Source organism: Littorina saxatilis, linkage group LG3 (assembly GCF_037325665.1).
Source record: "Littorina saxatilis isolate snail1 linkage group LG3, US_GU_Lsax_2.0, whole genome shotgun sequence".
NCBI classification, from domain to species: domain Eukaryota; kingdom Metazoa; phylum Mollusca; class Gastropoda; order Littorinimorpha; family Littorinidae; genus Littorina; species Littorina saxatilis.
Genome location: NC_090247.1, coordinates 52,295,306 through 52,367,394, shown reverse-complemented (window position 1 = coordinate 52,367,394; position 72,089 = coordinate 52,295,306). Strand labels below are relative to the sequence as shown.

The following is a 72,089-nucleotide window of genomic DNA, read 5'->3' as shown; positions in this document are numbered from 1 at the left end:
AGCACATTTTCAGAGTAAACATGACATATCTATACTGTTTTGAATTCAGGTCAGGCAAAGACGCGGAATACAATGCAATCATTTATAAACGTGTTGTTGAAAGTTTGATTTTAATGACAACTTTAATGAGCTAACTAATTTGTGCTTTTTTAAGCTTCCAAGCTGAAATGCAGCTCCATAGTCCAGACTGAGTCAAATATTGCTTGAACAAAATGTCAATCAATTCGATTGAAAAATAAGGGCGTGCCTCAACTTTGACTAAAAGCTGGTTATGACGTCATCAAAGGCATTTGGAAAAAAAATACCTTGGGGTATCATGTAAAAGAAATAGTATAAAAAGTTTCATGAAGTCTGGTAGTTTTCTCGGAATCGCTTTCACAAACACAGTCATACACAAACACAAACACAAACCGACCGAAACACAGACAAATACACCACCACCAACGCCTCGATTCCTGGTCTATGTTAAAACATTTAGTTAAAACTGACTAAACTTTTTTTTTAAACCACACACGTGTTTTCACAAAGTCGGGACCAAGGAAACAATGGAAGTAATCGATCAAAGTATAGACAACATCGTAGCAACAAGTGACAGCACAAGTTGACTTCTTTCAAGTAGTCCTTGCGCATCGTTGCCTCAATCTACGTCCGCTTACAACGAGTTACTTCCCTTTAAATAATAAACCGAGCATAGGGCGTCATCCCACCGAAGAAGTTTTCAAAATTGTGCAAGCAGAGTGAGATACAGAGACACGTGAACAAAAAACTGACACACGGACAGACGGACGGACGGTCAGACAGGCTGACGAAAAGAAAGATAGACAAACATACAGACAACAAAAAAGACAGACGGCCGACCGGACGCACAGACAAACAGAGAGACAGACAGACATAGATATCACTCACTATCTCGGATCCTTTTCCAGGCATTTTTTCTATGTTTAGGCTCAGCAAATACTCTGCGGGTTTGTGCATCTGAAACAAAATGATCACACATTCAATCATATAAATTACCCTTTCGTACACTCTTCATCAACATCAAAGCGACAAAGTTAAAAAACAAAGGATTACTGTACTCACCGATACAAAGACGACACAAGACGATTACGAATTTTCGCTTCTGGAAGCTTCATCAGGAAAAGAACACAAAAGACAACAAAAAGCAGACGCAACACGGAACGAACAGGGTTTGAAAGAAAATGGAGGGGAAACACGCAAATATAAATATATTTTTAAATATCAAAGCGACAGCAGCAATACATGGGTTTTGATAGGAAATCCAGGACGGGCGCTGTGGCGGGGTGGTAAGACGTCGGCCCCTTAATCGGAAGGTCGAGGGCTCGAATCCCGACCGCGGCCGCCTGGTGGGTTAAGTGTGGAGATTTGTCCGATCTCCCAGGTCAACTTATGTGCAGACCTGCTAGTGGCTTATCCCCCTTCGTGTGTACACGCAAGCACAAGACCAAGTGCGCACGGAAAAGATCCTGTAATCCATGTCAGAGTTCGGTGGGTTATAGAAACACAAAAATACCCAGCAGAAAGCGGCGTATGGCTGCCTAAATGGCGGGGAAAAAACGGTCATACACGTAAAATTCCACTCGTGCAGAAAACACGAGTGTACGTGGGAGTTTCAGCCCACGAACGCAGAAGAAGAAGAAGATAGGAAATCCGAACAGTCTATCCATCCAACCATCCATCCGTATTTATCCAATCGTCCATCTGTCAATCATTCCAGGCAGCCTTCCGTTAATCCGTTCATCCTTTTTTCCAATCACCCTTCCTTGGACTATGTTTGCACTCATCTTTCTGACCACTCTGTTCCTTCAATCCTTCCACCATTCATTCTTTTTTCAAACCCATTTTTCCGTCTTTATTGCTGCCACCTATCCTTTCTTTCACCCTTCCATCCTTTCTTCAATCCTTTCATCCGTACTCCCATCCATCTATCCAACCTAAAAGTACAAAACAAAAACAAACATACAGCAACCACAGGAGCGCGTATTTAAAATATATAACTATAAGGCCCTGCACTTGACACTTTTAGAGGAATTAATCGGTAGACATACAGAGACAGGGAGAGAGGGAACATGAATGATGAACAAATACAAAAGTAGGAAATTAACACAATGTATGAAAGAAACTCGTTACCTTTCTATTAAGCTTCACTCCTGTTATTGTGAGCAGAACCAGAACCACAATAACAAACACAAAAAAGGATAGCAATGTCACAAACTCTTCCCAAACGAGGTTTCCGTACACAAATCCGTGCAGCACAAACAGCAGGGAGGGTATACCACCGATGTACATGACAGCAAGGAAGTGACCAATCACAGCGTTGGAATGTGCAATTAATTTGCATACATTCTCGTGACGCAACCTAAGGGTTTCGAGAAGTGTAGGACCGCCTTCCAAAAGGTTGTCTGCAAGGCTGCTTTGGATAGCTCTGTTTAGCTGATTAGCACTCGACCACAATAGGTAGAAAATAACAATGTATTCGGCGTTCAAAAACGATATGAGTACTCCCACGTGTATTGAAAGAACGTACTCTAACACGGGAGACTCCACAAAGTACAGCCCGGGAACAGAGATTGTTTTGCTTGCAGAGCTATAGCCAGCCAATCCTTGTGCTTGTACGCCGTTGGCAACCACGGTGAAAAGAAATAACACCAAGAAGGCAACGTTAACCACACGACGAAACTTCATCGTGTTTCTCGCAGTGTCGAAGCGTTCGTAATGTCCGTCCAGTTTCTTCAAGAATGACCTCACATGCTTGGGCGTCAGCAAAGAAGCTAACACGATGAGGTACATTAAAAGAGACTCGTACATCAACTCGTAAAGGACGACAAGGATGGTCTTGCCCTCGTTGGTGTAGCGTAGAATTTTAAGCACAGACCGAACACAACCACAGATAAGTGAAGTGAGCGAAAGACCAGTGAAGGTTACGGTGAGTAAGACTTTGACGACTGTCAACGATCGGGTCTTCGACTTGAAAGGGAAAGCGTAGAGACCAACCAACCACAGCCAAACAAGCATCGGTTTCACTGAGCAGGATAGTCTCTTGTCCTCCATTTTGTGCAATGATTGTGTACCACCAGTATATACGACAGTAAGGAGGAGACCAATCACAGTGTTGGAAAGTGCTATCAATTTGCATACATTTTTGAGTGACACAACCTTAATAGTTCTGCGAAAGTGACGAAAAAAAACGTTGTCGACAAAATATTATTTCCTTAACAGCTCTTACAGTTTATTATTGTTTATTGTCTCTTCAGCGATAGTGTGTTATTATTGTTTATTGTCTCTTCAGCGATAGTGTGTTATTATTGTTTATTGTCTCTTCAGCGATAGTGTGTTATTATTGTTTATTGTCTCTTCAGCGATAGTGTGTTATTATTGTTTATTGTCTCTTCAGCGATAGTGTGTTATTATTGTTTATTGTCTCTTCAGCGATAGTGTGTTATTATTGTTTATTGTCTCTTCAGCGATAGTGTGTTATTATTGTTTATTGTCTCTTCAGCGATAGTGTGTTATTATTGTTTATTGTCTCTTCAGCGATAGTGTGTTATTATTGTTTATTGTCTCTTCAGCGATAGTGTGTTATTATTGTTTATTGTCTCTTCAGCGATAGTGTGTTATTATTGTTTATTGTCTCTTCAGCGATAGTTTGTTATTATTGTTTATCGTCTCTTCAGCGATAGTGTGTTATTATTGTTTATTGTCTCTTCAGCGATAGTGTGTTATTATTGTTTATTGTCTCTTCAGCATTGTAATGCTATCCGAGACCGTTGCAAGTGTGTTTCCTTTTTCAGTTCACATGGTAACTCCCATGCTTAAAACTATTTACTATAAGGGCTATCACTGTAAAAGGAAAGTTCTAAAACTTCATCACTTTCACATTTTGTACTTCAAATCTTGATTTCTTCAGCGATAACTCATAAGACAATCACGTCACTTGTGTCACGTTATATACGCGTTCTCTAAGAGCGTGTCCTTATTGATTTTTCCTTTTATTACTGCACCTTGATTCAATGGAATAACATCTTGTTCACGTCATGCAGCACCACGTTTGGACTTCATTCAGAAAAAAAACAATCACAGTGTTAAACTGGTCCTAGCAACTTTCGGATGATCAAACGTCCAATTAAAGACACAGTGCACATGCAGTGGCAACGACAACGACTAAACAGAACAAGACATCTCTCATTCTTGACCCTCTCTTCCAAAGTTAACTCTCTGAATGCGAAGCAAAGTCCGAGAAGAAGACGTCGCAATTTCTTAAGGCTTTCACTTCCTATGCTCCTATAAAAAAATTTTTTTTTTTTAAATGACAACTAATTTCGAGAACGAAGTGTGTCTGGGACTCAGTAGCAATTAGACAATTACTCGTAAGGTCACCAGCCGGCTGTGCATATATCGGTATCGTATATATTTAAAGTCAGCCTCGCGATCAGGTCAGAGATTAGTGGCTGATGTTCAAAATGGGTTTGAGGATGTAGTGCAGATTGTTTTCATCCAACACAATATTACACAGAGAGCGTGCGTCATGGCAGCAGGACCTACCTTTCAGCCCAAACAAACATAATTATCACAGTGCTGCGTGCGCTGCGTTTTCTGTTTCATCATGGACACACATTTTCTGGTTGCAATAATGACATCTCTCCATACATGTTTTCCCCACTAAACTGTCACTTGTCTGTCGCAAATTAAACGATGTTAAATAAAGTTTGCAGGGGGTAAATAATCAATGTTGATAAAGTGGAACAGTTCCGCAGTAAATCACTGTAGTGGACCCGCTAGATACATTGATCTGCTGATGCAGCTTTGGAGTATTATAATCTCTTCAGCTCTTATAAAAACAAATCAAAATGTATTATTTTTTTGGTATAATTTTGCGCAGTATATGTATTTTCAAAAAACATCAACCAATTGTACGGTGGTCTGGGCTTATTTATTTATTGGAATCAGTCGTGCAATAAAAAAGAAGAAAAAAAAACAACAATGTGCAATAACTGACTATTTGTAATCTGTTTTTGCCAACACCCCATTTAACAAAACAAACAGTGTTAATGCACCGTCCGCAAAGGGAACTAGAGACTGACGTCTAGGGAAAAGCACTACTTTCACTGACAAATTTTCACATTACGTGATCGATAGGAACACCCCTAGCTGTTTCCATGGAGATACAGGACAGTGTTTTAATTTTGCTTTTAACAGAAAGAATAATGGAATAGTCGTGATGGAGATCAATCATTGATATCTAAGCAAGAAGATGACGGTGGGTGAAAACAAATTTGAAAAACAAAAGAAATCGATACTCACCAACACAAAAACAGCGCAGAAAAAGACAAATACCAATAATGACTCAACGAATCGCAATTCTGTTTTGGCTTTGATTTCGATCGATAATTTACTACAATTTTTGGTTCTTCAACCAACATTGTCACGTAAAAAAAATACTTGATTTGTACAGTGGTACATATTTCATAACACCCGTTCAAAAAGAAAAAAGGACTGTATTACATTTGTTGAAAGAAAATAAAGATCACATCACAATTATGGAAAGTTATCATATTTAATTAATTGTCTACCACTATCGGAGTCAAAACAGCACAGAAAGGGTATTAACCACAGTTCCGAGTCATCTAACAAACAAACAAAATGACGACGACGACCAAAATCTCCCCCCCACCACCACCACCACCACCACCACAACAACAACAACAACAACAACAACAACAACAACAACAACAACAACAACAACACAATATCTCCCTTCGCATCTGTCCACTGATCATCCAAGCCTGCCCGCTTGCATGATCACCTCTCTCACACACTCACTCACTCATTCACTAACTAACATACCAACTAACTAAAAGCTAACCCACCACCACTACCATAACCACAGCGCTCGTCCCCTCTATCTAAATACACAACAACAAACACTTTATGATCACGCATACCTTCCTGTTGAGAGCTATGCCAGACATGGTAACGAAGACCATGAGAGTCGTGATGTGGGCAAACTCCAGCGCCATCTGCTTGAACTCATTCAGCTTGACACTGCCGTACACAAACCCGTGCAGCATGAACAGCAAGCACGGGATGCCTCCCACGTAAATGATGGCCACGAAGTGACCAATCACCGCGTTGGATTTGGCGATCAATTTGCATAGAGCCTCGTGACGCAATCTAAAGTCTTCCAGGAGAGGAGGAAAGGCTTGTAGAACCTTGGCGTCCAAGGACGTGAGGTCCTTGACCAGATGCTTTGCGTTGGAGTGCATGAGGTAGAAGACGAGGCCGTACTGCGCTGTCAGGAAGGACAGCGGCAGTTCGGAGTAGCCCTTGGACATGAGCTTGACCCAGGGCTCGTTCACTACAGGCCAAGGCAACGGTTCTGACGAGTTGCTGTCACTATATATATCCACAAGGAAAATGTCCTGGATGAAATCCGCCGGAACGAGAGTCAGGGAAATCAGGATGAAGCTCAAGGTGAACAGACGACGAAGCTTCACCAGGTCTCGACTCTTGTCGTAGCGCTCGTAATACTCGTCTAGCTTGACGAAGAGCTTTCTGAAGCGTCTAGGGGTCACGGCGAAGGCTGCCACGCTGGCGTAGAGAGTGGACAACTGAACTGTCAAGCCGTAGAGGGCGACGAGGAAGTGTTGGCCCTGCCTCCAGTCGCTCAAAAGATGACAAAACTGGTCCAGGCAGACGATCAACAAAGAGAACACCAGAAGACTGATCGTAAGAACGTTGATGAATATTTTTCCAACCTTCTTCGTTCTTCTGTTGGATTTGATAGGCTGTGCGTACAAGCCGGCCATCTGCAGTAGCACGAGTACCGGTTTGAGTGTGTCAGATAGTCGATACACAGTCATGGTGACTTACATGCAGTTCTGAAGCAACTGAAGTGGCCCACTTATCTTCCACTTGTTTCTTCTTTCGGACCCAAAAGCGTTGTGAATGTAAGCACTTGAAATCAAGTGCAGTAGCCCGCTTTTCTTGCACTCGCTTCTTCCTTCGGATCCAAAAGCTTTGTGAATATAATCAAGTCAACTGCAGTAGCCCTCTTTTCTTCCACTCGCTTCTTCCATTGGACCCAAAAGCGTTGTGAAACTAAACAAATCAAGTGCAGTAGACCGTTTTCTTGCACTCGCTTCTTCCTTCAGACCCAACATCTTGGTGAGGACAAACATCAGTGCTCGGTCTGTTTTCTTCCCTTTGCGCCTTGGAATGAATCATTTGAAATGCGAAGTTTGTGTATGGCAAGATTTCTTTGCGGCATCCAGATGTACAATTTCTTTGTTGTGTCTTGTTGTGAGGTATCTTCCCAAAGGCAAAGAGGGCCTTTGTTCAGTTCCTCCTGCGATAATCTCGGAATGGCTCTACAAGAAGAACACAGCGCTGTAAAATATACGCGGTTTACTTCACATCACCTTGCTGTTACTTGTGAAGATTTTAAGTTTGAAAATCAAGGCTTGCTCTTGGCTAACATCTTGGAGTGAGACTTCTTCGCACGAAAAAAAAAGAGGGTCTTTGTAAAGTTCCAAATGCAAGAATGACTCCACAGTAAACGCAAAAGCGCTGCGAAAACTTTGTTTGATTTATTATCACCTAGTCGTTTCAGGTTTATGAAGGTATTTAGAAGTGCGGTATCTTCAGTCTCAACACGATCCAACGGAAAACCTGGGGAGTGGCTCGCACCGGTGTAACACGAGAAAATTACTCCCACGAGATTTTTACTCCACAGTAAACATTTCGTACGAAAAAGTGACTCCCTTTACGAAAAAAGCACTCCCCCATTGCACGAGAAAATTACTCCCCAAGACAGGTGAGTTCCGAGTAAAAATTTCGTACAAAAATGTTACTCCCCTGACGAATAAATAACGAATAAATTACTTCACCCCAACACGAGCAATTTAACTTCCCATGCAAGGTGTACGAAATCTTTACTCCGTTGTCCCCTGTTAGTCTTGGTGGTGGAAGGGGTGGAAGGAGGGTAGCGCGACATTCGTTTGCGCGAGATCACTTATTGGCATTATCCCTTCGCCCGCATCCCATTTTTGCGTACGAGATTTTTACTGGAAGTAAAAAAAATGGGGAGTAAAAATTTCGTGCAGGGAGTAATTTTTTCGTGCCTTGGGGAGTTCTTTTCTCGTACGAAAAGTGTACTCGGAGTAATAATTTCGTACGAAATATTTACTCCGGAGTAAATTTTTCGTGGAGTAAAAATTTCGTGTTACACCGGCTTTGACGATTGCCACAAGAACGCTGACGTTGTCGCTCTCTCTCTCTCAAACACTCTCTTTGAGTTTTTATTTGTTTCTCTTTTTTGTTCGACTTTGTGTAATCAACAATCAAGCTAAAATGCAGGTCTGTCAGAAGTGGAGAATATATCAAACAACGCGTACTAGGTGGTGATGATTGGAGTGAGAGATAACACATTTCCGCTCAAATACAGAAAACGGCTTTGAATAAACAAAACGATAACGCCCCATTTGCGAGTCGTTTAGGCTTCTAAGTAGACCCGATGTGTGGCTTCAATCACATAGTGTGATGACTGTGATGCCTCAAAAACAGAACGGTATTGTGAAATCGCCAAGAATTTGCGAAACCTCTCACTCGCAATGAGCCCGCAGGGATGAGGGGGGGGGGGGGGGGGGGGGGGTGGTGGGTGGTGGGGGTGGATGAGGTTGTGTCAGGAAAATGAGAGAAGCACTGAGCATTCATTTTACACAATCTCAATCTCTTGAAATTCCACCATTCTTGGTTACCTAAACATTCCGAAATTCGTCCAGTTTGGCTTCTGAAAATGACGCCAGGGCAGATCACGTTTAAAAGGACAACCCATCGTTACAAACACGTACACCACAATCAGCTATGACCAAATTTTAGCTTTCGAACTCGCAAAGTGGGAAGACATTTTCAAAGCAGGCCTTCGCTTTGCCCATGAGTCATGACCATACAGCGCATAATCAAAATAATTACCTTCTCAAATTATATCTAAAATCCCCTTTATCGCAAAGTGGTATTTTTAGTCACCAGTAAATTTCACTCGTTAGTCGCGCATTTGACGGACGCTGTGGCGGGGTGATAAGACGTCGGCCTCTTAACCGGAAGGTCGTGAGTTCGAATCCCGGCCGTGGCCGCCTGGTGGGTTAAGTGTAGAGATGTTTACGATCTCCCAGGTCAACTTATGTGCAGACCTGCTAGTGGCTTATCCCCCTTCGTGTGTACACGCAAGCACAAGACCAAGTGCGCACGGAAAAGATCCTGTAATCCATGTCAGAGTTCGGTGGGTTATAGAAACATGAAAATACCCAGCATGCTTCCTCCGAAAGCGGCGTATGGCTGCCTAAATGGCGGGGTAAAAACGGTCATACAAGTAAAAATCCACTCGTGCAAAAACACGAGTGTACGTGGGAGTTTCAGCCCACGAACGCAGAAGAAGAAGAAGAAGTCGCGCATTAAACGTTCGCAGAAAAAAAGTAGAACGCGTAGAACATGAGACTAAGTGTTTTTATGTTAATTTCGCGAGTAATTATATTTTGGCGTTCACAATCGTTTTCCTGACTTTGGAACGTTTATTTAGTGGTTTTACAATTACAAAATTGGCAAGAAAGTGTAATTTTCACCTGCATCATCGACTAATCTAACTCAGTCCTGAAAAGGTATTTCCTGGATATGAGAAACGAACCTTTTGCCCGTTCGGCAATACTACTTTGTTTGTTAAGCAACAAGCGAAAAAACAAACAAACAAACAAACAAAAACTACCTCGTACAGATACGTGCTAACATATGAAAAGTGTCTCCTTCGACCAAAGTCAACAAATATGTGTATCAAAACCCAGAAAAAACTAACCCGAACAGGCCTACCTTGATGTTGAGCAGGGTGCCAACGACGCTGACGAGGCACAGGGTGATGGTCAACTCCACGAAGAAGGCCACCATGTGCACGAACTCCTCCCACGCCAGGCTGCGGTACACGAACCCGTGGATCACGAACAGGAAGCAAGGGATTCCCCCAGCGTACACCACGGCGATGAAGTGACCAACCACGTCGCTCGTTACGGAGATGAGTCGGCAGAGACTTTCATGACGGAGGCGAAGCTTCTCCAAGAGATCCGGGCTGCTTTCCAACACGATGGGATCGTAGGAGCTGACATCCTTGACGAACTTATTCGCGCGGAAATGCAGCAGCAAGTAGAGAACATAGAACTCCAAGGATGAAGCGAAGATGGATAGTAAGCTGTAGAAAGCTGCGAGCCGAACGAGCACAGTCGCCAGGGTCAGAAAGCCCTCGCTCGTTGTATGGAAATCATCCACGCTGCAGGTGACGCATCCAATGGCGCCGATGGTAACAGGCACGCCAACAGAGGCGAGGAAAGCAAAGACACAACCTGACGCAAAAAGCACCTGCATGAAGCGAAACTGTTTGTGTGATAAGGTTTCATCTTCGGGGAAGCGGTCATAACTGGAGACGAGCCTTCTCAGATGCTTACTGGAAGTAAAAGGAAGGGCCACGGCGAGGAACAGAACGCTTAGTGTGTATGTGGTGCTGTACAGCCTGGCAAGGAAAGATTCACCTTGGTTGATCTTGACCGACAAAGACGAAATGTTCATCAGGGTTAGGAACGCTAATGATACGATGTTCAGAGAGACAAAGATCAAGTTCAAGATAATTTTGACGGCGCGTCGTAATTTCGAGGAAGACTTGACTGGGACGATGTAGAAACCTGATATCCACAAGAAGACCAACAGTGGCTTCAAGATTTTTGAAACGCGAGACATGTTTTGAACTTTTTTCTCCATACAAATCACTTTATCATTTGCAGCTGTAAAACTTCCTTTGCTTGGAGGCTCTGTCATAATTTCAATTCAACGAAGGTGATACAATCACAATCCAATGTCAGGCTTCAGTTGACCGGTTTCATGGCAGTCTACCATGTTGATTACAGGTCCTGGCGGCAAGTGCTTGAAAACAGATGTAAGGTTCAACTTAAAAAATGATACCTGAACGTCCGTGCCATCTGAAAGTTCTAAAAGTCATTCACTCAGTGCTCGATGTTCCTGCATTCCAGCCCAAATCGGAACCCATTTCTTATTTCTTTCTGCGTCACTTTTTTTTTAAATATATTTTTATTGCAGTGGAAATATGCTTTTGCCGGACGGAAAGATCGAGACACTCTGAATCAGCAACCAGAAAAAAGTGTGTCAGTTCCCTCCTGTGTGCTATGTAACTTGCTTTCGCCAATCGACTGTTTACTGCTATCGTTAGTGCCAGTGGTGACTGCTCGTGTCCCGAGAGGGTATTTAAATTTATCGAACAGTTAATATGCTATCTCGGCATCAAGTTCAACACTGATGGCTGGGGTGTTTTTAAACGTGTCCAACAGTTTAGTGGCACGATATCTCTTCTGACTATAATTGATGGTTTGTCGTTCGTTATTAAAACAGATCGGCGTATGGTGAGTCGGACCACCCCCCGCCCCAGCTCCCCCCGAACACACACACACACACGCACACACACACACACACACACACACACACACACACACACACACACACACACACACACACTATCTTTCTCTCTCTCTGTCTCTCTCTCTCTCTATCTCTCTCTTCACTCACTCTCTCTCTCTCTCTCTTATTTTAGAAAGAAGAGATTTTCTCATGGGAATCATAGCCATTGTCAAGTGAATGTCGACTAATCTGGCAACCAGGACTGTTTGATAGGATGATGAGCACCACAAATGAAGAGAAATGCAAACAGTAATTAGCGTGTGGACTGTCAGGATGGCGTGTTTATTAGGTCAGAAGGTCTCACCCTAAATACACTGATTGTCCCATCCCATCTCGCATCTGCCTATCTCTTCTGTGGCTGCATTTTAGACTTTTCATATTTCCCTAAGTAGGCCTACGTGCTCCTGGATGCATTCACCAACAAAGCGACGGATGGGCAGATGAAAACACAGATATAGGCTATATGGACAAAACTAAAAAGCACACAAAACAATGCATTCCCGCATGCGAGGACCCCTATACAAACAAAAACGCATACATGTAGCCTACTTGCACAGCGCGTACACGAGGATAAGAACAAAACAAACAAAAAACAGACAGACAGACACAGAGACAGCCGCAGAGACGGACACTCACACAGACACACACTGAAAAACACACACACGCACAAACACACACACACACACACACACACACACACACACACACACACACACACGCAAAAGCACGCACGCATGCACGTGAGAGAGAAAAGAGGTTCCAAAGTGAAAGTAATCGCGCTGTTTACGTCACTTGCAAACGTCATTTTTACACAAATGACGTCACGTTTTACTCGTAGCAGCTCATGTTTCGTCCGGGAGTGTTGAACTTCAGAGAACAAGATTTTTCTACCGGAAAATCTGTATAGCTTCGCAAAGCACTCCAAACTGACAATGGAGAAACGATAACTACGAACTAAACTGTTCGACAATGATTCGGCTTTGTTTCTTGCTGGGTTCTGCGATGGTCTCTATCCGTTTGGCGCAACCGAACACAAGGACCTTGCCAAGGTAGGTCGTATGTCTGTGACTCTTTTACCGGCTCACTGCCTGTTTCACTTCAAAATATCACCCTATATAGAAACGTGGGTAATGTTGAACTTTAGTGTGCTAAATTCATAGCTCGTATTTCAGAGACATACAAGGCAAAGTTGAACGTTGTACATTCAGAGAAACTGTGGTTCTGTTGAAAGATCTGAGAAACAAAGGGACGTAAGCGCTCCAAATGTTCACAAAAGTGAGCGTTATGCTGAACTACTCTACTGGGCCCCTGAGAGATGACCAACCGACTTTCACTTTGTACATTCAGTGAAGTTCTAAATGCTAAGGCCAAAAAAAAAAATTGTCTGTTTCTGATGGCTAAAAAAAAATAGGGTAGGTAGGTAGGGATTTTTTTTTCCCCCCAAATGTAGACCAATAAAACTAACTTTAAAAATCGCGCAAAGAGACTGGATTCACTATACATAGAGACAAGACACTCAACACAACTGTGATGTAGGGTTATGCCCCTTCAATCGTCAGCAGACTTTCGTTTTCACACGTTTTTGTTGTTCATTTTCTCACCCTGTCCTTATACCACAAATAAACAACAAAAATTTTTTTTTGAGTTCGGAAAAAAAAAGTTTAGGGTCGGCGCCGAAATTTAGGGTCAGTCGGGTGACCAGAAACAGACAAATTTTTTTTTGGCCTAAGACTTATAGATATTTGTGGGGATGTTTTAGATTCGAGCTCAATGCCCCTTTACCGCTCTCTGTTTGCCTGCTTGTGTGTAGTGTGTGTGTGTGTGTGTGTGTGTGTGTGTGTGTGTGTGTGTGTGTGTGTGTCTCTCTCTCTGTGTGAGTCTTTATGTGTGTGTTTGTGCGTGTCTGTGTTTGTGTGTGTTTGCATGTGTGTTCTCTCTCTCTCTCTCTCTCTCTCTCTCTCTCTCTCTCTCTCTCTCTCTCTCTCTCTCTCTCTGTTCAACATTAAAAAAGCCCCCCAAAAGGCACACATTCTTATCCTTTTAGTTCTTCAAAGTGTTAATATTCCCCGCTGGTTGTTGTCCTCTTTCAGTCAATCGCAGAAGCAGCTGAGCACGCACACAGACGGCCAGATGACCAACCTGTTGGACACGCTGACCATCTACCGTTCTGTGGTCAGCCTCAGCCCCGAGGAAGCTGGCCTGACCAAGTGCTGTGAGAGCACGACCTTGACCCCTCACCTTGACCTCCTCGTCATCTTGGCGCGTGACATAAACGCGTGGTTTTCGTATGCGTCGAGTAGGTTACCCCTCCTCTTCCTTTCTACGCCCCACGCCCATTCCCAGTCCCGCCCACCCACGCCCTTCCCCGCATCCGATTTTACCTTGATTGTTTGTGGTTGTTTTGAATATACAAATTAAGTAGATGTGCAACGCCAAGGCACTGCATACCCCAGCGAAAGACAAACCTCTCTCTCTCTCTCTCTCTCTCTCTCTCTCTCTCTCTCTCTCTCTTTCTCTCTCACACACACACACACACACACGAACACACAAACACACACCCAAGTTACACACGTACACACATACACACTCACTCACACGCACTCACTCACTCTCTCACACACACTTCACTGTACACACAAAACACACCCCCATACGCACATATAGACAGACGGACATACACACCTTTACAAACAAACACACATACACACACACATACACTTACGCACACGCACAAACACAAACCAACCCACACACTCTCTCTCTCTTTCTCTCTCTTTCTCTCTCTCTTTATCTCTTTATCTCTTATACAAACAGACACACACCCACACAAACACACACACAAACACACATGTACATACGCACGCATGTACGCACGCACACACCCACAGACACAGACACACACACACACACACACACACACACATTGACTCACACAAATCTCATACACACAATACACACACTCATACGCACATAAACGGTTGGCCTAGTGGTAAGGCGTCCACCCCGTGATCGGGAGGTCGTGGGTTAGAACCCAGGCCGGGTCCAGGGGCGGACGAGGGGGGGGGGCACAGGGGGCACGTGCCCCCCCCCCCCGAAAAAAAAAAAAAAAAAAGAAGAAGAAAAAAAAAGATTTTTCTATGCTGATTTTATGACTATTTCTAAGTTCAAATGGCACCAGATGGCACCATTTTGCTTTTTTGGGCAAATTTTTTTTCCGGGGGGGCATGCCCCCGGACCCTCCTAGCAAATTTGGGCGCTTCGCGCCCATCACATTCACTTTCGATTCAAAGTGCCCCCCCCCTTACAAAGCAACTGATCCGCCCCTGGGGTCATACCTAAGACTTTAAAATTGGCAATTTTGTGGGTGCTCCGCCTGGCGGCTGGCATTATGGGGTTAGTGCATGCTAGGACTGGTTGGTCCGGTGTCAGAATAATGTGACTGCGGAAGACATGAAGCCTGTGCTGCGACTTCTGTCTTGTGTGTGGCGCACGTTATATGTCAAAGTAGCACCGCCCTGATATGGCCCTTCGTGGTCGGCTGGGCGTTAAGCAAACAAACAAATACGCACATAGACAGTCGGACACACACACCTTTACAAACAAACACATATACACACTCATGCACACACAAACATACACACAAACTCATGCACACACACATTCACACACACACACTCTCTCTCTCTCTCTCGGCTCAAACACACACACACACACACACACACACACACACACACTCACTCACACACTCACTCACTCTCTAACAAAAAACTTCATACACACAAAACACACACCCATTCGCACATATGGACAGACGAACATGCACACCTTTACAAACAAACACACATACACGCTCACACATACACTTATGCCCACACACACACTTACACACACACGAGTACAGACTCATGCACGCGTGCGCACGCACACACACACACACACACACACAAATACACACACACCACACACATACGAGTACAGACTCATGCACGCGTGCGCACACACACACACAAATACACACACACACACACACACACACACACACACACACACACACAGTAACACTAACACATGTGCACAAAATGAACACAAACACACACACTGCGCGAGAGAGAAAGACTACAGGGAGGCATGACGTCATGATGCATTAATTGACGTCAAAGACTTTCGACCGTGACGTATTCTTCTTACGCGAGCTTTATCCATAGACTTGGAAACTACGGAATTTCTACCCGTCCAAAGCGGCCTGGGGTGGCGTTTGCTGAAAAAATGGGGGCGCCTATTTTACCCACCGTATTTTTGTTAGTATGGTCCCCATTTTTGGTGAACTTCCATCTCCAACTGTAGCACGTAGCCGGGCACAACGAATCCTTCTTTATCATGTATTATTCGGTGTGCACATTTCTCAAATCGATTACAGTATATCGTTCACGGGATACCTCCAGCTTCGCTGGGATAATTATGATAATACCTCTAATTATTTACACCCAAACATCTCAAAATAGAGCTGCCACTGAATATTCCGTTTGTCCTTTAAAAACAACAACAACAACAACAACAAAAACAAAAACAAACAAACAAACACGATAAAAAATATGCAGACACGTCCATACATTGTACGAAATGTCATTCTTAAATTTTTATTTTTTTTAAAAAGCAAAACACGCCGGCGTTTCTTTTCCTCTGTTCTTTTCCTGTTCCTCTTCTTCTCCCTCCTTCTTCTCATCCGTTCCCTCCTCCCCCTTCTTTTTCTTTACGTAGATAAATGTTTTAAGCAAGAACGTCCAGTGTTCGTTCGCCGTGCGAAATTTATTTAGCCACAAAATACTCACTACTACGATAAGATGGTGGTACAGAGTAGGAAAATGTGATTTCAACTCACTTGTGAACTGTATTTCTTTCTGCAGAGACAATATTCAGCATGCTATCAGATTCGAAAGACTTTCCGCCCTGCTTGCCGGAAGTAAAGGCACCAAGTAAGTTTTGGACTTGGTATATGTTTGTGTGTGTTCGACTTTATTTTAAGCATGATATGAATTGGACGAAGTCGACTTCACGAAGCTCGCTGCTCGAAGCTTTGTCACAGAATGTACGGTGAAACAACTGCGCGAAGTTTTCGCGAAGTCAACTTCGGGGTGAATAAGGGACGGACTTTACAATCTACAAGGCTATGTATATGTACGTATTCTGTAAAACCAAACTTGCCTTGCTGTGCTTTCCATTGAGTTAATCAGTGAAATAAAATAAGTGTTGTCAATGTATTGCAACATGCACGTCCGCAAATTCCAAGATTTATCGGAAAATTAAATTTTAATTCTTTTTAAAGGTAGCTTTTGGCGTTCGCATGTGAAATGGCCCAGTGTTTGTGAGCTCTGTTGTTGTCAAGGTCTGACTCCATTCAAAGAATCTATTGCATATATCTTAGAAGGAAACATGTCTTTGCTCTTTTTTTTTTTTTTTTTTTTTTTTTGAATTTCAGGGTGATTTTATTACTCCAATCAAAATATTGAAAGAAAAACAAACAAGTCGCGTAAGGCGAAAATACAATATTTAGTCAAGTAGCTGTCGAACTCACAGAATGAAACTGAACGCAATGCCATTTTACTCGTAGCATCGTCAGGCCACCGCTCATGGCAAAGGCAGTGAAATTGACAAGAAGAGCGGGGTAGTAGTTGCGCTAAGAAGGATAGCACGCTTTTCTGTACCTCTCTTTGTTTTAACTTTCTGAGCGTGTTTTTAATCCAAACATATCATATCTATATGTTTTTGGAATCAGGAACCGACAAGGAATAAGATGAAAGTGTTTTTAAATTGATTTGGACAAATTAATTTTGATAATAATTTTTATATATTTAATTTTCAGAGCTTGTTTTTAATCCGAATATAACATATTTATATGTTTTTGGAATTAGCAAATGATGGAGAATAAGATAAACGTAAATCTGGATCGTTTTATAAATTTTTATTTTTTTTTACAATTTTCCGATTTTTAATGACCAAAGTCATTAATTAATTTTTAAGCCACCAAGCTGAAATGCAATACCGAACCCCGGGCTTCGTCGAAGATTACTTGACCAACATTTCAACCAATTTGGTTGAAAAATGAGGGCGTGACAGTGCCGCCTCAACTTTCACGAAAAGCCGGATATGACGTCATCAAAGACATTTATCAAAAAAAATGAAAAAAACGTTCGGGGATTTCATACCCAGGAACTCTCATGTCAAATTTCATAAAGATCGGTCCAGTAGTTTAGTCTGAATCGCTCTACACACACACACACACACACACACACACACACACACGCACGCACATACACCACGACCCTCGTTTCGATTCCCCCTCGATGTTAAAATATTTAGTCAAAACTTGACTAAATATAAAAACAAGAACAGGATATGTACATCAGTGTATGTCATGAATCACAGGCTCAGAATGGAATCAGTAGCTCCGGCTAAAGGTGTTGACACTTAAACTGCCATTTGTAAAGTTTCTTTATTTTTCAAAGTCAGAAACGTCAATACAGTCAGTGCTCTGTTGGCCAGAGTATGGCATTTGGATTGCACTCATTGATTTTGAGAACATTTTTTTTAATCAAACAAAACAAAACAGAACAAAATTCAAATTAAACACAAAGCATTGTGAATAAACATTTGGCAAAACACGTTGACAATAATGACACAAGCATCCCCCTCCCACCCTGACTCAGATTGTTCTCTTCAAAAATAAACAAACAATCATGGACTGGTTCTAACCCGGATGTGTGTGGAGAGAACCCAGTTCTTTTTTTTTTTTTTTTTTTTTTTTTTCATAACATAAATTTATTCCTAATGTTCAGCTCAGTTTCCAGTACACCAAATCTTTTTTAACACTCAACTTAGACCAGGCCCCTGAGGGTTAAGTCCCTTTGAAAAATAAATAATATTTCAAGGGGTGTCCCATATCTAAATTTACTTATACACATTTTTCCAATCAAGATTAAATGGGTAAGATACTTAAACATTTCATGTGTCAAACCATTCTTATCTCGCACATAAATCAGCACATCTGTTGCTTGTAGAATAATTGCTATGTTATATCGATTGTAGAACAATGTTTCAACATGCTTCCACAAATGGTGAATTTTACTGCAATAGAAAAAGAAATGTTCAATGTAATCAACTTGTTCAATACAGTATGGACATTTATCATTATTTGCGAGTCCCATTTTTAAGAGGAGAATATTGGTTGGGTATATATTGTGTAATATCTTCCACTGTAATTCTTTTAGTCTGGTTTCTGTTGTTGTTTCTTTTGCATTAAGCCAAACTTTTTCTTCAATACTAATACCAAGTTTGTTCAGCCAAAATCGAACACAGCAGGGTGGACTATATTTCATATCTGTCATAAAATTTCGAAAATCTCTAGCTTTTAACATCACTTTATCATTAAAATACAATTTCGAGAATTCTTCAGTGACAGCATATACATAATCCGTATTGTTCTTTAAATAACGAGACAACGCCGAGTGAACAACAATGTACTGTAAATAGAGTTCTGGTGAAGTACCAATTAGGTTCTGTACATTTTGAAATGACAAAATGGAATTGTTTTCTAAGAGGTCATTGACATGTGTTATTCCTTTTTTTGCCCAGTTGTCAAAATAAATTACATTATTTTGATATTTTATATCGACATTATTCCATATGCATGCCATCTTCAGAGATGACGAAGAGTGCAGTGTATTATGTTCCAACCAGACTCGCAGTACTTTGCTCCAGAAGGAGGACTGAAGACTATCTAACCCTTTAAACTTTTTAGGACCAATAATTGAATTAAAACATGATAAATCTGTTCCAAAATTACGGAGATATAATCTAGGAATCCAAGTCCATGTACTATTGTTATTCATATTCGAGAGCTGAGCAAGCCAGCCGCACAGAATAGATTCTTGCAATATTTGCATATCAATCATTTGGATTCCTCCTGTTCCTATTCCACTGCACATAACACTTCTCTTCACTTTCTCAAACGCTTTCTTGTTACAATTAATTTTCCTCCAAAGAAAACGAAACAATAACGTATTAATTTCTTTCAACACAGGTTCAGGGATGCATATTGCCTGCATAACATAAACGAGCTGAGAAATCAAAAAACTTTTTATTACGCACATTTTACCAAATATGCCAAGATTCCGTTTTTCCCAGTTTAAAATCACCTGCTTAATACTCTTAATTCGTTGTGTCCAGTTTTCATCCACGAGGGAGGCACTGGATGTATTGCAAAAATATATTCCCAGAATCTTCATTTGTTTAACCCATCTTAATCCGTATCCTCCCTCGTTGCTATTCCGTTTTGATCCAATCCACATTGCTTCTGATTTTACTCTATTTATCTTCAAACCGGATATAATTGTAAACTCGTCTAATATCCCCAAAACAACTTTAATGTCATCTTTATCACGCAGAAACATGGTAACATCATCGGCATACAGAAGTGCCTTCAAAATCTTTTTAAACATATGCACTTCTTCTGAATCGTCAGTTTCAATTTCCAAACCTTTTACTTCAAAACCTTTTCGAAATCGGGTTGCAAGCAGCTCAATTCCAATAACAAAAGCCAGTGGTGAGAAAGGACAACCTTGTCGCACCCCACAGCTGACTTCAAAATCACTTGAGAGCCAACCGTTGTATCCAATGTCTTTGCTCTTAGTACTGAACATATATCGGGCCCTACTTGTGATTCACAATGATTTCAGCAGAGTGTTCAAGATTCTGTACACATTCTATTGGGTTCGGGAGTAATAATCTTTTGATTGGTTTCGTGTTTCAGCGACCAACCGTGGGGGCGGGGGAGGCCCTCCTTCACCCCCTTCACCCCCTTCACCACCCCCTCAGTCCTCTCCTTCTGCGCCAGACTCTCCTTCGAACACCCAAGCCACCCACCACCACCATCGCCCTCGCCCTACTTCTCCTCCGGGTTCGTGTCTAACCATCAATCTCTGCAGCTGCTATCCCTCTGCCTTCATGCCTTCTCATGTACATAATTATGTCTGCCCGTCTTGTGTCTGTCTGTCTGCCTGTCTGCTTGTCTGTCTGTCTGTCTGTCTGTGTTGTGTTTACACGTGACTTCTGCTATCCTTCTGCTTACATGCTTTCTCATGTTGATCTATCTGCCTCTTGTCTTTCTGTCTGTCAGTCTGTCTGTCTGCCTCTCTCTGTCTGTCTGTCTGTTTTGTGTTTACCCGTGACTTCTGCTATCCGTCTGCCTTCATGCCTTTTCGTGTGCATCTGTCTGCATCTGCCTGTCAGTTATGTGTCTGCTTCTGTCTTTGTCTGTATTTATCTGTCTTGTGCTTCCCGTGACCTCTACCGTCTAGTGTCCTTTAGCCTACATGCCTATTCATGTGTATCTGTCTGTCTGTCTGTCTGTTTTGTCTTTACTTCTGTCTTTGTCTCTCTGTATGTCTGTCCGAACGCCCGCCGGTCCGTCCGTATGTCCACATGTGACTTTGTCTTTTTACATTTAGTCAAGTTTTGACTAAATGTTTTAACATAGAGGGGGAATCGAGACGAGGGTCGTGGTGTATGTGTGTGTGTGTGTGTGTGTGTCTGTCTGTCTGTCTGTGCGTGTAGGTGTGTAGAGCGATTCAGACTAAACTACTGGACCGATCTTTATGACATTTTACATGAGAGTTGCTGGGTATGATATCCCCAGACTTTTTTTCTTTTTTTCGATAAATGTCTTTTATGACGTCATATCCGGCTTTTTGTAAAAGTTGAGGCGGCACTGTCACACCTTCATTTTTCAATCAAATTGATTGAAATTTTGGCCAAGCAATCTTCGACGAAGGCCGGACTTCGGTATTGCTTTTAAGCATGGAGGCTTAAAAATTAATTGATGACATTGGTCATTAAAAATCTGAAAATTGTAATTAAAATTATTTTTTTATAAAATGATCCAAACTTACTTTTATTTTATTCTTTATCATGTTCTGATTCCAAAAACATATAAATATGTTATATTCGGATTAAAAACAAGCTCTGAAAATTAAAAATATAAAAATTATGATTAAAATTAAATTTCCGAAATCGTTTTAAAAACAATTTCATCTTATTCCTTGTCGGTTCCTGATTCCAAAAACATATAGATATGATATGTTTGGATTAAAAACACGCTCAGAAAGTTAAAACGAAGAGAGGTACAGTAAAGCGTGCTATGCAGCACGTATAGTGCAACTGCTACCGCGCTAAACAGGCTCGTCACTTTCACTGCCTTTTGCACTAGCGGCGGACTACGGTCATTGTGAAAAAATGCAGTGCGTTCAGTTTCATTCTGTGAGTTGCACAGCTTGACTAAATGTAGTAATTTCGCCTTACGCGACTTTTTTGTGTCTGTCAATGTCTGTCTTTGTCTGCTTAGTTTTGCCATCCTGAATAGAATATGTTCACAACCATAGAACGCTGAAGAAGAATAAAATAGGTTCCATAGAACTTCTTGTCAGGATGAAATGCGTGCGACTTTTACCAGATTGGGCGTAAGCCTTTTTGTTTGCTGCGCCCTTGCAGTAGATCTCACGCACGTGATTTGCAAACCATTCCATATAACTCTATCATTGATCGCGTTGAGAGTTTTATAAACCGGTATTACCTTAAAAAAAAAATAATAACAAATTAAAAAAAAAAAGGACAAAAGAACAATCAAAAACTGGTCATTTTATCACTGCAACTAGTCAAAATAAGATGTGAAAAGAGAATAAAATCAAAACCGGTAACATTGGCACGCTTGGCGATTTCTGCACCGGTATTTTCACAGGAATAATTAATACACAAGGATACAAATGCAGGAAATGTCCAGTACTGAAACAGAAACACGACGAGATTCGAAATAGATGTTCTGTTCCAACTTCCATTGATTTCTATTTTCTTTATTTTGCAGGGAGAGGATTGCATCCAACAAACCCTACTTCTTCTCCTGTTCCTCTTCCTTTATCAGGTACATAATTGTGTTCCACTGACAATATTTTACAAATAAGTGTGAAAATTGAAATGGTGTGCCATAGTATTCATTCATGTTTTGTCTTATTTTATGATTATGATGGTTTGTTTAAACATTTAGGATGTTGTTGTTTTGTTGTTGAATGTTCTCTTTTGCTTTAGATTTCTTGTTAATGACGTTTTTGTTTGGTTGTTTGTTTGTTTGTTTGTATTTATTGTGTGTGTGTGTGTGTGTGTGTGTGTGTGTGTGTGTGTGTGTGTGTGTGTGTGTGTGTGTGTGTGTGTGTGTGTGTGTGTGTGTGTGTGTGTTATATTCTTCATTCCTTTTCGTTAATTTATTTGTGCATTGTAGTAGGGACTACTTGTTAGAAAGGACCATATGGACCTAATGCTAATATCTTTCCGTAATAAAGTTTTCGAGTTCGAGGTTCGTGTCTACGCCTGTGTCTGTCGGTTAATCTCGCTGTCTGCTCGTCTGCATGGTTGCCTGTCCGTTTTTCTGTGTCAGTGCCTGCCTGCCTACTTGTCTGTCTGTTTGCTAATGCTTGTCCCATTCTGCTTGCTTGCTCGTCGTCTTTCTGTCTATCTGTCTGTTCGCTTGTCCGCCATTCTGACTGTGTGTGTGTGTGCATGACTATGTCCGCCTGTCCCTTTTTGTCTTCGATATTTTATTTGGGACGACGGATGTAGAATTGCGTAGTCATGGAGTTTTGTGTTTTTAGATACAAACCTGTGTCTGTCTTTATTCGTCTCAAATATTTTATTTGGGACGACAAAGTTTCTCAGAATGTCTAAGTCATAGTGTTTTGTTTTTGCAGACGCATACGTTGGAGAAAGAAATCAGCCATCCGCATATCAACCCCCTCCATCTGAACAGACGCACCTGTCAACTTTTGCACGTGCACACGAACCTATGTCGTACCCCAAGGCAGCACGCGAGGATTATCGCGTTACCTCAGGTGTGTGTATTGTGGGTCTTACCTCTGTCTTTCTTTGTCTGTCTATTTTTCCCTCGTAGACTACAATGTACACAAACAAATAAATATAATATAGATGCTGATGCTCTAACGCAAACACAAATGCGCGCATTCACTCAGGTACACACACGCACGAACAAACACATACATGTACACGCAGGCCGCACGCACGCTCACACACACGTACACACACACGCACACAAACACGCACACATACGCGCGTCCGTGCACACGCACACAAACACACACATGAACCTGTGTTCAAAGATGTCAGCGCCCAATTTGAGCGCAGATCGCCGAGACAGAGCAAATATTTGATAGGAAAAAAAGACTAATCTGAGTCTGTTTATTTCGGACTAGGTATCGGATAACAAACAAAGTCTCGAGCAGTTGTAAGGGGAGGCTACCTTGTCATTTTACATCGTTAACATCCACATTATCGAATGTTCAGGGGAGAGCACCGATTAAACATTACAATGTGAAGGAACCAATAATGATAATAATAATGAAAATAAAATCATCATCAAATGTTTTCCAGCAGAACAACGACTCATGCAACGACGACTCAGACTCAGAAGACAAAGGAAACTGCGACGACGAAGAACAGTGACAAGAATGAAAATGAGGAAGAAGCAGCGTCGTTTCAAAAGGGGGCAGAAGGACGCAAAGGTTACTTCCCTTCAACTGCGAAAATCTCGGGCTGACCGACACTTCGGTCCTGGTTTCTGGTTGCTTCTGGGTCTCTCGGTTGGTTTGGGTGCTGCTTTCGTCTGCCATACTCTTCTTGGTCGCAAGGGTATGTATGAATGTATTAGTATTTTTTGTTCAAATAGTATGTTTTTATTCATAGTTAATTAATATCTAAAGCGCGGAGAGCACAGATTCCTGTGGTTCGCACTATATAAGCTGTCGTTATTATTGTCATGTATTCAACGAGCATCTTCTGTTTCTCAGCTGTATACATTGGTAGTATATTCAGGTTTAGTGTTCCTTATTCAAGAAAGCTGGTGCGTGTAACCAAACTTTGCAGACGGGGAGGGCCGTGGCAGCGTATTTTACGGATGCGAATTCGCAGTGAAAATGCGACAATTTTGACTTTAAAATGAGATTTATTCATCTCTTCTTTTTTTTTTACGTCATTAGGGAACATCACAACACAGCGGAATGTAACGTTGGTGGAGAGAATTAACACTAAACGTGCGTGTGCGCGTGTGTTTGTGTGTGTCTGTGTATGTGCGTGTGTGCCGGTTTGTGTGTGTGTGGTTGTGTGTGTGTGTGTGTGTGTGGGTTTGTGTGTGTGTGGTTGTGTGTGTGTGTGGTTGTGTGTGTGTGTGTGTGTGCAGAAGTAGTACCTGTGATCATTGATGACTCGGAAGAGCACCCCCACGAAGGACACCACTACTGGAGAAAGGTATGTGTTTACAGCTTCGAGCTCATTCTTCCCAAATGTGCTAAATGTTCATTATCTCGTACATTTAACCATAGACCAAATAGCCTGGATCGCCAACTCGTCACGTGACCTTTCGAGGTTACGACTCTCGACTTTCAGGGGCGCGTGACGTCCGGTTTGAAAGGCCAGCGATTCGAAGACAGTGAAAAGAAAGCACGCTCCAGTTATTTGTGACAATGGGAGGTGACAATGAACTGGATTTTCCAAAACTCCAAACTAAACTTAACAAAACTCATCGAAAAGCATGTTCCATATGCACTTTTGCTGAGTTTATTTTAGCATTTTCAGAACTTACCTCGGCAACTTCGTCCATGTTTACAATCGACACCGGATATGACATCCCCCTGATTTCTGAAAGGCCATGTAAGCGTAGGTTCCTAAATGCGAGAGGCGCTACCTCGTAATAGAGAGAAAGAGCGGAGAGAGAGCTAGTTGGCGGTCCAGGATAAATGGTCTATGATTTAACACACTCGTATCTCTACAATTCGACTTTGCCATATCTGCAGGGTGACCATCAAAAATGCAACCCACAAAAATGCTAATAACTTCTACGTCTGTTTACCGAATTACTTCATGTGCGTACATATTTATTTCAGCTTTTGTATGATTTGTACACAAAGTGGTCAGTTTGCAAGTCAAATGGTCTGACTTTTGTGCTCTATCAAATAAAAGAAAAATACCGAATTCGGGGTTCGCCTCAACAGTATGATGTTTTAAAAAACTGAGAGGTAACCAAACACCCGATTTAAAGCCTCTAGGCTTTCACCTTTGGGGTTATCTCACGGAACCAGTTTACAAACACAATCATTAAACCGTCAGTGACTTAAATACATCAAGGCATTTCCCATGGAGGAATGCATTCACGTCATTGATGAATTTTGCAGCGGGGGTATTTTGTATGCTCGGACATTCAGATATTCCAAAAGGTAAATGTCTGGAGGGTATAAATCGAGTGTGGCTATCGCTGAATGTCAAACCTTGTACTGTTGCGGCGATCCACTAATTCGGATTTATTTTCGTGAGCACAAAAGTCAGACCAACTGACCAACAAAAATGCCACTTTGTGGTCTCATCATGCATAATTATTGGGTCAACATATTTAAAGTTATCAGCATTTTCATGGGTCGCATCTTGTTTTGATCACCCTGAATTATACAAAAGCCCATGTGCGTATAATTATGGATGTATTCATTCGGAGTTTTAAAGAATACCACTTCAGCATGAAGCAACGCTGCTTAGTTTTCTTCAGTCTTGGTCACCAAAAGCTAGTTGATGAACAATTTATTTGTAACTTTATTATTTTTGAGTCACTTGAGAAAAAGTGACTCTATGTAATCGGTCAGTGTTAGTCTGTCCGGCCGGCCGTCCGGCCGGCCGGCCGTCCGGCCGGCCGTCCGTAGACACCACCTTAACGTTGGACTTTTCTCGGAAACTATCAAAGCGATCGGGCTCATATTTTGTTTAGTCGTGACCTCCAATGACCTCTACACTTTAACGATGGTTTCGTTGACCTTTGACCTTTTTCAAGGTCACAGGTCAGCGTCAAAGGAAAAATTAGACATTTTATATCTTTGACAAAGTTCATCGGATGTGATTGAAACTTTGTAGGATTATTCTTTACATCAAAGTATTTACATCTGTAGCCTTTTACGAACGTTATCAGAAAAACAAGGGAGATAACTAGCCTTTTCTGTTCGGCAACACACAACTTAACGTTGGGCTTTTCTCGGAAACTATAAAAGTGACCGGGCTCAAATTTTATGTGAACGTGACTCATTGTGTTGTGAATAGCAATTTCTTCCTGTCCATCTGATGCCTCATATAATATTCAGAACTGCGAAAGTGACTCGATCGAGCGTTTGCTCTTCTTGTTATAGGTTGGTGGTCTGTCACAGTTGTAAAAGAAGTTGTAAAGGTCTTTTTGTTCCCCTTTGGTCTTTTAATTTGTAATCACTTGCTTACGGTACATGCTTATAATGCCGCTGACGTTGAGCCATCATAATGTAACTACACACAGCGACATCTTTTGTCCCGTTTACTTTTCAGAAGAGAAATCAAACAGGTCACAACCGTCGGGCCTGGGTTAACACGTCCGACAATGTGTACGACAGGAACGAGTCTGTGTCCAAAAGAATCCGACGCCTACGATCTCACCTTTACAGGCGACGGAGACAGGAAATTCAGTACGCGGTTGATCTCTTCCCGATCGACTCTGGGGCGATCGCGAACAGCAGCGAAAGCGCCAAAAGCCAGGACTTGGGGTCGTCCAATTCCAGCAACCAGACGATCAGGGATGACCGGGACGTCCTCATGATGGTGGACGACCTCGTCCGCACTCTCCCCCGCTCCATCCTCAAGAACGGGAGCAAAGGGAGGTACAGGAGAAGACACGGGAGGAAGGGAAAGAAGGGGAAGGGGAAGAGGCACCATGCCAACGACGAGGTGATTTCGTCGAGGAGGCCTAGGCCCGGAGTCGAGTTCGCCACCTCTTCAGGGTCTTCCGAGACTTCCAGTGGCGAGCTGCTGAGACCGGTTGTGGACCGTGTTCGCCCTGACGTAAGTGTGTGTGTGTGTGTGTGTGTGTGTGTGTGTGTGTGTGTGTGTGTGTGTGTGTGTGTGTGATGGGTGTGTGTGTGTGTTGGGGGGGGGGGGATCGAGGTCAGCCTCACAGAGCCAGTACTGTTCAGAAGTGTCTATGTATATATGCTCTATGCATGTTTCACAGATGATGTGCTGGGACGACTCAGATGGTGTAAAACTCTTAGAGCACGTGCTGATTTGCAAGGCTCAAGGATTATTTTCATCACAGCATTGTTTCTGAATATCATGATACGTGTTGCACAGAGGATGTGCTGGGGCAACTCGGATGAATACAACGAGGCACACAGTGTTGGCAAATTGGGTTCGTCTTCTCATAGCACATTCTAATTCACAAAACTCAAGGTTTCTTTTCGTGTTTCACAGGGGATGTTCGGGGACGGCTCTCATGAATACAACGAGGCCTACGGTGTGGGGAAATTGAGTTCACCCTCTCAGAACAGATGTTTCTGAATATCATGATACGTGTTGCGCAGAGGATGTGCTGGGGCAACTCGGATGAATACAACGAGGCACACAGTGTTGGCGAATTGGGTTCGTCTTCTCATAGCACATTCTAATTCACAAAAGTCAAGGTTTCTTTTCGTGTTTCACAGGGGATGTTCGGGGACGGCTCTGATGAATATAACGAGGCCTACAGTGTGGGGAAATTGAGTTCACCCTCTCAGAACAGATGCTGATAAGCAAGGTTGAATGTTTCTTTTCGTGTTTCACAGGGGATGTTCTGGGACGACTCAGATGAATACAGCGAGGCACACAGAGTGTGCAAATTGAGGTCAGCTTCACGAAGCACGTGCCGCAGCCTGCGAGACGAGCTGATTGACAAGGTTGAAGGTTGTAACTTGTTAGACAGGCTAAAAGGTTGTTGTTTGTTGTTGTGTTCCACAGGGGATGTTCTGGGACGACTCAGATGAATACAGCGAGGCACCCAGTGTGTGCAAATTGAGGTCAGCTTCACGAAGCACGTGCCGCAGCCTGCGAGACGAGCTGATTGACAAGGTTGAAGGTTGTAACTTGTTAGACAGGCTAAAAGGTTGTTGTTTGTTGTTGTGTTCCACAGGGGATGTTCTGGGACGACTCAGATGAATACAGCGAGGCACCCAGTGTGTGCAAATTGAGGTCAGCTTCACGAAGCACGTGCCGCAGCCTGCGAGACGAGCTGATTGACAAGGTTGAAGGTTGTAACTTGTTAGACAGGCTAAAAGGTTGTTGTTTGTTGTTGTGTTCCACAGGGGATGTTCTGGGACGACTCAGATGAATACAGCGAGGCACCCAGTGTGTGCAAATTGGGGTCAGCTTCACGAAGCACGTGCCGCAGCCTGCGAGACGAGCTGATTGACAAGGTTGAAGGTTGTAACTTGTTAAACAGGCTAAAAGGTTGTTGTTTGTTGTTGTGTTCCACAGGGGACGTTCTGGGACGACTCAGATGAATACAGCGAGGCACACAGTGTGGGCAAATTGAGGTCAGGCGCAACGAGTACGTGCAGCAGCCTGCGAGACGAGCTGACCGGTCCCTGGGTGTCCACCTCTCACTCCTTCGTCGTCTATGACCTGGATGTCATTGATGACATTCCTAACGAGGTGGGTTTCATTGTACAATGATGGTGATGTTGCTGGTGGTGTGCCTATTGAGTGAGTAACTAATGTTTATATTATGTTTATTGGAGTACATGGAGCTTTGTGACATGTCAACGTATCACGCCGTCGCGATATAACCTTCGTGGTTGAAAACGACGTTAAGCACCAAATAAAGAAAGAAAGAAAGAACGTATCACGTGCAATGAATATCGTTCAGGACCACGCACGGGATTATTTACATGGCCAATGCTGTATTCAAGTGAAACAAAGTGCATTTTCAATTGAGTTGTCGAAAGAGCACAATTTGCTTTAACTTTCATGGACATTCGGAAACTAATTTCTCCATTTCGATACCAATTTAGATATCTTTTACAATATTCTTGAAAATGATCTCAGCGAGTGATGAGAAAAAACATCATAATCACGCATACTTTTGTAATCCTTGTTCAAGCATTGATGTTATTTCCCTCCACACTGCAGGGTATACGTTTCTTACTGCAAAACAATATTCACATTTCTTGCATAAAATCGAAAGTGACCCCGGGCCTGTGCCTCCACGATGTTCTAAGACCTCGGTCTTCGATCACAGACGCATGTAGGAGGTCTTCTGGTCCTTGGTAGCCAAAAAGAATGTGGATATGTGGATCGATACATATATCTTCAATCTAGGTTCAACTGGGCTATTGTCGTTGAAGTCTGGGATTACCACTTTTGTCTATATTAAATAGAGAGCCTGTCTGTTTCTTGAACAGGTGATGGAGGTTCTATGCTGTGACGAGCAGACTTGCGACAAGCACCCTCACGACCGTTACCACTACGTGGGCAACAAGATCATCGTGCAGCGACTACCTCTGCCCGGGGCTAACAATGGCCGTGCAGGCATCACCGCCTTCCTCCCCAACCTTAACATCCCGCCTCTCGCCACGTCCACGCCCAAAAAGACTGCCATAATATCTGAAGTATGTACATGTGATCGCGGCAGTTCACCTACCCCTTTGCAGGATCGAGGTTCCAGCCTTCATCCAGACTTAAATGACAGTTCACCAATCCACGGTCAAAATCGAGTTGTCCACGTGACTGACCGTGCAAGTTCACCAACGCCTGGCCCAAGAGAAGGTGGTCAGATGACTTACAGAGGCAATTCACCAACACATTGGCGAGATCCAGGTGGAAGCCCACATTGGATGGGACAGGATACCAGTCCAAGTGTGTATGAACGTGGAGGACATCCACCATACGGTCAGGTTAGTGGTGCCAATCCTAACTACTCAAGTTCACCAACGCCTGGCCCAAGAGAACGTGGTCAGATGACTTACAGAGGCAATTCATCAACACATATTTGGCGAGATCCAGGTGGAAGCCCACATTGGATGGGACAGGATACCAGTCCAAGTGTGTATGAACGTGGAGGACATCCACCATACGGTCAGGTTAGTGGTGCCAATCCTAACTACTCAAGTTCACCAACGCCTGGCCCAAGAGAAGGTGGTCAGATGACTTACAGAGACAATTCACCAACAAATTGGCGAGATCCAGGTGGCAGCCCACATAGGATGGGACAGGATAGTCAGGATGCCAGTCCAAATGTGTATGAACGTGGAGGACATCCACCCCACGGTCAGGTTAGCGGTGCCAATCCTAACTACTCAAGTTTACCAACGCCTGGCCCAAGAGAACGTGGTCAGATGACTTACAGAGACAATTCACCAACAAATTGGCGAGATCCAGGTGGCAGCCCACATAGGATGGGACAGGATATTCAGGATGCCAGTCCAAATGTGTATGAACGTGGAGGACATCCACCCCACGGTCAGGTTAGCGGTGCCAATCCTAACTACTCAAGTTCACCAACGCCTGGCCCAAGAGAAGGTGGTCAGATGACTTACAGAGACAATTCAACAACAAATTGGCGAGATCCAGGTGGCAGCCCACATAGGATGGGACAGGATAGTCAGGATGCCAGTCCAAATGTGTATGAACGTGGAGGACATCCACCATACGGTCAGGTTAGCGTTGCCAATCCTTACTACCCTGAGTTTTCACATCGAGAAAGTCCACCAGCATCTGGATCGGCAGGAAGTACCCGTGGAATTTCACCTGCACATAACAGGGATCACAGTATTCCTTTCCCAATGCATGGTCAGATTCCTATGACCCAATTCTTTGACCAAACCGGCATGTCACAGCCCGGCCATCTTCACAGTTCCTTTCCTTATGGTGGTTCTCCGATGATTGATCAGGCAAGTGGCCATGTCAACATACATATGCGTGACCCAAGTGGCTCACCAAATTACACAGGCCAAGATAGCAATATCTACGCTCACGCACACCATTCTGGTATGCCACCGAGTCTTTACGAGGCGCTCGCAAACAGTACTATTTCCTCTGATCCTGGACACTCACCGCGCACTCCTCAGCCAGGCAGTGTCCACACATCATTCTCTGAACGTGAAAGTTCGCCTGGTTTTCTCCAAGAGAGCACCATCCATGCTGAGACTCGTGACCAAAGCGGATATCCGGTAGTTCAGATAGAAAGTAAGGCACACGCCCATATGCGTGATCAAGGCATCTCAGCGGCATTCCAGCAACAAAGTAGCGTTTCACCAACAAGTGTGGAAGCCAGCCACGCCAATTTCAATGGACGATTTGGCTCATCCAGCTTTGGTTCTGAAAATAGCGGCTATGCTCGCATGCCCGAAGAGAGAACAGCTCGTCGAGTAAACTTTGACAGTAACGTTCCGCTACCAATTGAGGAAGACAACAATGTCCGTTCTTATATAAACGCTGAAAGTAGTGGCTATGCAAGTGTGGAAATGCAAGATACTAGATCCCCTACCACACTACAGAAGACGGCGCAGTTATCAAGGAAGGGCGTTAACGTTACTAAAAGCAGTCTCGCAGAACAAAACGAAGGTATTCTGGTTACTGCGACTGCCACTACTGAAATCGTGGAGGAGGTTGTTGAAGTACTCCAAGAGATTTCCCATTTACCCTACGTAGAAGCTATTGAGATAGGGGCTCCTTACTCCTTGGAAGAGCCAAAAGAGGACACAAAACCGGCCGAAATTGTGGAATCAGACAGCAAAACTCACGTTGACACTGATGAGGTGGATATGGTTGACTGTTGCCTTCAGATATCCATGGGCCATAGTTCCAGTGATCACCAGTTTGCTTTAGTCAGTACAGAAAGCCAAACATCGCCGACGAGGACTCACATTGCGGCTGTCAACACAGATGACGTGAACACTATTGACTCTTGCAGCCAGACGTCGCTTACGCGTTTTGCCAATCTCCTTGCAGGCACAGACCCAGCAGAGTCGACTGAAGCCAGCTCACAGACGTCCCCTGCAGTGAAAGACCTCCAGCCACAACCAAAGAAAAAGCGGGAGCAGGGGGTCCAGACCGTATGGGAAACCCATCCGACTCACCGGGATGCCATGTCTCAAACGGCCAGTGTAGAGGACATTCCTGAGATTTCAGAGGAAAGCAGCGAACTTCAGGAAGAAGCCGAAGACGATGTTGAGGAGCGCTTCCCTTCTGCTTTGCTCCCAACGCCGCAGGTTCCCAAGTTGGCTTCGCGCGCAGCGTCAGTCTGCTTCACCACTGCCATGGAGACTATTAGGAAAACGTATGAGCTGTGCATGACCAGCCCCTCAAGCTCGCCCAGCCCAAAGAAACGCAGCGGTAGGGTTCTCACTGAACGAAGTCCAGGATCGGACACAAGCTGTTTGACAGGGGGCAATGTGCAGTCTGTCTTTGACGCAATTACGGCAGACAATACCAGCACCCCTCCAACAACGTTCTCAACGAGAAGTACAGAACAAGGAGAACTGTCATGGGAATATCCTCACCAACGTTTAACAAACACTGATGATGACCACCAGTCTGCTGGATCATCTTCAACTAATGCAACTGAACTTTTGACGCCATCACAAAGTATATCAAAACTCCCCAGGCCTTCTCCAGTCAGAGCAACAACTAGCAAATGCACAGCAGGTGGATCGTCTCCCCGACTGTCAGTAAGCAAAACAGAGCCTGCACAACCATCTCCAGATCCGGCAACGAGTAAATCTAAACTCCCCATGCCATCTCCAGTCGTAGCGCAAGCCAGGAAAGCTCCACAGTCGTCCCCAAGTATAACTAAAGCACAGGCGAGCAGAGGGACTGCAAATAAAACCAGACTGCCATCTCCGTCTCCCTCAACTGGGTCCTCGCCAGCTCCAATGTCAGCTCGGTCTTCACCATCCCCAAGTAGGAATAGACTGGCATCCCCTCGGCCAGGTTCAGCTGCGTCGTCTCGAGGGTTGTCACCAAGACAAAGCAAAGTCAGCGCCGCGGACAACCCTGTTACGGCCTGGAAGTATCCTCACCCGTTTAGACCGAAAAAAGCCGATAAAGCTCCTGTTCAAACTAAAGAGCCAGTTTGGAGTACACACAAGCACCACTGCTGCAGTATGTCAGGTACCAAACAGAAACAGACCCCTCCGAGAAGACAGTCGCGGGAAAACAGCACCAGCTTTCCGAGCAAGCAACCACAAAAGGGAAAAGATTCACAGAATGCGAGCAAGACAACAAAAGCCTCACAAAGCGGGACGAAACAGGCGTCTCCCGTTCCTGAAAAATCGATTTTATTCAAAGAATTAAAAGAAAAGGTAGCCCAGAGAGAATTCTCTCAGCATGAGAAAGAAGTGACTCTGTCTGAGCAGATGCCAGAAAGAAAGGAAGACAGGGGGAATGTACGTGTGGAAGAAAGAACAGCAAAGTTGCCACAAAGTGCCCCAGTTGATGGAAAGAAGGAGGGAACTCCCTCGAGAATATGCATTGAACCTGAACAAAGTGAAGGTTCGGGAACGCCGGAGAGGGTGTGTTTTGTTCCAAGTAAACCAGTAAAGAAAATCTGCATCACTGTGGAAGAAAACTGTGAGATCAAATCGCCGCACAGACCTCGCATCAACTCCCAACAAAAAGAGAACACACCTTCCCCTCAAAGGCCCTTTGGTGTTGACACGGAGGATAACCAATCACCCAAGAAATTATCCTTAGGCAAGCTGGACCCTGCTCAATTTTTTAAAAAGAAATGCGAGCCTTGCGTGAAGGTTTTCGGTAATATATCTGCTTCTGAACTCAGCCGGCCACTGAATGCTTTGGAAAATACTTCTCGACGGCCTGCCTGGGGAAATGTGGAACAGGTTTTTGAAAGCCAGCGAAGTAGATCAAACGACGCAATGAAAGAATCAGTGACACCAGTTCCCCACTGCATTCAAGAAGCGTATGAGAGATGCATGGCAATAAAGGCAAAACAAAGCCACCAGACGAAGGCCAGCCCAGCAACGTCCCCTTCCAAAAGGCCTGGCTACGAGCGATTTGACGGGGGGAGTCCTTCAAAGTCATTGTCCTCAATGAGCCCTGGCGAAAGTATGCAATCGTCAGCGTCTCCTGCAAGGGACTCGAACGTATCTGCAGTGTCAGGGCATGGGGGACATTTTCCCCGAGAGCAAAACCGATTAACGGGGAAGACTATCAATGCTAAACAAGAAGATGATGGCAGCGACCGCATTCCCTTCTTGCCCCTGGCATTTCCTTTCCCTGGTTCAGGGAATCGCCCGCCCTCTGATCAAGATAGTTCCAACTCGGCCGAAAGGGGCCGTTCAGACATCTCACGTCCATCCGCTCCAGCATCCCCGGACAAAAACAGACAACCTTACAAGTCGCTGTCCAAAGTGAGCATGACGGAGGCCTCACCGCCATGGGAATTGTCCGACCGCGCCAGAAACAGTGTGTTCAGCCCTGTTGGTTGGACCAGTCCCCGCTCCGGTATAACTAGTCTTTTTCGTGGCCAAAGTCACGAAGAGATGGCTCATGTTGGCCAAAGCATCGCAATCAAGGACAATGCTGGCGGACATCAAACTAAGCAACTATCCGCTTCTGAAAGACCGTACCGCACGCATGGTCTCAGCACGTACAGAACAACACGAGAAGTCGCTCAGTGGGCAAAAAATCAAGCTGGGATCCAACAGTCTCACAGTGCACCAAAACTGCAAACGAGGGACAGTTTTTATTCCCTCAATAAAAGCTCGTTTAGTGAGCCTCACGCAACGGGGCTGCGTTCTACAGTGAAGTCTCAGATGAGGATGAGAGAATGCATTGAGACTGCTTTGGAGTCTGACGAAGACACCACAGAACTCCAAGAGGAAGACTGTGTGCAACAATCCACAACTTCCACTGGGTACAGACCACGCATCAGAACTGCTTCCCATTCTCCAATGAAAAGTCGGGTTCCAGTTCTACGACGGTCTAGCCTTAACACAGACCCTTTGCCGTCTAAACCGAACATTTCTCACTACATGTCTACTTCATTATCTGAACTAGACTTTGAAAGAGTGGAAAGAGAAATAGGAATGGAGAGAAAGGGACCACAACAAAGCAGAACACAAGGGGTCATGTCCAAGTCAACGAAAGAAGCTTTAAAGTCAAATGCTCATTCCAAGCACGAAAGACACAAGTGTTGTATGCGCTCAAGCGACATTAACGAAGAACTGAAAAGCAGACTGCGTGAAACTCGAAAACCGAGCCAGATCAAAAAAGGAAAAAGAAAAAGAGACAGCACCACCGTGACACTCAACCAGATCATCCAATCACATATGACTGCAGCGGAGTTTCAAGACGACACACTACCTCCTCAGCCAAAACCTCGAAGTCGACTTCCTGTGTCAACGCAAAGGCATTTAGAAAGATATGAAGAATCTGACGATGAAGATGAAATAGAACGAGAAACAGACACAAGAACACCGCCCGCAACAGTTCAGGCGACAGTGTCAGGAGAAGACTTCGAGCTACAATTAAAGGTTGTAAGTCGGCAGTCCAGTCCGCAAAACAACGACCATCATCCTCTAATTCTGAAACTATCAGAAAGCGCATTATACACAACAGCCACTGTGTTGAAGCAGTATGCTGATGATGACAGACACGAAGTTAAAACTGTCTCATCAAGCCCCAAAGTAAGTCGAATACCTGTTGTCAAAGCAAGGCATGCTCCAGTCAGCCAGATGCCTGTAACGTCAGTCTTCGGAGATGACAAAAAGACGCATACATTTCCGACCATGGACCAACTGCGTGAGGATTTACGTCGAATCGACGCTTATAATTCTCTCCATGAGACTTTAAAGGAGGAAACAACTTCAAAGAAGCAAAGCGCTATTCCATTGGCAAGACCAGTGTCGTCTTTTGATGCAGGAGCAAATAGTCAGCATCAAGGAGCGAACAAACCCAAGCAAGAACACCCTGTACGATTATGCAGCAAGGGGAGTACATATACATCAAAGCTACCCGTTCCGCATTGCTCTGCACCCTTGGGCGCTTCTACTCCAGATCTATCAAAACTGAATGCCAAGAAGGCATTGTCGCCTATGATTTCCAGTCGCATAAGGCAGTTACAACAGTCCATCATGGAAAAACCTAACCCTGTACAAAGAGAAACGAGACCTATCAGAAAGCTTACTAGCTATCTCGAAGACGAACCTTTCGAGGCTAACCCGAAGGCCGCCAAAGCTTTTGAGGCTGGCGATCCTCACAAAATGGAAATGAAGCCCACAGCAACGTTAAAGAAAGCGGACTCAATGAAGAGAAGCAAGTGGAACAGTCCCAGAAAAGCCGCTCATGGGGAGCTCATCTTCATGCCTGATTCTGTGGACATGCAAAAGACCAAGAGGCCTGCAAGACCTCTTGAGAGCTGCAGATTTTCTCCCCACACCGGGGACAACATTTCTCAGAATCATAACGCGAATGACTCGAGTTGTGACGTGATCTACTTCATTCCTCAGTCGCAAGACCACCCGCATTCCTCACCCAGTTGCAGCAGTTCTTGTTCGGACATTTCTGGCCTGTCAATGATTGAGCTTGTCACCAGCTCAGACGAAGAAGATGCCGAGGACGAAAAAGTGACGTGTGGCACGCCGTCCATTCCCGAAATCTCTTTTTTGTCCACGCCAACGTTTCCTTCCAGCATCACGGAGGAAATCAACCATCTCATGCTGCTCAACGAAGGTCTGCTGCTCCCGAGCCTGGTCAAAAAGTGTTCGTATTCAAGAAGAAAAAGCCCCGAAAAGACTGAAACCGAGAGGTCCTCCACACCTTCACATAAAGAAGATGGTACAAACGACCAGAAAGCAGAATGTACAGACCCTGAGAATTGTCTGAAGCACGTCACAAAGCCGTATCTGTCTCTTCCAACAAATACTCACACATCGACAAACTATCGAGGTGCACTGAAACGTTGTCGTTCAGACTCTGATCTGATACCGTCTTATGCCGTTAACATTATTCGTCAACAACTCCCGGACAGCATGCCTTTAGGACGGAAGGATTACGGAATTCTGGATCCAAACGCCTTATTCTGTTCACAGTATGTGTTCCCCTGCCCCTTGGACATTGACAACAACGACACCTTGGACGATCTCCTAGACAGCAGTTTCTTGTCGATCCAGTGCCTTTTGCTGGGCGAGAGCAACTCTCCTGAGGCGATTCGCGTGATAGGTTCCCCCCAGGCTAACTCCAGCTTCATGGAAGACTCCGACTACGGAGCAAACGGCTCAGATGCTCACGATGTCAGACCCAACACGGACACAAACGTACATCACGGGCCCCTCATAAACTGTTTGACTGAGAAGAGAACAGGGGGCGTTGGCAGTTCGGTGGACAGCGGCCTCAGTTCGGGGAGCAACTCGCACGCATCCGCACCCACAAACGCACAGGCCCATCTACAGCCGTGCTACCTGAATGGAGCGTGCGAATACCCCATCACAGGGTCACGAGATGTCATGTCAACGTTCCTGGCGACCTTGACCAAGCAGAGCGAGCCTTTTCCAAGACGAGGTGTGGATGACCTTGACCTAGAAAACGAAGAGGCGCAGCAAGGTCAAGGGGTCGCCAACGTCAGCCGTGATCTCCGCTTCTACGGACACAGTGTAAGTGCTTGTGTCTGCGTGAGTGTTTTGCATCATACTGTACCACACAGACTGTCCAGTTTGCACGCTTGCATGAATGTCAATGCTCATCATCCACAGCGTCTTAACCCATTTTGGACTGGAAACCGCGTAAGCTTACACTGCACCCCTGGTCTAAGATTCTGATCTGAGAAAACTGGCTGATATGGAAATATATGAACAAAGCGGCAGTACCACACACGCTGACTTGAACGAATTGTAGAAGAGATGCTAATGCTCCGAGTGAAGCCCATTATCGTGGCTACGAGACACAGTCGAGTTTGCAGTTATTTTAGGTCGTCCGGAATGAGTTAACACCTATGGAAAAATACGTGACACGAGACCAATTGGCATCACCTGCATTACAAAATGATGTATATTTTCATCAGAAGTGTAATTCTTTCCTAAATATCAACGGAGATGCTACTGCCAAATTCCCTACAGAGAAAAACAACAACCCCGAGGACAGTAAAGAATGAAAAACCAAACAAAAAACAAGTTGCATGAAATGAATGACAACACAACTCATTGAAGACAGTGGAATACGTCCCCCTTTGACAACTGTGCGGATTTCTACAAACGTGTTGTAACCAACACACGATAATTTCAGGAAGCAAATTTTGTATTTTGTTTTGTTTGCTTGTCAGAGAGCAAGGGACAGGGACACCGCAATTTAATGGGCTGATATCACAGCACCGCAATTAATGGGCTATTATCACAGTACCGCAATGAATGGGCTGTTGTCAAAGGTCTCTGTTGCCCTCCAGACATTTACAGAAATGTTTGCACAATGATCATGCTTCAACGCCTACACAACAGTGCAAATATTGAAATAGTGGAGACAAGGTTCACGTTCGTGATATGTTTGTTGTCATTGCCGTTTCTGTTGAAATGTCCTTAGGAACGTCTGTCTGTATGTCTGTCTGTGTGCTCGGGCAGAAATGTGTGTATTCTTGAGTGCGCAAGTACTAACGTTTGTGCAGTTTGTCTCATGTTTCAGACTGCGATGGAGCTGCAAAACGCATGTGTGTGTGTGCAATTTAATCTTTAAGCCTGGGTACTCGTATGTAACTTATGTTTCAATCTACATGTGTAGCATGAACCTGCTGCCACAGTTACGTGAGTGCATCTTCTTCTGTATCTGGGAGCTGTGATACTTACCGTTACGTGGTTGCATCTCTAACGTTGCAGTTTACCTTGAACTGCCGTACTTATGTGTGTTCTTCTTCTTATGTTTCAGTCTTTCTTGGAGCTGGGCGTGGCTTGGGCTTTGCAACACACTGTGAATAGAATATCTTCCAAAGGCGACAACATCGCAAATGTCAACTTGAATGGGTTGAACACAGCTGATGCTGCGAGAACTGACATTAAGAACGCTTCTTTCTAGTCAGAGAAAGAGATTCTCTACTTTTACAACATTTGCTAGTGCTTGTTTTTTTGTGTTTGAGTTTTTACAGAGTAAGGGCGTTTATATTGTATATTGTACCTTTGAATATGTGGTTTACTGAGTACACATACTCGTACATGACTGAATGTGTTGAATACTGCTGACGCTGCGAGAGCTGACATGAAGAACGCTTCTTTCTGGAGGAAGAGATTCTTTACTTTTACATTTTCTAGGGCTTGTTTTTTGTGTGTTTGAGTTTTTACAGAGTAAGGGCGTTTATATTGTATATTGTAGCTTTGCATAATTATGTGGTATACATACATGACTGATTGAGTTAAATACAGCTGACGCTGCAAGAAATGACATTAAGAACGCTTCTTTCTAGGGGAAGACATTCTGTACTTATACAATATTGTCTAGCGCTTGTTTTTTTGTGTTTGAGTTTTTACAGAGTAAGGGCGTTTATATTGAATATTGTAGCTTTGCATAAGGGTTAACTGAGTATACATACATGACGCTGCGAGAACTGACATTAAAGAACGCTTTTGTTTTAGGGGCAGAGATTCTGTACTTTTACAATATTGTCTAGCTTTTGTGTGTGTGTGTGTTTGAACAAAGTAAGGGCGTTTTAATTGTAGCTTTGCATAATTATGTGGTTTACTGAGTTTACACACATGACTGACACTTTTGTTATGAGTTCGACGGGACGGAAATACAGAATAAATTATTTAAAGGATTGTGCTCTTCGTTTCTATTTAGTTTGTTTTTTCTAGTTCTATCTTTCTTTGTTTCTTCTTTTCTTTCTTCCAACCTTCCTTCCTTCCTTCTTTCCATTCTCACCAAAGTTGGAACATGTGCAGTTTCTCGTTTCCTCAACACAGAACAGCTATCCTACATTGTACGTCCAATCCTACAAAAGAGTTGGGGGGGGGGGGGGGGGGGGGGTTGTATCCGGAAAATATTTTTTATTGAAAGCAGTCCTATATTTTCTTTTTTTCCTCGTTGAGCTGGGAATAAGATGGGGGTTTGAATTCTCTGGGGACTAGATTTATGATAGCAGTGCCATCGAATCTTCTCTCCTTTCCAAACTGTAAATAGGGTCAGGTACCAATTTAAACGTTGGTGAACTATATACCACGCTCGCAAAATCACCCCTGCCAGGATCAATACCAATTTGTCTGTGTTAGAAGGGTATGGGGTAACCGCCTCGCGCTAGCCCAACTTTGGCTCTCAGTAAATTTCTTGTTTTAGTGTAGGCTACTTTGCCAAATAAGGAGATATCGAGCACATAATCTAACTCGGTCAACCAGAATGAAATCTCGTTCCCCTTGCATGAAGATATCTTTCTTTCTTTCTTTCTTTATTTGGTGTTTAACGTCGTTTTCAACCACGAAGGTTATATCGCGACGAGGGAAAGGGGGGAGATGGGATAGGGGAAAGGGGGGGGGGAGATGGGATAGAGCCACTTGTTAAGTGTTTCTTGTTCACAAAAGCACTAATCAAAAAATTGCTCCAGGGGCTTGCAACGTAGTACAATATATGACCTTACTGGGAGAATGCAAGTTTCCAGAACAAAGGACTAAACATTTCTTACATACTGCTTGACTAAAATCTTTACAAACATTGACTATATTCTATACAAGAACCACTTAACAAGGGTAAAAGGAGAAACAGAATCCGTTAGTCGCCTCATACGACATGCGGGGTGCAGAGAAATAAGGATGTGGAAAAGAAGACTTTTGGTAAGTGAAATAAAGGTGATGGATCCAGTCAGGTAGAAATAAGACAACAAGAAAAGAATTGGAAAACTGCAGGGAATAGTAGGGAGAGTTTTCTTGGAAGGAAATATAGGTGAAAGGACTGGTAAGGCAGAAATAAGACAAAAGAAGAGAAGAAACAGAACCGTTAGTCGCCTCTTACGACATGCTGGGTAGCATCGGGTAAATTCTTTCTAGTCCCAACCAATATGGGACTCCCTCTAACCCGCGAAGATTGGTAACTATAGGTCGTGAATGAATCATGAAAGTAGCCTTACCCTGTAATAATAAGAACATGATGAAGACATGCGTAATCACGGTGTTTTAAAAGAAATGACACCGAATGTCCCCCAAAATCGAATTCACTAATATTTTGCCTGTGATATTTTTAGAGTGTTGAAACAAGTTAAAAGTTGGAAAATGATAGAGACATTTGCCCGACAGACTTTACGATACAGGCTTTTGAATATGATGAAATATGCCAAGAATCATATAAACAAGGCTTGGGTTATTGGATGGGGTATCTGACCGAATAATTCCTACAATCACAGAACCGATTTCTGTAAGTGGTTGAATTTCTGGTTTGTGTTTGTTAAAACGATGTGTTTGTATTTGAATTATTGCAACGTGCCTATACAATATGACCGATAATAGCGAAATTGCATGACATTTTTTAAGGCTAAAACTAGAACAGTTTTTCAATTTACATAAACATATTTCCTTAATCAACCGGCTAATTTTAAACAAAAATTGACCCAATGCAGAGCAGAGTTTGAATTAGCAAACTCGATTTTTTGGGGTCATTTTGTGTCGTATCTCTTTAATAACCTCCTTCAACAACATCACCAAATATATTTGCACCAACACTATCATGCTCTGCACAATTCAGTCGGAGTTCAACCAAACAACAACTCTTTATTCATTCTTGAATACATTTTATGACAGGATATCACACTGATAACATGATTTAGGTCCGAGTCACTAACGAGTTGGCAGGCGATAGTAAGTAATGAAATTACCTGATCGTTAGACACTATCTGCAAAAAAGCTAATAAATATTCAAATCCTACTATGCCTAAAGCCTGATATCAAATTCGGCGAAGTCGATTTCACGAAGTCTACTTCTCGAAGCTCGCTGCACGAAGCTGTGGCACTCAATTATCGGTAAAAATAAAATTTTGCCAAGTCAACTTCCGGATCATACAAGGAAGGCTTCACCGTGCACTCTGACATATAAGGTTTCGAAGAACCATTACAGTCGGAAATGGAGGAACACATTAATTTTGTCTGTGAATCATTGAAGGTTGTGCTTAATTAGGGCCAAAGTCGACTTCGCGAAGACTTCTCGGAGTCTTTTTACTTTAAAAAAAAAATCAGTGAGAAAGCTTCCTGGAGCCAGCTTTGTGAATTAGACTTCGCCAAATTAATTTGTGATTTTAAAGAGAAATGTCACGCTCGAATATGAAGTGAAGAATAATTATATAGCGATGACAACAAAACAGAAAATGTCTGAAGCATCGACGCAGAAAAAGTTTGTGTTTCGCGAAGTTTGACTTCTGACCTGCTATCTGCAGCAATTCGATTCAAGGGCACGTAATAATAAGCGTTCGCTTGAGTTCGTGTCCCTAGTATTTCTTGTTTTACTACTGTAGGCCTACCATGTCTAACTGAATACAACTTTGTTTCAACCAATTCGATTCAAGCCATGCCGATGAACCCCTATTCTTTTCCTTAAAAAAGGCATAAAAACATTTCTTCCAAAGACTAATAATCAAATGTGGATTTAACACCCCCCCCCCCCTATTTCTAAGCAACAATTAATGAGGATAACACATCACTTCAGATCTTAAACAGTTTTTTTCGTGACCCTATAATTATATTGAAAACTTTGGCGGAGCATCCTTATTCTTTGGGAAAGTTGTCCGGAAGTGCTCCACCCCTCATTCTGTTGGCTTCAGTCGTGCAACTCTCACGCGTATAGATCTAGCAACCCAGCAAATGGCAAACTTCAGACACACACATAATGACATAAACATTCAGTAGAATCTTGACTTGGATATTTCTCATTTGTATCAACAACGTTTTGTTATTTATCTCAAACACATATAGTTAGCTGTTGCTTTTCGGGTCCAGCGGACCATAATAGGCCAAATCAGGACCCCTCAAACACATATCACCACATTGTCAATGAAAGGATTTGAATAAACAGATGATAATAATTTTGTTTAAGGACAGAGAAAAAAGCAGTATCATGGAGTAAATATGTTTCATTTACGCAGAATAACTGCGCTTATCACACGAACAGCAGTGCAGTTTTACTCTCCGTACCTGGCAAAACAAATAAACATGCAAAAAGAAAATACGAGTTATAATTAATCGGCAAGCGTCCACCAGTTTTGATCTGCAGGCGTCCATTTGGTTTTTATTGTGTTCGTCAATGATTCACATTGTTAGGTCAGATCTTGTCATTCTTGAAAAGAAATATGATATTTGCCACACAAAAATGTCACCCATGAATCGCAGGCCATCAACACTTGCCCTATGGACCAGTCCTCGTGCAGTCACATCGAATATTTGTGAATTAACAATGACATAACTATGGGCAAGCCTGGCATTTTGTCGCTCCCATGTCTAGTTCAGCAGGGGCACTACATATACCAAAGCATAGCTTAGTTCAGTGCTATGCAGCTATTCTGCAAACATCTTCTACTTTAGATTGGCGTTCAATCATTCTTCATTTCTTAATGGAATTCATTGAAAGCACATAAGTCTTCTGTCTGACCGTTCACCATCCCTAAGTCATGTTCACCTAACTATTCACAGCAGCGGGAATGTTCTTCAGGCTGTTTGCAGCTATCTTGTTCACACCTTCTACCACAGCCAGGCGTCCATTCACCGTTCACCATTCGTATGTAAGCATTCATGGCAGCCGAAGTTCGAGACAGTATCTTTGGGATGCACGTCATAGCAGATACTTAACCTCGTTCACGGCAGCCAAATTGTTCTGCCTAATTCCCCGCAGGTATTCTGCACACATCTTCTGTCCAAGCGTTCAATCATACACCCCTCTTGAGTCATATTCACGTAACTATTTACAGCAGCCAAAATGTTGTGCAGGCTGTCTTAAGCTATTTTGTTCACACCTTCTCCTATAGCTAGGCGTGCATTAACCATTCACTATTTGTACCTCCAGGACGCGTAAGCATTCATAGCAGCCGAAGTTCGGGGCAGTAGCTTCGGAATGTAAGTCACAGCAAGATGATTGACCTCGTTCACGGCAGCCAAAATGTTCTGCCTGATTGTCCTCAGGTATTATGCAAACATCTTCTGTCCAAGCCAGTCGTTCAATCTATCACCATTCCTTGGGCACATACACGTAACTATTCACAGCAGCCGAAATGTTCTGTTTGGCTGTCACTAGTTGTTTTGCAAGCATCTTTAACCCAAGAGTTAAAGCATTCACCCTCCCCACGTCTTACACACGTAACCATGTATAGCAGCCGGGGCAGTAGTAGCTTTTAGATGTACCTGAACATTGACTTCGTTCACAACAGTCGAAGCTGACGCCATCTATTCTGCATCTTCTACTTTATCCAGGGGTTTAATATACACGCAACAATCCAACGCAGTCCAAGTCCGAGGAAGACGCTTTGTGGTGCAAGCGTTAAATATTTGACCTCGTTTTCTTTTTCTTCTTCTTCTTCGTTCATGGGCTTAGACTCCCACGTTCACTCATGTTTTTAGCACGAGTGGATTTATACGTGTATGGCCGTTTTTACCCCGCCATTCAGGCAGCATACGCCGATTTTGGGGGAGGCATGCTGGGTATTTTCGTGTTTCTATAACCCACCGAACTGGATTACAGGCTTTTCCGTGCGCACTTGGTCTTGTGCTTGCGTGTACACACGAAGGGGGTTAAAGTCACTAGCAGGTCTGCACATAAGTTGACCTGGGATATCGGAAAAAATCTCCACCCTTAACCCACCAGGCGGCAGCGGCCGGGATTTGAACTAACGACCTTCCGAATAGGAGGCCGACGTCTTACCACCACGCCACTGCGCCCGTCTGACCTCGTTGTGATTTCACTGGTGCAGCACAAAAGATAACATTGTTGTACACAGCAGTCGAGGTTAGTCTGAGAGTAAAACTACCAATTTCGCAAAGACACATTTACGCGAAATCTCTCGATAAACTCAGCTACGCGTCCGAAGCTTGGTGATCCTTTGCCCTTACCTTGGCTAGTTATTTTTTCAGGACAGTGACACTGAGAATAAAATGACATCAACATGGCTCATTTGAAATCGGATCATTGTGTACTTCAGTCCACAGTGAGGCCGTGTTTGTGACTCTCTGCAAAGAATATGCCACCAGTCATTCAAGTCAGCGAACCACCAGCACGGGTAGGAGGGAAAGCTCGAATTGGCGCAAAGTGATTGTCACAAGCATTGGGGCTCTATTTTTGGGCTTGTGGTGGCTTCCAAACAGACACGCACATTTTGTCGCTGGTTGCTCTGTCCTACTTCTGGTATCTCTTGTCACAGACAAATTGCAACATTGCGAGTGTCCATCCCTGTTGGGTGTCTGTTTCTGACTGGAGATGCTTACATTTTCCATATTGTCTCAAGGAATGTATTCACAAATGACAGGGCAGTCTTGGCATAGCTGCTGGCCAACTCGGTGAGATTTTCAAGCTGTGCAAGTCCTGCATATTCCTAACGGTGATGCGTCGATCTGTTTCAACAACGACTCGTTTTCGTCGAAAATAATCTGGATGATTTCACAATAGTCAGGGATTTTCTCAGGGAGATGACCGAGTTAATCTTCTGCATCACCATTTTATGCTAGTAGTCAACAACTTTAATGTTGTCTGTCTGATAAATAAACACTTTTGAGAAAGATGTGTGTTCTAACTCGTCCAATTGGCAGTCGAACATTATTCCTCGGAGATTAGTGTATCTTGCAGCCAACGAACCCGCCAAAGTCTAAACAACTTGGCAAGAGTCCTTGACATTGATAACGTTGCTGGTGACGGTTCCGAATTTGTCGTCGTTGAGCCTCAAGTAGTTTTCAGTTGTAGGGAGTATAACCTCCAAATCATTACCTATTGAGACACAGCATTTGGAAGAATGATGTGAACCCTGAAGTCATTTTCTATTGAGACACATAATTTTGGGAAAATAACCTGAACCAACAAGTCATTCCCTGGTGAGACACAGAATTTGGGAGACTAATTTTTAAACGATTCTGTCTTGAGTCAATCCGTGTTATGAGTCCTTGTGGGGGGTGCACCCTTCAATCACACGCCGTACCCAGCAAAGTAACTATGCCATCCATTGAGTTGTCTCAATCTATGCCATAACCTACACAGTGCTGTGGCCTTTGGCGTGCTAAAGTCTCAATGTATGATGTCGTTACAAGCACAGTACCTACGTCATCAAGCCATACCATCATCACCATAGTACCTTCGTCATTGCTTGCTGTGGTCGACGAGGCTGCAGAGTTTATCGTACATGAGCTGCATCTTGTCTTCAAGCCTGCTGACCTTGTCCTCCAAGGCCTGCTGTCGTATCCTGATGGTGCTCAGCTGCGACCCGGCATCCATCTGAGCCTTGTACACGTCCAGCATAGACAAGGCGTTGTCCCCGAGCCGCCGCTGGGCTGCCTTGACCTCCCTGATGCCGTAGATAGCTCGCAGGAGGTGCGACTGCTGCTTGAGCAGGCGGCGGGCTTGCCTCTTGGAGAAGCCCTCGTTTCCTGCGGCCGCGGCTTCCTTGTTGAGCTTGTACAGTCTCCAGCCGTGCTTGACGACGTTTGCGGCCTGGGTCTTTAGGCGCTTGCCCATGTCGATCTCCAGCACGAAGTCGTGCACGTACTTCTCGGCGCTGGACAGCTCCAGCTTCCTGGCAAGCACGGCCACCACCAGGGCCGTGCACCCCGCCCCCATCATGCCGCTCATCACCGCCACGCCGCGCCCGCACAGCGAGTTGGGCACGATGTCGCCGTAACCTACGGTGAGGAAGGTGATGGCTACCACCCACATTGAATTGAGGAAGTTGCCGTGCACCCTGGCGTGGGGCGCGTCGTTGTACATCTCGCACAGCCGCAGCGTCCAGGAGGCTAGCATGAAGAAGGCCAGCATCAGCAGGCTCAGCGCGTAGTCCGGGTACAGCGCCATCATGGACTTGAAGATAAAGCGAAAGTTGAAGTTGATGCGGTTGAGGGCGCCCAGACTCTGCGAGCTGGCGTCCTGGTACAGGCGCGAGTGCAGCATGATGCAGCGAAGCACGAGGTAGAGGCGGAGAAACATGGGCAGCGAAAGGACAACGTCCAGGGGGATCTTGACCACACTGGCGGTCAGGTGGTTGTCAGAGTCCATGGTCAGCCAGGAGATCTCGTACAACCCGGGAATGGGGTGCACGGCGCAGACGACGAACTCCACGCAGATGGTGACGACGCGGCGCGGGGTGAGGGCCAGACGCCAGTCCTCCATGGAGTTGTTGATGGTGAACAGCTGCACGTCCAGCACGTGGTACCACAGCATCACCGCCAGGCACCCCAGCGTCGTCGCCGTCACCGTCAGCTTGAGCGCCACGGAGATCCACTGGTCGCGCGTGATGATGTCGTGGGCAGCCAGCTCCGTCTCCAGCATCATCAGCGCGATCCCCAGCAGCGCCAGCAGTAGGGAGGCGTCGCAGAGTCGCTTGCGCCTGAAGAACAGCTCCTTGCGGCGCGCCAGCCGAGACCCCACCGTAGCGAAGCGCTTGATGTGGCTCTCCAGGTCCTTGGTGTGTTGGCCATTGGTGCTGTTGGGGGTGGTGATGTGGTTGTTGCTGTGGTACTTGACCTTGCGCTTCTTAGTCATGCCGATGAGAGGGATGCCTGGGTCCTCCACGATGGAGCTCATGATGGCGCTGCGGAACGACGCTTAGTCCTGCCTGTGGAGACACATCAAAGGACAATATAATACAAGGACAATATAATACATGGAACTGGCCAATATACTGTTGTGTGTATAAACCTGCTTGTGGAATCAGATCAAAGGAGAGTATAATACATGGACCTGGTCCAAATACTGTTGCTTGAATAGACCTGCCCGTGGAAACTAATCAAAGAAGAATATTAATGGATCATCCCACAAAAGCGGTGTATGGCTGCCTATAAATGGCGGGGTAAAAACGGTCATACACGTAAAAACCTTTTCGTGCGAAAAACATGAGTGTACGTGCGAGTTTCAGCCAATGAACGCAGAAGACGAAGAAGATAATACATGGAATTCGCCCATTCATTGTTGTGTGTATAAACCTGCAAGGAAACAGTTAACAACATAATGCTAATGCCTTTCAATAGGGTAGCCAAACGCTATTTTGTTTTATAAGCGCTGACAAATGACTGTCTGCTTTATTGACGATTATTCTTTTTTCTCTTTGTGTGGGTGGGTTGGGGTTGAATGGGGAGTGAGGTGGGTGAGCGGAGCTGGGTGGGTTGGTCGGTCTGCACAAGAGGCGACTTGCCGGAATTTCTATTTTGAGATATTACAGTAATATATTGTATTATATTGTATTATATGTATTTTTTTAACCTACAGTTCCTACCATCTCCCACTTTACTTCATCATGTTTTCTCATATGTCTGAGTTGTTAAGCAACATATTATTTCTCGAAGATGCCCGTATGCAGAACACTGAGCTGTGCATGTCCATGTCAAGTTTTGCACGTGAAACCAATAGCATCTGCTCGCGAGAAGTAAAATGGACAAGTATTCAACGCATACTTATTAAAAGATAATAAGTTTGTTGTTTTAGAAAAAAAGGTTACTAAACTCAGCGAATTGAGTTTATTTATTGAATAAATTGACAATGAAGAATCCAAAATATGATCGTTTTAAAACATATACTTCAAAATCACAGTTTTTTCATAATAGTATCGTCGAGGGACGTTGCTGCCGTAGCCGCTGTCGTCGCCGGTGATGTCGCCGCTGCCTGCTCTCTTGACAGTGGCCCATCGTCGCCCTGACGTTCACGTATCAGAGCCAAAGTAGCAACATGGTGGCCCGGCTTTAATTTGAGTTCAGTCACACTGGCCCTCGTGGCATTTACCAGTGCGATGTGCGTGTCAAAACCGGCCTCCACCAAAATTTCTGCCACCGTAGAAGGGAGCTGTTTTACCCACTTGTCAAACTTGAATTTGGAACTGTCTCTGTCAGTCATTTTGCACTGCTGCGTATAAAATTTTTGAAGTAAAAAGAACTGAGTAAAAATTTCCAAGTCAGCTTTGTATCTGTATCTGTATCTGTCTGTTACGCTGCACTTGTAGAACAAGTCATCCAGATATCTGGCATTGTTGCAGCGGAGTGGGGGGTGCGCAGCTAGTTCTTTATCGTCGTCTGGCTACTGCCAGCGCCGACTTGAAGCTCTCGGTCGATGCCGAGGTTACAGTTTCTTCATCTAATTGGTTCCAGGCCACTACTGTCTTTGGAAAAAACGAATGTCTGTATTGCTCAGTGTTACAGCGTGGCACAGTGAAGCATCTGCTATTGTTCCTGATGTAGTTGTCTACTGGATTCGAGGTGCTAAAGTCTCTGGAAGATTGACGTGGACGAATGAGGCGTCCTGGTTTTTGAGGGGTCAGGAACTTGTCAGGCGGGATTGCCGGCACCAGCCCCTCAGCCACTTTGTAGAAGGAGGTTAGACGCAGGTGTTCGCGACGTTCCTGGAGGGTTGGTAGTTGGAGCTTGTGTAGGAGCCCAGTGACGAAGCCAGGAGTCGTGGTTCTGTAGTCACCAGAGATGAAGCGGGATGCGTTCCGCTGTATGCGCTCCAATCTCTCGACGTCCTGCTTAAGGTATGGGTCCCAGATGGTGGCACCATACTCAAGAAGAGGGCGGATGAGGGCAAGGTAGGCGTTGTGCCTGCAGTTTGATGGGCAGTGGCGCAGGTTGCGGCGGAGGAATCCGAGGGTGCTGTTAGCTTTCTTAGTGATATACACTACTCACAAAAAGTTAAGGATCACTATGAGAAAACAGGTGCTCAATAAAATCAGTTCGCCACTGTTATTTATTTTTCCGTCAAACTAAATTGTTATAAATTCGTATTCAGCTGCAAGTGGGCGATGTTGTGTTAGTGGGAAAATTGAACGGGATTCTCTACTACTGAGCTTGGTAGCAAAAGAAAAAGCGGAAACTTGCGAAAAAGGACCTTGTTTTGGACCGTTCAGCCTGAACACATTGCACAAGCCACATGGAAAAACCATTATGCACGTGCAAGCACTGTTGTTTATGTGTGAGATGCTGTCACTTGCTTGGCTTTTTGAGAAGACATACCACCAGTTTTAGGCATTATCTGACAATGCTTCCACGACAAAAATTGAACGAGTTTGAGAGGGGACGAGCTGTTGCATGGTTCCAAGATGGTGTCCCCAAGCGAGAAGTGGCCAGGCGACTTCACGTGTCCATCTCGGTCATTGTCAGACTGATTCAACGTTTCACAGCCACTGGGAGGGTCCAGGAAAGACGCAGACCTGGGCGACCAAAGAAGACAACTCCACGTGAAGATTGTCTCATTGAACGACTAGCCTTGCAAACAAGAACAGCCTCTTCCAGCATTATTCGAAGGCAGCTGAGGGTGGCTACTAACACCAACATCAGCCAACAGACCATACGGACTCGCCTTCATGGGTTTAACCTCCGTTCTCGTCGCCTAGCTGTACGGCCACGTTTAACTCCAGCCCATAGGGCAGCACGCCGCCCCTTCTGCAGACGTCACGTGAGGTGGACACGTCAGCAATGGTCCCAGGTCCTGTTCAGTGATGAATCACGCTTCACCCTGAACCACAACGACGACCGACTGAGGGTCTGGAGGCACCAAGGGAAACGCTACATTGACGCCACTGTCCAAGAAAAGGTGGCCTTTGGTGGAGGTTCTGTAATGGTCTGGGGGGGGCTTTCAGCCTTCACCACAGAACACCCTTGTTTCATGTACAGGGTAACCTGACTGGCCTCCGATACCGGGATGAGATCCTTCGACCGCTGGCTGTGCCTACACTGCAGCAGATGGGACCGCAGGCTGTCTACCAGGATGACAACGCTCGCCCCCACAGGGCAAGGGTGGTCAACGACTTCCTGCAGCAGTCTTGAGTCAACAGAATGGAGTGGCCAGCATGCAGTTTTGATCTCAACCCGATTGAGAACCTCTGGGATGAGTTGGATCGCAAAGTGAGGAGCAACCACCCCCCTCCCAGGGATGTCCAGCACCTCTACCAGATGCTGCAGGCTGAGTGGCAGGCGCTTGCACAAATGATCTTCACCACCCTGGTGAACTCTATGAGGACTCGCTGCGTCGAGTGCCAGAACAGCCAGGGCGGTTACACGCATTACTGAACTTTTGGGAGCATCTGAATGCCATGTCTTGTGATTTCAACGACTTTGTGAAATCAAATTTCTATACGTACACACTTTGATAAAATGTACAGACCAAACGATTGCTCGAAATTGAAGGAAATGTTGTATCGTTATTACTAAAGCATTGAATTAAACGTTTGCCAAATACCAACGCATTGTCTTTCTTATTTGGAAAGTTATGACTTTGTGTGCAAGTGATCCTTAACTTTTTGTGAGTAGCTTAGTTGATGTGGGTGGACCACTTCAGGTCGTTCGAGAACTGAATGCCAAGGTAGGGGTTCGTGGGTACACTCTTGAGGATGGTGCTGTCTAGGGAATAGAGGTAGGAGGAAGGGGTTTTCCGTGCTAGAGTCATGACGTAGCATTTTGTAGCGTTGAAGCGCATGCCCCATCTCTCTGCCCAGGATTCAAGGCTCTTCAGGCAAAAAACTTTGCTGCTGCTGCGCCGGTGTACAAAAGCTGACTGACTACACTGAATGCAAAAGCTAACAATCACATATCTAGGCGTAGGAATATTTTACTCAATAGGCCCTACACACACAACTGCCACACGATACAGGACCCCTCTCACGTGCAGCCCGACCCATCCGCCGAACACGCTACTCCAAGGTGTAACCCATCCCGCAGAAGGGACCGACTGCACGAGAGAGCGAGCTGAGCGCACTCACACAAATTTAAACTTTATTACACCCCCGGTATAGGGGTGTGTATAGGTTTCACTCGATGTGTTTGTGTGTTTGTGGCGGTGTTTGTGTTCGCAAGTAGATCTCAAGAATGAACGGACCGATCGTCACCAAACTTGGTGAACAGGTTCTATATACATTCCTGAGACGGTCCTTACAAAAATTGGGACCAGTCAAACACACGGTTAGGGAGTTATTGGTGGATTAAAATTATACAACGACTTATAGACGGACACCCCCGTTGGTCAAAGGGAAATAACCATTCTCACTGCCACCAACTGAGAAGGTTATTTCCCTTCCCTTTGACGGGGGTGTTTTTCCTATCAGAGGAATTTCTTGTTTATTCTAAATAACACATAAATTGACAATGAAGAATCCAAAGTATGATCGTTTTAAAACATATACTTCGAAATCACAGTTTTTTCATAATAGTATCTATGATAATAGCTTTCTATATAATACCAAATGCTCATATAGCGCGAAGTAAATCATTAATCTGCACCAGCTTCGTGCATAACAATAAATGACATATAATGAAATCAGAACACAATAACATTAAAGCTACAGAATAATAATATGAAAGGTACTCAATAACATTGCAATATGATGACATGAACACCACACTTGAAACATTCTTTTCTAGGGAACAACAAAGACGTCTGTACTTTATCGGAAACCAAAAAATGTCTATATTGCCTGCTCATGTACAAATAATCAAAGAGACTATATTAATGCAGTGTCTAGTTTAGACAAAGACAGAAAAACACCATGCTAAATTAAAAAAAAAAAAGACATATGCAGCATCTGCGCCCCCACCCCTTCGCCCCCACCCCTCCCCCCCCCCCCATTCAATTATCTCAAGTATTCGTCATTTACATTTGCGCAATGTACTCGTACACTCTAGTTCTACTGCTTTAAATGTTCTTTAGCTCGTTAAAAGCCTAAGTGGGCGGGGATGTTGCTCAGTCAGCAGCGCGCTTGATTTGTATCCCGTTGGCCGCTGTCAGCGTGAGTTCGTCCCCACGTTCGGCGAGAGATTTATTTCTCAGAGTCAACTTTGTGTGCAGACTCTCCTCGGTGTCCGAACACCCCCGTGTGTACACGCAAACGCAAGACCAAGTGCGCACGAAAAAGATCCTGTAATCCGCCATGTCAGAGTTCGGTGGGTTATAGAAACACGAAAATACCCAGCATGCTTCCTCCGAAAACGGCGTATGGCTGCCTAAATTGCGGGATAAAAAACGGTCATACACGTAAAATTCCACTCGTGCAAAAAACACGAGTGTACGTGGGAGTTTCAGCCCACGAACGCAGAAGAAGAAGAAGAAAAGCCTAAGTAAACACACACACACACACACACACACACACACACACACACACTCTCACACACACACACACACACACACACACACACGCACACACACACACACACACACACGTGACTAGAAAAACGAAAGAAACAAAATAAGAAGAAGAAAGAGAGGGCGAAGGGAAAACTATGATAGAAAGTGTACGATTACAAAAAGACAACGAACAAAATAATCACTACAGCATCGGGAACAAAGACGCAGCAAAAACGCAAATTATTAGGAGTAGAATAACAAGACACGAAGGCAATCAATAGAGTGAGAAAACAGTGACGGCTTGAGTGTTACCTTGAAGGATGACCTTCGATGGCGATGACTGTTTTTCTTCAGGATGCGCAATATTAGAGAGTTTGAAAGGGAAACGCGAGAGGTAACCTCAACGTCGAGAGTCAGCAGAAATAAACACTCTTAATACGTCTTCCGGCATCCCCGTTTCAATGTGTGTTTTTTCTCTCTTCGGGATCGGTAGTAATAAGAGAGTTTGAAATAGAAACGCGAGAGTAACCTAAACGACTGGAGTTCGAAGGAATATGGACTCAATTCTCCAAGCAATTATATAACGTAGTGTGGGATCTCCCGCCTCAACTAAAATAGTCCTGCTGTCTACAATTGTGATACAATGAGCACATAAAGTTAAGGATATTTTATCAAAAGTATGACCCACACGTTAAACAGCAGTATTTTGGGTCAAAACCTCAAAAGAATGTGAAGATCTGCGTTTCTTCTATTCAAAAATGAGTTAATCGGATATTGGAAATATTTGGGTATGACATTACCGGTCCTTGACCACATCTACCCTCAACAAATGACCTTTTTGATGTATGATTATGATTAGGACTGGGTGGCCGAGTGGTAACGCACTTGCGCTCGGAAGCGAGAGGTTGCGTGTTCAGGCCTGGGTCAGGCCGCAATTCTCTCCCCCCTTTCCTAACCTAGGTGGTGGGTTTAAGTGCTAGTCTTTCGGATGAGACGAAAAACCGAGGTCCCTTCGTGTACACTACATTGGGGTGTGCATGTTAAAGATCCCACGATTGACAAAAGGGTCTTTCCTGGCAAAATTGTATAGGCATAGATAAAAATGTCCATCAAATACCCGTGGGACTTGGAATAAAGTAAAAAAAAATCCATCTCACACGGCATTAAGTCTCAGGAAACATGAATACACGCATGCAGGAAAAAAAAAATATGGGTAGCGCCGTATGTATGGCAGCTCGCTTTCCCCGGGGAGAAAGCAGCCCGAATTTCCATGAGGGTAACCTCACTGGACTGTAAATCTTATCCAATCCAATCCAATCCAATCCAATTCACTTTGAGCAGTCGAAACGGCGGCTTAAATTGAGCATTGGGTTTCTTTAGAATCTTAGCCAACATGACATATCTATTTCGTTTTAATCTGCCGCGCATAAAAGCTGATTTGACGTGTAAAAGAAAGCAACCACAAGTTTGAAAAACACCTTGAAAATCCTGTTTTTAATGGTGTTTTTGATGGGTAGCTGCAGTTGATATATATGCAATAAATCTCTTCTGCACGGGGCAGTCCTTTCACATTACACAGGACGATGACAAAGACTCTTTTCTGTATTCGAGCCATTACTACAGCCGACAAAACATGAGAAAGGACGTTGTACCGGTTTTCTATTAACATTTTGTGGACGTTCGAGACGGCAAAGAGACAGATGCTACTGATCAAAAAGCCTTCATTGGTCGACCCTCTTTGCCCCTAATTTATTTTTGTACAAGTCGAGGGTGGGACTTACGCACCAATGTTAAATACTCTAGCTCAAGCTTTTCAATTGATGACAACTTTATGGGAGAAAGCAGGCTTGTTTTCACAGGCTTACAATTACCATTAAAATTTTGTTGAAATGGATCTTTTCAGTCTGCCATGATGTTCTAAATATTTCTTCATTCTCTGTCTCTGTCTCTCTGTCTCTGCCTCTCTGTCTCTGTCTCTGTCTCTGTCTCTGTCTCTCTCTCTCTCTCTCTCCCTCTCTCTGTCTCTCTCTCTCTTCCTCTCTCTCATTCCCCTCTCTGTCTATGCCTCTCTCTCTCTCTCTCTCTCTGTCTCTCTTAAACACGTTCACACACACACACACACACACACACACACACACACACACACACACACACACACACACACACGCACACACACACACACACACAAACACACACACACACACGCACGAACTCACGGACGCACATACACACAGATACACACGCGCGCACCCACGCATGCACGCACACACGGTCAGAGACTGTAGAATACACGGAGTGTGTACTCTACCGCCTCTTGTTTGGAAGGATAATATAATATGTTTGGTGGGTTGTTGACAGACCAGCGTTTTTGTCGGTCCGAGGGGAACATATAATATATCGTCTTCTGTTTCATCTTCATCGACCGAGGCCGCAAGGCTGAGGTTGTTAAAGATGTAACAGAAGGCGATAAGATGTCAGAGGACCGACATAAAATGCTGGTCTGACAACAAGCCACCAAACATCGTTTTTGTCATCATTTTGGAAGATCAAAAGTACGCACAATAATTCTTGGGGAGCCAAAGGAGAATTTGTCAACATGATCGCCCCTCAGCGCACGTAACATTTTGTCGTGCACAAATCTTCACAAACTTTTAGGGAGCCTTATTGATAACGTAATTTTTAGAATGCGCTTCAGGGCACCAAAGCGCGTCAGAAGTTCAACATATCACGTCATACTTGTATGTGACGTCAGACGTAACTTGTTCGTCGCTTTTCTTCCAGTCTAAATATGTAGAGATCTTCCATCATATTTGCCAGGTCAGTAAATGTTTTGCTTTTTCTTTTCAGTGTTTTAAGACTTTTTGTTGTGCAATTTGCGATGACAGAGCTTAGCTGCATATTGACTTTGAATCATCGCGGTAATTATCAACATTAATTGGGTCTTTGAGAGTGAGTGCTTACGATCGTTTTCCTCGGAAACACGAACCCAAAGTCACGTTGGTTCCACACATCAAACAACCAACCTCATTGGCTTTCACCTGAAGCTCAAACCCAATCACTATACCTCGATTTGTCACATGTGAACATTGTTTTTTGTTACCCAGCTGGTTATGAATGAAAAGTCGTGAAAATGATAACAATTATGTTTTACTCTGCTCGTTGTGAATGAACACTCGTGAAAATGATGACGATTTTTTGGGGGTTTCCCAGCTGGTTATGAATGAAAACTCGTGAAAATGATGACAATAGACGTTTTCCGGAAATAACTCTGTCACGATTTTCAATCCTGTCCGTTCGTGCACCATTGCGTTCAGTTGCAAATGTCAAACTAAACCAAACTGAAAGCTTAATGCGTCCCAAATCCAAGGATAGATCTTTTTAAATGAAGTTGAGAGAGAAAGAGACAGAGAAAGACAGAGACAGACAGGCAGAAAGAGAGAGACAGAGACAGAGACAGAGAGAGAAAGAGACAGAGAAAGACAGAGACAGACAGGCAGAAAGAGAGAGACAGAGACAGACAGGCAGAAAGAGAGACAGACAGACAGAGACAGACAGGCAGAAAGAGAGAGACAGAGACAGACAGGCAGAAAGAGAGAGAGAGACAGACAGAGAAAGACAGAGACAGACAGGCAGAAAGAGAGAGAGACAGAGAGAGAGACAGAGACAGACAGGCAGAAAGAGAGAGAGACAGAGACAGAGAAAGACAGAGACAGAGACAGACAGGCAGAAAGAGAGAGAGACAGAGAGAGAGACAGAGACAGACAGGCAGAAAGAGAGAAAGACAGAGACAGAGACAGACAGGCAGAAAGAGAGAGTAAAAGACAGAGACAGACAGGCAGAAAGAGAGAAAGACAGAGACAGAGACAGACAGGCAGAAAGAGAGAGAGAAAGAGAGACAGAGACAGAGAAAGACAGAGACAGAGACAGACAGGCAGAAAGAGAGAGAGAGAGACAGAGAAAGACAGAGACAGACAGGCAGAAAGAGAGAGAGAGAGACAGAGAAAGACAGAGACAGAGACAGACAGGCAGAAAGAGAGAAAGACAGAGACAGAGACAGACAGGCAGAAAGAGAGAGTAAAAGACAGAGACAGACAGGCAGAAAGAGAGAGAGAAAGAGAGACAGAGACAGAGAAAGACAGAGACAGAGACAGACAGACAGAAAGAGAGAGTAAAAGACAGAGACAGACAGGCAGAAAGAGAGAGACAGAGACAGAGAAAGACAGGCAGAAAGAGAGAGAGAGATAGACAGAGACAGAGAAAGACAGAGAAAGACAGAGACAGAGACAGATAAAGACAGAGACAGAGACAGACAGGCAGAAAGAGAGAGACAGAGACAGACAGGCAGAAAGAGAAAGACAGAGACAGACAGGCAGAAAGAGAAAGACAGAGACAGACAGGCAGAAAGAGAGAGAGAGAGACAGAGAAAGACAGAGACAGAGACAGACAGAAAGAGAGAGAGAGACAGAGACAGACAGGCAGAAAGAGAGAGACAGAGACAGAGACAGACAGGCAGAAAGAGAGAGACAGAGACAGAGAAAGACAGAGACAATGACAATGACAATGACAATGACAGTTCTTTATTTTACGAGGGTAACAGAATAAGCCTTGGTATACTTTTTTGCATCTGGCCCTCGCCCTAAAGAGAGACTAAATCTACTATAATAACTACTACTACATAAATACATAATTGGTGAAATAGTATAAGTTTATGTACATAATCGCATTATATAGAAACATTGTAGTTTATAAATGTTTATGACTAGATGCAAAGCAAAAATTTGCAAATCAAATTAAGGTCAGAATACTAAGCAATTGTACATCAACTCTACAAGACGATGGATATTGTGCAAAACATCATAATTTCCTGAACAAAAACGATAAATCAAAAGTGAGTGACAAAAGGAACATAACAATCAAAAATATACTAACAGAGAGAGACAGGGAGAGACTGAGACAGAAAGAACGAGAAAGAGAGAGAGAGCGAGAGAACGAGAGAGAGAGGGGGGGGGAGCCAGAAACATAGAGAGACACATAGAGCGACAGAGACAGAAAGAAAGAAAGAAAGAAAGAAAGAAAGAAAGAAAGAAAGAAAGAGACAAAGAGAGAGAAAGAGAGAGAAAACACTGCACAACAAACATATTTCCCCAGACAAAAAAAAATAAGAAGGCCCTTGTCACGTCAACGCCTGTATAATGTGCCAAGAATGATGGACAGGCAATCAGGCCATAGCTTTCCCTTTCCCTAGCTTTCATCAATAGTGATGAGCCACCATTGGATAATGACTGACACGTCTGTTTTATGGCTGACGTTTGCGAAAGCCACCATTTTGGTATAATGCTACCATTTCCCCAGCTGCTCTAGTCTTATTTCTCGTCATACGCACATTTTGCTGACGTTAGCGTTTAAACCTTTGAGATCCATGTCCTGTTTGAACAAAGGTAGAAAGAAAGAAAGAAAGAAAGAAAGAAAGAACGATAGAAAGAAAGAAAGAAAGAAATGAGGAAAGAAAGAAAGAAAGAAAGATGTTAGTATTGAAAGCTTTGAGATTCATGTCCTGTTTGAACAAAGGTTGAAAGAAAGAAAGAAAGAACGACAGAAAGAATGAAAGAACGACAGAAAGAACGACAAAAAGAACGAAAGAGAGAACGACAGAAAGAACAAGTCAAGTCAAGTCAAGTCAAGTATTTTATTGTTTTGGGCCCAGGGGGCTTTGAAACAAAGATATAACTTTAACAAAAAAGGTAACAAATCAGACAGTTAATATATTATAGGGGGGAGATGGGATAGAGCCACTTGTTAATTGTTTCTTGTTCACAAAAGCACTAATCAAACAATTGCTCCAGGGGCTTGCAACGTAGTACAATATATGACCTTACTGGGAGAATGCAAGTTTCCAGTACAAAGGACTTAACATTTCTTACATACTGCTTGACTAAAATCTTTACAAACATTGACTATATTCTATACAAGAAACACTTAACAAGGGTAAAAGGAGAAACAGAACCGTTAGTCGCCTCTTACGACATGCTGGGTAGCATCGGGTAAATTCTTTTTCGTCCCAACCAATATGGGACTCCCCCTAATCCGCGGGGGGGTATCAGACAGATAATATGTATACATTAAGCGGACAACGATAATATACAGCCGAAATAAATTGGCAATACCAGTATGCCATGCATCTTTTGTAAAGACACCAAAAAAACAAAAGCATATATTACATACATATACATACCAATAAAGAAACTAGATGTAACGCTTTCTTTTCTTTCTTTATTTGGTGTTTAACGTCGTTTTCAACCACGAAGGGTTATATCGCGACGGGGAAAGGGGGAAGATGGGATAGAGCCACTTGTCAATTGTTTCTTGTTCACAAAAGCACTAATCAAAAATTTGCTCCAGGGGCTTGCAACGTAGTACAATATATGACCTTACTGGGAGAATGCAAGTTTCCAGTACAAAGGACTTAACATTTCTTACATACTGCTTGACTAAAATCTTTACAAAAATTGACTATATTCTATACAAGAAACACTTAACAAGGGAAAAAGGAGAAACAAAATCCGTTAGTCGCCTCTTACGACATGCTGGGGGGCATTGGGTAAATTCTTCCCCCTAACCCGCGGGGGGTTACATACAAAAATCATAACATGGGCTACAAATCTTGCTAGCTTCATTAGTTTTATCTTAGATTTACAATTCATTAACTGTTCATATTTTAAACAATTTGGGTGAGATCGGTAATAAGGACTAATTACTTTTCTTCTTTCAGACACTCTACTTTCGTCGGTACAAATGAACAAATAGTGAAACTCATCACCTAATTCATTTTTATCGCACATATCACACAATCTTTCATTTCAAGGAGCATTAAAAAAATCTGTGCTGATGTATTGGCAACTTATGACAGGGCAAAAAATATAGGACAATGGACATCAGATAAACATTCATTATAATATAAATATTATTCACATACTTAAAATTTTGAAAATGACGGAAAAACATTAGGCGAAGCTAGCACATAATCTACCAAACTCACATTATTACAAGTTACTCGACCCAATCTTGCGTCCTCTCCCATTCTGCCGTTCACTACTAATAATCGTTGACTAATACAAAAGTCAATAAAACTGCGGCCAAAATTGTTCATAACATGGTCCATTGAGCACCTCTCTTTTATAATTCCAAACATGTCCATCATCGGCACTGTTGATACTTCATCAGTTAATTCATTCATAATAGCACAGTCTTCCAAATAGTCTCTTGCATATCCACTTCTAGCATTAAAATCTCCAATCATGACAACCTTTTCTGCATTCAAATATGATAGTGTTTCTTCTAACTCTTGGTAAGCACTGGGTCTGACATAGGGTGAGCCTTCTGGTGGCATATATACCACACACAACAATAACCTTTCAACTGATCATCTGCTGACCTACATGTTCAGACAGCTCAATAAAAATACCATCTTGAAATACTGGGAAGTTCACAAACCTGTTCCTGTTGGCACTTTCTTCAATTCTTGTTTTTAATTTAATGTCTTCTACAATCTTAATGTGTTTACAGAACTCGTCCCTGATATATAAACTGCAACCCCACCCGACTTTCGTTTACATATCAATCTGTTTTTCTTAAAACAAGTAAAACCTTCAACTTCACAGAAATCAAACTCATCTAGCTTGGTTTCAGACAGGCATATAATATCGTTACACAAAAACAGCTCGTTGAATTCTGGATATTTCAGTTTTGACAACAATCCACCAACATTTAACGATACGAAACGCATACGTTCTTTTTGACACACTGGCTCACTCACCCTTTCTGAGTTGTTACTCTCAGATTCGCTCCCATCCTCCTTCTCATTCTCACTCACATTCCCATTCTCAATCTCAATCTCATTCTCCCGCTAGAAAGAATGATCGACAAGCTATACGTGTTTAGTGCTAAATATTCACAAATATTGACAGGCTATACATTTGTAATGCATACAAAATATTCACAAATAATAAAACATGTTCGTATGTGAAGGCTTATACATTCAAAATCTCGTTTTCAGATGTTGTTACGAAAATGTCCTAGTCCTACTGAAGAATTAGGCTTCCTAACTACGGAACTTTCTTGGAAAGAATGATCGACAGGCTATACATTTGTTATGCTTAATATTCACAAATATTCACAAATATTGACAGGCTATACATTTGTGATGCAAAATATTCGCAAATAATGACAGAAACTGCTTCAAGTTGTCTCTCGGTGTGGAATCTAAACCAGCTCTGCCTTAAACCATGACCAGCGCCATATTTCTTCTCATTCACGTGTACATCACGCATCCTTTGCTGACGTCATTTGTTGAGCACTCCTTCCTTCCGGTGAAAACTACTGTGTTAATCACCATAGACTTTAACGTGAGACCATAAGAGCATCCTTCCACTTGAACAAACACCAAAAACCAACAGATTGATCGCGTTATGGGTGTTACGAAGCGGTTTACTCGCATTTTTGGTAATGTGTATTGTTGTAAATAGAATAGACTATAGCGATGGTCAGACATTGGAAAGGGCTATAGGCTGCATACCGTCACGTTGACCGCAGTTGAACCTTTGTATAACTGACAAGGTTTTTCACGTGCAAGTGATGCAGACGACAGCTCACTGGCAATAGCGAGATTTAAGAAACAGCACGTTTCGTTTTGCAGCTCGTTTCGTTTGGTGAATGAGTCACCCCGCGAAACGGAACGTGTAACGAGACGGCATAGGCCGCAGACAAGATTTAGATGTATTCACGTTTCGTTTCGGAATGAAAGGCCGGGCATGGCAGGATATGATCCGCTGACTGGGCATGGCATAATTTCAACTCCACGAGTCAATAAAGGATTGACATACTCGCATTGCACGCACAAGAGCTTCACATTTTTCAATTCATGCACCTGATCACATACGAAGCCAGAATAAAAATTCGATGCGATGACCTACTTCTGCTTCGCCATTTGCTTTCTCACCATGAAGTTGGATAAATGTACCAGGATCAGCACCCTTCAAAATATTTCAGTTCACAACAGTTGTCTACCTCCAATGAACACATTCTCAGCGCTGAAAGACTGTGAAAGGGTTGATGAATCTAGCAATGCATAAAATGGCCAACAAATAAAACTGTTAGTGTGCAAAAATACTCACAAAAGTTGACGAAATATTGTTCGTTTTTTGGGGGTGGAAAACGTGACTGCGTTTTGACGTTCCACGTTCCGTTTCAGTTGACCTTCACCTTTCCAGCGAGAGACCCCCGAAATAATGACGTTTACCACAACTTCAAAACGAAACGTCCCAACGTTTCGTTTCTTAAATCTCCGTAATGTCATAGCAAGAACGACTTTGTAAAATCAGTCGCCGTCAAGGAGCCAAGCTCGACTCATGTTTTTCGTAACACTTTAGCAGACGGGCTCCTGTTTTAGGTATCTGACTGAAGAAGGATGAAGATTTCAAAAGTATATCGTGAAGATATGGGTGTGAAGGCGCGAAGCGCCGAGCCGACGGCGCGAAGCGCCTAGCTTGCTAGGGGGGTCCGGGGGCATGCCCCCCCGGAAAATTTTGAAAAAAAGGATGCAAAATGGTGCAATCTGGTGCATTCTGAGGATGATCATTACCGGTTTCAGGCAACAGATTTTGTCACTGATTAATACCCCCAAAATTGAAACTCAATGTAAAATAAAGAAATGCATACCTCATTCAATATTTTTATTTTTTGGCTGGGGGGGGTCCGGAAACCCTAGAACCCACCCACCCCCCCACCCCCCTCGTTGTGGGGGTCAGGGGGCGAAGCCCCCTGAAGCTGACGGGTAGGTCATATTCTGAGATAAGAAAATGGTCGCTCCTTGCATAAAACGGCATAAAATAAGCAATAATAAAAAAAAAATTAAATAAGTAAGGTACATGTTTAGGCTAGGGGGGGGGGGGGTTGCGCAACCCCCATAACCCCCCGGTAGTCCGGCCCTGATTCCAGAATGAAGAAAATGAACTCGGTCAACATACGCGATGTGGCGATGATGAAGGATTTCTTGCATTGTCGTATATGTAGCTGTCTGGGGAGGTGTGTGGTGGTATACACAACCGTTTACGCGACAAAGGAATTTAAGATACAGTCAAACCTGCCCTGGTGAAAACCTGCCTATAACGACCACCTGCCTATAACGACCACCTGCCTATAACGACCACCTGCCTATAACGACCAACACAAAGTGTCCATGGCGAAGTGTGTTTCTATATCATTCACGTTTTTCACTGCGACCATCCGTCTATAACGACCACTATTAGTCGGCCCTTTGAGTGGTCGCGGTTAAAGACGGGGTCAACTCTACCTTTACAATGTACATTCATGTCTCAATTTGAAGTACAGCGACTCTGCTTTCAAGAACGAAGACAAGCACCTCACAGTCAAAGTCCGCAGGGAAATGGCAAGAATGAGCGACATGCAATCAAGTTGTAACTTTTTCTTCCGGAGGTTTAATCAATATTGATGGGCAATCTTTGAGTAATGGCTAGTAGGACGGTTTTCACCAGCAACCCTCAGCTCTCTTAAAGCAAACCCGTCCTTCCTATCCATCTCCCTCCTCCTCAACCCCCTACCCCACCTCCCCCCCCCCCCCCCAAACAAAACCAAAACAAGTCGCGTAAGGCGAAAATACAATATTTAGTCAAGTAGCTGTCGAACTCACAGAATGAAACTGAACGCAACGCAACGCAGCAAGACCGTATACTCGTAGCATCGTCACTCCACCGCCCGTGGCAAAGGCAGTGCCAGTGGAATTGACAAGAAGAGCGGGGTATTTGTTGCGCTGAGAAGGATAGCACGCTTTTCTGTACCTCTCTTCGTTTTAACTTTCTGAGCGTGTTTTTAATCCAAACATATCATATCTATATATTTTTGGAATCAGGAACCGACAAGAAATAAGATGAAAGTGTTTTTAAATTGATTTCGAAAAACAAAATTTGATAATAATTTTTATATATTTAATTTTCAGAGCTTGTTTTTAATCCGAATATAACATATTTATATGTTTTTGGAATCAGCAAATGATGGAGAATAAGATAAACGTAAATTTGGATCGTTTTATAAATTTTTATTTTTTTTTACAATTTTCAGATTTTTAATGACCAAAGTCATTAATTAATTTTTAAGCCATCAAGCTGAAATGCAATACCGAACCCCGGGCTTCGTCGAAGATTACTTGACCAAAATTTCAACCAATTTGGTTGAAAAATGAGGGCGTGACAGTGCCGCCTCAACTTTCACGAAAAGCCGGATATGACGTCATTAAAGACATTTATCAAAAAAATGGAAAAAAACGTTCGGGGATTTCATACCCAGGAACTCTCATGTCAAATTTCATAAAGATCGGTCCAGTAGTTTAGTCTGAATCGCTCTACACACACACACACACACGCACACACGCACGCACATACACCACGACCCTCGTTTCGATTCCCCCTCGATGTTAAAATATTTAGTCAAAACTTGACTAAATATAAAAAAAACGTCACCCCTCCCTGTCTTGGTCATCTTGTGCCACCTCTTTCAAGCGCAACGCGTCGCACTCGCTTTAAACGTCACATTTCTGACCATCCGACGCGTCTGGAATAATTGTGTGTCAAGAGAAATTTTGTTTTTATCGTAAATGTTGCAGAAAGTGTTCCGTCAGATTGTGATGGGATATTAATATAATATGTGATGTGAAGTGTGTGTGTGTGTGTGTGTGTGTGTGTGTCTGTGTGTGTGTGTGTGTGTGTGTATGTGTGTGTGTGTGTGTGTATGTGTATGTGTGTATGTGTGTGTGTGTGTGTGTGTGTGGTGTGCGCGTGCGTGTGTGTGTGTGTGTTTGGGTGTGTGTGTTTGAGTGTGTGTGTGTGTGTGTGTGTGTGTTGTGTGTGTGTGTGTGTGGGTGTGTGTGTGTGTGCGCGCGTGTGTGTTTGTCTGTGCGTGTGAGCGCGTGCGTGCGTGCGTGCGTGCCATCATCGTCAACAGAATAACTGACGACGAAGAAAACAACATAAAATAGTAGACGACAACGATGAAGACGAAAAAACGAGGGCGACAAAACAACAACAACACTAACAACAACAACAAAACATCATACCTGATAGTCCCTTTCGTAGGAAACGAGAGAAATCCATAAACTTCATTTTCACAGTCTTATAACTGATTATAACTTATTGAAATTGAAAAGCCCCACAATACACGCTCTCTTGAATAGCACGTTTCGCCCTGCAGACTGACGATCTAACAGCGAACGACAAGAAGAAGAATACACGCTAAAACACACATTCACAGGCTGCAAACTGTTCTGTGTGTGAGAGCATTGTCACCCATATTCATAGCAAGCTGACTCCGACACACTGAAAGGTTGTAGTCCGATATACCTACGACCGCAATGATTCGCGACTGTCTCAAACTTCTCCTTTTTTAATTTCTTTTTTTAATTTCCTTAAAAAAATGATTTATTTTCTATGTTTTGTTCTCCTTTGTTATTTCTTTTATGAAACAAGGTTTGGAGAAAAAAAAGTCACTTTTACTATAAAAACTGCGATCACTTCTCAACAGGACAGACCTTTTCCTTCTCTTTCGAAATTCTTTTCTTTTTGTCTTCTTTTTTTTATTTCTTTTATGAAACTAGGTCTGCGAAACAAGTTCAAAGATTGAATGAAACTCACGACAGTATCACACTACTGATGCAGAACTGCAACAACTTCTTAACAGGAAAGATCCCCCTTTACTTCTGTTTTGGGCTTTCTTAGTAATTTGATTTGAAGCTTATACTCGCTGACCTCTTAAGTTAATATTCTATGAAAGAAAATATATCGTTTGTCCTGAAACGTTTTCACCTTAAGACCACAATAGCAAGTTCCAAGTGCTGTATACAATGATATTGCTATGCTGATAGACACGTGGGCGGATTCTGGGTTGTGATTGGATAAACAAAAAAACAAAAACATTAAAAAAATATATTAAAAAAAAATAAATCCCTGCGCTTAGAACTGTTCCCACGGAATACGCGCGATATAAGCCTCATATTGATTGATTGATTGATAGTCTCACACAGCCCTATAGATTTGGTGATCGGGCCCTATTGCTACGTAAGTGTAAGGAAAGAGGATATATTTACAATAACAAACCGCAACACGATGTTGCAGTTTTGATCACCATGGATAAAGTACACGCACACCTGGTCAGGCGTGCTTCCATAACAGGTCAACAGACGATACAGTTTGTAGCAAATTCATTCTTACCGTACATGAAATACATTCCAGATAAAATCCAATTCTTATGGGGGGGGGGGGGGAGGTTAAAACTTCCAGCACTGCAGACGGTCTTTCCAGTGTTTTGCACTGAATCAGCAAACTTTCCGTTCCCAAAACAACGTCCATTGTATGCATTGCTGAAACAAAGTACTACATTAAGTCGTTGACTCTCTTCTGAAACAGTCCTTGCTCAGTCATCACCTACATATTCTCTGTAATCAACAATCCCGCAATCAATTATCCTTTGCAAAAGTCGAACATTAGAGAAGCAAATGGAATGTTACGCATGAGAGCATGCTATGTGTCGACATATGAAACCAGGCAAATTAACGTAAAGCGAAACATGCGGTTATGTCGGTCTTTGTCGTCCACAGGTAAAGTATGAGTGTTTCTATGTTCGGTGATTTTCGTTAGTACATGCGCAAGTGGTATGCGCACTGAAGCAACTCGGAGTGGTATGCGCACTGAAGCATCGTCTGCAACAGCCAGCGTGGATCATGCGCGGATCTGTCGCCGATGCAATTGTGTTTTCAACATAGTATTGCACGTTAGAATAACAATTACGCTACTGTGTTTCCAGCGTAGCAATTATCAGGGCCGGATATCTTGACTCGAACAAGTATAATGCAACTCGCCTTGGCCGACTCGTCGGCATTATAGCCTACCTGTCTTGTCAAAATACCCGGATCAAAAATAGTCGATTGTCGGGTTTGTCGGGTTAGTCCGTCGGGTTTGTATGGCCCGGGTTGTGAAAGAGTGAATACCCTTGTTTTTCCTCTCACAAAAAACTTCACACGTGCTCCTGTTAACGTGTTTCCGACACACCCTTCGCGAGTAATTGTCCCCTCCAATGTTTATTCGAGTAAAAAGCTAGGATGTTCCCTCCTTCACAACCCATAAAAACCCGGCAGAGTTAATTCGTCTATTGCTACGCTAAAATCACAACAGCAGGCTGTTACTATTCATACTTTCTGCTACTCGTTCATTTCCAGATTGATGTAAATTCTCCAGTGTGATGTCGGCTTTAGTATTTTACGCAGTATCACGTCGCCGGTTACAGATCTACTAAATCAACATTTATTTGTTGTGCCACAAAACACTAATTGCTAGCCAAAAAGGGCGTGTACCCCTTTAAGTTGTAAAGACATTGTCCATCATACAAACGGTAATGACTTGTTGGAAAATAATGATTTTCACGATACGTATTATCCTCTCTGCCATTGTATGGCACTCGATCGTGTATTCTGCCCACACGAAATTATTAAATGGTCCGTATGCTCTGACATCGAACAAAATGAAGAAAGAGAGAGAGAGAGAGAGAGAGAGAGAGAGAGAGAGAGAGAGAGAGAGAGAGAGAGAGAGAGAGAGAGAGAGAGGTTGGGAGGAAGAAAGAGAGAGAGAGAGAGAGAGAGAGAGAGAGAGAGAGAAAGAGAGAGAGAGAAAGAGAGAAAGAAAGAGAGAGAGAGAGACACACACACACACACACACACACACACCCACGCACAATCGCGCGCACACGCACACACACACACACACACACACACGCTCGCACACACACACACACACTCTCTCTCTCACACACACGACACACGCGCGCGCACACACACACACACGCGCGCGCACACACACACACACGCACGCTCGCACACACACACTCTCTCTCTCTCACACACACACACACACACACCTACCCCCCATCCCCCACCCCACGATACTTCTCCGCGTCACATTTACCCTCCCCCTCCCCCTCCCCCTCCGGCTCATCCCCCTTTGCCCCGATTTTTGGCCAACACACACATACCACAACAAACTGTCATAAAAAGTAAAGCTGCTGAAGCCTTCCTTCGGTCAACATTGTACTTATACCTAACGTAGTCTCACACACGTATCTATCGGAATTCAATACACACAGCTTTATTGTGAAGGCTGTATTGCACATTCACAGTCGCAGCTGTTACTACGGCCTTCGGATACTGGCACCTTCATGTACATGCATGGTTCAACGGGTGAACTATTTGCACGAGGGCTGTCTCAAAACATATTTTTTGATGTAGGTTTCTTTTTTACCTTTAGTCTTTTTGACAAAATGTATTGCGGACCGATAAACTGCGAATCGAGAGGGAGGTGAGTTTGTGTGTGTGTGTGTGTGGGGGGGGGGATGCAGTCATGTATCCGCTGTTTATCACGCATCTGGAAAGTGTGCTGTGCAAATAATATCCGGTGTAACCCCCCCCCCCCCTTTCTGACCCCAACCTGGAAGTGTTCCCCGGGGGGACAATTTGATGTCGTTAGCGTATCCCTCCGGGTGGGGGGTGGGGGGGGGGACCTCCCCGGTTGTCCCCCACGTGCTGCATTTATGACAGCATCCACCTTCCAAAACGACCCCCATTTTCTTTTTTACCCGTCCTCCCCCTTTCCAGCTCGCTACTCCCCAATGGGAAAGTCCCCATGTATTTGTGTGTGTATGTGTGCGTGGGTGTGTGTGTGTGTGTGTGTGTGTGTGTGTGTGTGTGTGTATGTGCGTGTGTGTAAGTGTGAGTGTGTGTGTGTGTGTGCGTGTGTGTGTTTATGTGTGTGTGTGTGTGTGTGTGTGTGTGAATTGTGGGTGTGTGTGTGTGTGTGCGTGTGTGTGCGTGTGTGTGTGTGTGTGTGCGTGTGTGTATGTATGTTTGTGTATGTGTGTGTGTGTTTGTGCGTGTGTGTGCAATAACTTTGAATCTGTTCAGTATTGAAATGTTCTCTTAATTTGACATTTGAGAGCTAAATCTGATTAATTAACATGTTATTTGAGCTACATAGCTGTAAAACAAACCCGCAGTCCGGATTGAGTCAAAGATGGTTTGTCAAAAATGTCATTTTCTCACCTACCCTTTTCTCCTCTCCCCATTATCTCCCCCCCTCCCCCCTCCCCCATCATTTGCTCCTCCTCCTAAACCCCATCCCTCTATCCTATCTCAAATTTGGCAGGTGACTACGATGCATCTTGTTAGAAACAGAACGGTTACCGTGTCTATGAACAGCAACTCTTAAGAAGACCCAAAAAATCGTTACGCAAAAGGTATTAAACCGTCCCCCAGTGCCGCGACCATGTTATTCCAAATGGCCCACCGGGGGATGCTTTAGGATTCCAAAATGTTCCTGGGGGGACATTTTAGGGAGGTGTACAGAACAGGGTGTTCCACCGGTTTTCCCAACCGCTGTCGTATCTGTGAAGCTTGGTAACAAGCATGCGACAGGAGCGAAATAGGGACTGCCATTCAAATGGGGCGTATGCGTGAGACAGATTGACTGAATGTTTTTATATCGCTTCACAGCGACTTGTTTGTTTTCTTCTTTTCTCGTTTGCACGTAAACTGCTTATTTTTCTCATGATATTACCATAAATAAAGAAGATGACCAAGCGCAGACACATCCATTGAATCTCTTTTGGATCTTATAACCACGTTTCTTGAATCAAGCTAACACGCAATGGTAATAACAGAAATACTATAATCTACATCCGCATCGAGAATTCCAAAGAGTTTGCGCCTCGTCTTAGATTTTGCCGAATCGGTGGCAATTAAGTCAACATTTGGTCGAATCTTTATTTAATCTCTTGAAGCTATTTTCAGAAATTAGAAACCGACTGACACACACACAGACACACACACTCTCTCTCTCTCTCTCTCTCTCTCTCTCTCTCTCTCTCTCTCTCTCTCTCTCTCTCTCTCTCTCTCTCTCTCTCTCTCTCTCTCTCTCTCTCGCAGACGCATACAAAAAAATGCGCACGCAGACACACACACACACACACACACAAACACACACACATCCCCCAAACACACACAACCGTCTCGCCCCCACGCACACACACACACACCACCCCACCCCCCACCCCCCAAAAAAAATGTATATAGCTGCACAGAAAGTGCCTTCGCTGAAAGGATGGAGACACACACAAAAATCAATGCCTTCATTCGTCGCCCTCGCAGTAGACTCACTGTCAGCCCCTCTTGGCGTTAATCGAGTAAAAAGAAGCTAGCGAAATGCGGTTTTCAGGTAAAAGGAATCTTGACGAGAAGCTATAGCTGGCCAGTGGTTGCTGTCTGCCATGCAAGCTAGCTGGCCGTCTTTCCTTGTGTGAATGCACACTGATCCTAAGCATTAAAGGTGCCTCCCATTCCATGTACAACGCCACACATCGGTCTAAGCTTTTACGTGTGATAGAAGCGAGCTTTCATTATCATTACCATTAATGTTTTCAACAAGATTTTACTGCTAGAGCGAAAGTTGAAAAACGAAATTTGTTTTTGAATAGAAAATGTTGTCCAGTTGCGGCATAGAGTGTGGTCTCCCTATGGCAACATGTGTGTAGATTAGTTACTTCGTGAAGTAAGATTGCTTTGTATTATTGTGGATTAGTAACAAACCTTATGTTATTACATTGTATATGAATGTGAAAGTGCGAGTACGAGAGAGAGAGAATAAGAAAAGAGAGAGAAATGAGAGAGAGAGAGAGAGAGGAAGGGAGGGGGAGAGGAGAGATGGAGGGAAGAAGATATCAGCAAAATATTAATTATGGTCACCATTTGCATTTGATATCCTCTAGCAGATCATCAAAACCAAACATACGTACACGGGTAAATTGTTGTGATACCCTCCTCACTCCCAGGTTCAAATGAGTACCTTAATCGTAAAAAAAACCCACAATAACTCCATTCCTTAGCAACCATCATGTGCTTGATCTAGTGATACAAAGTTAGCCTTAGTCTATATGAAAAGAAAGTGCAGAGTCTTAGGAACACAACGATACCATAATCAATAGTACACGTCAAGGAACAAAGACGCACGAAGCAATACACCCTTTCGGAGTCTCAGGCGAGAGCAAATCTCGCGTCGCGAGAAAATCTGCGCATTGCATGCTGGGATTGCAAATTGTACCAAACACGAGGTCTTCAGAAGAGGTACATTGCCGATTGTGTTCAAGTTTTCCCTCGTAAGCTCTTATCTCTTTGATATTTCTGTGGGTTTTTTCCCGCGATGGTTTCACGGATCTCGACTCGGTGAGACTGTGGAAAGTGCCGCAGCTTCAAAATTAAAACAACTTATGAGTTATTGATTCTTTTATGAACCAGAAGGGAGGCCGTGAGCGTTTTAAGAAGCAAACGAATCAATGTACGTAAT

General features: G+C 43.7%; 3 protein-coding genes across 3 annotated transcripts in view; 1 reads left to right on the top strand and 2 right to left on the bottom strand.

Moving 5' to 3' along the window:
- Nucleotides 1-2,307, bottom strand: part of LOC138960942 (uncharacterized) — a 3,437-nt gene extending 1,130 nt beyond the window's left edge. Inside the window, exons 1-2 of the mRNA XM_070332572.1 lie at nt 2,149-2,307; nt 907-975 (exon numbers count right to left, since the gene is read on the bottom strand). Of these exons, the coding sequence (XP_070188673.1) occupies nt 907-975; nt 2,149-2,307 (228 nt within the window). The remainder of the gene's footprint in view (nt 1-906; nt 976-2,148) is intronic.
- A 10,032-nt stretch (nt 2,308-12,339) lies between these two features.
- Nucleotides 12,340-40,202, top strand: LOC138960939 (uncharacterized). The gene is made up of 12 exons (XM_070332570.1): nt 12,340-12,572; nt 13,614-13,819; nt 16,428-16,496; nt 20,330-20,476; nt 22,436-22,492; nt 23,313-23,453; nt 24,010-24,267; nt 24,815-24,882; nt 26,968-27,477; nt 28,924-29,100; nt 29,850-30,056; nt 39,319-40,202. Exons 1-12 carry the CDS (start codon nt 12,493-12,495, stop codon nt 39,463-39,465), a joined length of 2,067 nt encoding a protein of 688 aa, XP_070188671.1. The 5' UTR covers nt 12,340-12,492; the 3' UTR covers nt 39,466-40,202.
- Nucleotides 40,203-42,136: 1,934 nt separating this feature from the next.
- LOC138962624 (small conductance calcium-activated potassium channel protein-like) lies at nt 42,137-48,252 on the bottom strand. The gene has a single exon (XM_070334517.1). The coding sequence runs from the start codon at nt 48,124-48,126 to the stop codon at nt 46,690-46,692; it is 1,437 nt and encodes a 478-aa protein (XP_070190618.1). The 5' UTR covers nt 48,127-48,252; the 3' UTR covers nt 42,137-46,689.
- Nucleotides 48,253-72,089: the final 23,837 nt, after the last annotated feature.

What these genes read in the sequence shown, in the direction of transcription:
- LOC138962624 (XM_070334517.1), bottom strand. Translation starts at nt 48,126, where the DNA reads ATGAGCTCCATCGTGGAGGACCCAGGCATCCCTCTCATCGGCATGACT.
- LOC138960939 (XM_070332570.1), top strand. Translation starts at nt 12,493, where the DNA reads ATGATTCGGCTTTGTTTCTTGCTGGGTTCTGCGATGGTCTCTATCCGT. An exon ending in GTGGTTTTCGTATGCGTCGA is followed by an intron (nt 13,820 to 16,427) that starts GTAGGTTACCCC and finishes TTCTTTCTGCAG; the next exon opens with AGACAATATTCAGCATGCTA. An exon ending in TTGATGACATTCCTAACGAG is followed by an intron (nt 29,101 to 29,849) that starts GTGGGTTTCATT and finishes TTTCTTGAACAG; the next exon opens with GTGATGGAGGTTCTATGCTG.